Below are 66,058 nucleotides of genomic sequence, written 5' to 3' on the forward strand. Positions count from 1 at the left end.
GAAGAGACTGAATAGTCTTTGGTAGTGGTGATGCCTAAGCCAAGGTCTTCACTGGAAGCTTTTCCCGAGAAAATACTCTTTTCTTAATTTCAACACATCTGGCACTGAGCGTCGTCGGCGTCGATCACTTCATCCCATCTGCAGGTACGACACAGAATTACTCTGCGGTGACCCGGTAACTGGCGAGGAGTTGGACGTTGGTCCTGCTCACAACAACAACACTGGCTTTCAGCATGTCTTTTCTCAATGTCACTGATTCCTCCTGTTGCTGTAAGACATGAAGGTGAGTCTGTTGCTACAGCTCCAGATCCTGTCCACTTTAGTTTCCATGACGATGTTCACGCTCGTGATAATAAGGGTTTCTCATGTACAGTGTAATAAATACCCAAGTAGCCGGGCAATCTGATTCCTATCAATTTTAAAGAAAGACATCACCAAGGCTGATGTCCTGCTCCTGGTCCTGGTTTCTTCTCAGGGCATCTTGGAGGCTTGGTGCGACCGTAGCCTAATACAGAGGACCTGATAATACAGAGCAACAGAAATGAAATCCTACCCCAGTTCTGCCAGCCCACACCGGAGGTTGAGGGATCTGTAAAAGCCACTGGACAGGTTCTGTTTCTCCATGAAAATCTATGCTCTCTATATTTGCTGTATTGAAGATGCCGAAAATGAAATTCAAATAGGTTTTCTACGTAAGAGGCCACGAACGCTCCACTGTTCAAGGTGAGCGTTCAGAGTCGCAATGCTGCGAAATGATAAATAACCCTCGGACCTGAAGTGTAGCCGTGGGCCGAGAGCCTACTCAAAGCACCGCGCGCGTTTTCAGGAAATTTACAGCCATGAAATTGGCTTGGGACGGAGGACAGACTGAGATATCTCCCGCTCTAACATCTCATTTGACTTCCAGAACAGAACCATCTAACATCTGCTCTTATTTCCAACCTGTTGCCCCACTTCTCCTACATTCCAGGTCTCTCAGCCCGGGCCATCGTTGTATGAATAATTTATGTGGCGGGTGGTCAGACGGTGGCTGACTGACCCGCCGCTGTTTATGGATCCTCTCCTCGGAGCGTGTACCTGTCCACAATGCTAATAGCAGGTCAGTGCACATCTCACAGGGCAGAAGTGCTTTACTTGACATGTAGCAGAGAGTGTAATGAAAGCGTCAGGGTCACCTTCCTTTTCTTCACTTCTCACTGGAAAGACGACACTAATGCCGCTCTCCCACCGCAGCATGCTACGTACGGGCTCCACTCGACTCAACTAGCCCTTTTTGGGTTTTCCATTGGGCAAGTACCAGGCACCATGGTAGCCATGTTGGTACCTGGAACTTTTTTTTTAGTACCACCTCCATCGAGGTTCCAAGCGAGCTGAGGCAATACCAATAGGTGACATGAAAACACTGCTGACTACTGATTGGCCAGAGAGAATCGTACTGTTGTTGATGTATAATGGAGACAGATTCATACCTGCCAACATTGGGCTGTGAAAAAGAGGGAGGTTTTCTGGGGTATCGGTGAATGGCTTATCGTCACCCTTATATTCTGCACCCATATAACCCTACACCACAAATGAATACATACAAGGATGTACAGTAAATTACTTTTTCATTGTTAAACTCATAACTCACAGTAAAATAAATACAGGTAATGATCAAATAAAATCAACATACAACATGTACAAAAGATGTGATCAAAAGTCAGCATCTAAAATTTACATCACAAAAATGATCAAGTGCAAACATTGAGAGTTTCAGTGAATATGGAATATGGTAGAAGTTCCCCTCTGCTTCCACGGCTTGTTTGTGTTTGGCATCAATGTTTAGCGCGTTTGTTAACGTTATGTTCCCCACATACTGGCTACATAGCTTGCAAAATTGCATAGCCTGACATAGCTTGCAAAACTTATAGCTTGCAAAACATATAGCTTGCAAAACATATAGCTTGCCAAACGCATGGTATTTGCTAATGTGGCTAGCGGGCATGTTTGCTAACATCATTTTCCCGACCTACTGGCTACATAGCTTGCAAAACGACATAGCCTTGCAAAACGACATAGCCTGACATAGGGTGACCAGACGTCCCCGATTTTCGGGGACAGTCCCCGATTTCGGTGCTCTGTCCCCGGCTGGAGCTGTCCCCGAAAATGTCCCCGATTTTGGCCACAAAGTCAAATAATAATACTGGCAAGAAACTTCGATAACAGCATTTGCGGCACCACAAAAGCCTGTCGTTGTGCACGTTGTGCAAAGTGCTGCCTGTGTGTGACAGAGTAGATCACAGAGTAGTTCTCCCTCTGCCCGTGCCGTGGTTTTCCCAGGACCCAGCCGCCCGCAACCGAAGCCCCAGAGGTGGCGAACGAGAGGCGGCGTCTGCTTGCTGCTTTTGCTACCGTCCTTGTTTACCGGACCCCATTCAGCGGGTTATCCATCCCAGTTGTTTTGAATAGTTAAAAGTACAGTAAAACTATCTGGTAAGTAAGTGCAGTAACTAACTCAAAACGTTTTTGCAGAGAAGTCAGTAACGTTTTTATGTACACCAAACTCCATTGAAAAAAATTTCAATTTTTAACATGATTGGTGATGGATCATTGTTATCTAGTCATTAGCCTACTGTTCCCTAAATTGGCCTTCAGCCATCAAAACTTTGATAACCCCTGGTTTAAATTAACACAATAGGTCATATTTATCTCTAGATTACAATTTTAATCATTAAAATTGCCTTTTAGTATTAACATGATTTTTTAAATTATTTTGTCAGCATTTAATATTAAATTAGCAGTTAATATGGTCATGTGGCCATTGAATACTTGAAACTGGTGAGCGACACCCTAAACTCAAGGAAAGTGTTTACTGAGGTAACAAATCACTACTGTAATGTTTTTGTTTTGTGGAAATAAATTATCCACCAGTTGGTGAGGTCAAAGAGAGAAGTTGTCCCTCTCTATGTTCCTGCCACTCTACACAATACACCAGTAGCCTATTTCCCATACCTAGGCTGTCTAATTTGTGGTAAAATGTGCCAGATAACTAGTAACCATTGTAAACTGCTTCTTTTTCAATTGTTTCAAAATCACAAAGTTCTTCATAGATCTAGCCTCTTACTTTTGCTCTCAAAGTGCACCAGATTTATGCATTTTACTGTAAAATGTACACAATTTTCTAAAAGCCGGGGGGGCACAGCCCCCCCTGTGCCCCCCTAGCGGACCACAAAATGTCCCCGATTTTCATTTGGGAAATCTGGTCACCTTAGCCTGACATAACTTGCAAAATGCATAGCTTGCAAAACATAGCTTGCCAAACGCATGGTATTTGCTAATGTGGCTAGCGGGCATGTTTGCTAACATCATTTTCCCGACCTACTGGCTACATAGCTTGCAAAACGACATAGCCTGACATAACTTGCAAAATGCATAGCTTGCAAAACATAGCTTGCAAAACACATGGTATTTGCTCATGTGGCTAGCTGGTGGAAACGGGAAGGTCTCGCACTGAAATTAGGCAGCGCATCTTCTTCTTGGGATGTGTTTGACTGCGATCCTCCACCGAGAGCTTGAACGAGTGCAGTAGTTACGCACCGTGTGTCACTCTTCACTGCCTCTGGGTTGGGTTGCCAGGTACCCGCAACACATATCCTGCAAATCGGGAGATTAGCGGGAGAAATTACCAATCGGGAGGGAGCACAGCGGGAGAAAGGGTTAAAAATCGGGAGACTCCCGCGTAAAGTGTTGGCAGGTATGCAGATTCAGCAACTGCATGGTTGATCAAATGTTTTCAGAAACACATTTCGCTGAACCATTTCCGTAACGTTACCAAACAAGCCGCCATGGTTTTCCAGTTTGAATTCCGAGGCATTCGTCATACGGAAGTGGGTGTAGTTTCATCTATTCTGGTTTGGAAAGATGATAGACGAGGGGCGTGCACATTGAAGGGGTCCCATGTTATCTGCAGTGGAAAAGCAAGCGGTACTACCAAAAGTGAATCGAATCGAGTTGAGCCGGCACCATGCATGCGATGGGAAAGTGACATAAGAGAGAGAGAGAGAGAGAGAGAGAGAGACAGTGCGGGGGGATTGAGTGGGGAGTGGTCTCCTGCCAATCAAAACAGGGGGTGTGTAGCTATGTGTTTTTGTGCAAATATGCAAAGTTTTCCCCCTCCTCAATTCTGCCATTTGAGATGCATCATTTGCGTGGGTGTCTGCTTGATCAGCCACTGTATGAACAGGTTTATTTCCAATGCATGTTGAACTTCTTTCTTCCTTTTCCCCCCCAGAGCGGTTTCTTTTGTTGTGCCTTTGTTTGTGTGCGAGAGGGATCCGAGCCAGGAAAGCTGCTGTTTGAATAGAAAGCTCAAATCTGATTGAACAGGATGCTCTCTCTCTCTCTCTCTCTCTCTCTCTCTCTCCTGCTTTCTCTCTCCTTCGGTCTGTCTCTCTCTCTCTCTCTCTCCTGCTTTCTCTCTCCATCGGTCTGCCTCTCTCTCTCACTCCCACAGACAGATGGGATTTTTCTCAACCAGCAAGCCCCCACCCCCCTTCACAAATCCAGTTTCCCCTCACTATAATGTGTAATTCACACAAACAATAGCTACTAACAGACAATGCTTTGGCCTGACAGCATCACACATTTAACCCTGTTTTCAACATTGCGAGGGGTGAGAACCAGTAACCTGACGCTGCCAGATGGGGCGGTATTGAGTTCACGACACCACCACAATACCGCCCCCGTCAGGCTAGAGAACCAGCGGGGTAAGTGTCATTTTGGGGCGAGAATGAGTTATATATCAAATGAAAGCTCTTGATGAGCTCATACTGCCAAAAGGGCACATGTGAAATATAAACCAATCCAAAACCTAACACTGACCACACTGAACTATTTGGAGCCAAAAGTGACAAAATATTGCTCATTGAGTATGTGTCATCCACATGTTTATATGTCTTCATATTAAAGATTGAAACTAATAAACAACGTCAGGACAAAGTATGGTCAATTTTTTTGCTTGGGCTCTCCTGTAAAGTTCCGTCATGAAATTCAGGAAGTTGGTAGCTCCCAATATTTTTCCGATTTATTCTAGTAGTGACAACGGTTCGAGCCCTCGATCACCTGTCTCCTGTAAAGTTGGTCAAATGTCACTTATGCCTCTCTGGTTCCCACCCCTCGATGGTGAAGATCTTTGAAACCTGTAAAATAGTAATCATAATAATACTAATGATAATAAGGCATAGGGTCTGAATTATGGAGGAGTGAGTGTGTCTCCATAGTGTGTAGAAAGGACAAGGACATGTGGCCTTATTTCTGTCATAATCCCAAAAGTATGTGTTAGGGAGGACTCTATTTTTATATGACTACACAATGCAAGGAAATGCATATGATTTTGCATGCTTACTTGGCTGATATGCTGCCAATGATTGTACTTGTCCAGGAAAGGAAGAAAAAAACATTTATTCATATGTGAAAAATGACTTCAACATTCCTAAATGTTTTGACTTGTGTACTGTGCAGGGGTGTCTCTTTCTAAAGAAAACAAGTTGTCTTATTACTGTTATTGTGTACAGTATACATGAAGGAACTGCCAATGTAATCATCCAAATTATAGGAGATATATGAACAGTAGGATAGATTTATATCACACAGTGTTTAAAAACATGGTGCATGCATGTATGTATTATGATCAACAGGTAGGCTACTCTCCCTGATCACATCACTCGTTGGATATTTTTGTATGAAGCATGTAGCTTTGTATACAGTGCGTACATTATTAGTTGACTATATCAAAGTTCTGCCCTCCTCGACAGTTAATATTATGCTGCTCACGACTCCCCCCCCCATTCTAGACTAGTGTTCTAAAGCTTCCATGTAGGCAACGTGTAAAGAACTACATCTGAGTTGATGCACAGAATAGTTTGCAAAGTCATCCTGCTTGTTTTGTTCCTCTCTGATACTCAAACTGTGGATCTGTTAGCGATTACTTCTGTCTCCATTTGTGTTTGTCAGAACTGATTTATACGTTTGTCCCTGTTTTGTAGCTTTTGCTTAGAAACCAAATAAAGATCTTATTTAAGTCTCATCTCTAGTTTGTGCCTAGTGGCTTAATGCATTTTTGGATTTAGTGTTAACATTACGTTTACTTGTTTTAAGGAAACGAAAAGTCTGACATTTACTCAACATCCCACTCAATGAAAAAAATATACACACTGGCGGTTATACTGTACATTTCATGCTGAAATTATTCTTCAATTGCTCAGTGTGGTGATCTTAAACAACTGTACCACATACAGTAGTGAATGTTATATTTAAGCAAGTTATTATTATTATTTTATTCTGGCATGTGCATCTCCCCCTGTAAGTACATTGTATGCTATTCTTATGTTAACAAGAGCAACAACATCACAAAGTGGGGGTCAGTTCTAATATCAAAGAGTGAGTGGTAAATGCACGGGCTAAACCCTGAGGGTCGCTTGTTCATTAAATATTGGTTTAAACATGGAGGACAATACATAAAGTTTTTTTCAAAGTTCAGAAGGCTATTTGATGTTTAACTGTCCTATACTACCACTCAGTGGTAACATCATGAACTGCACCACTTCCACACTGTTATGTTGGCAAGTGTTGATTATTTCAGGGCAGGCTTCAAATGATTAATGGAATGTACTTGCTTACATATTTCAATTGAAAATTAAAGCATTATTAGCATAGACCAAGTATATTTTAATATCACAGTTCATGAGTGGAAAAAATAAACATCCTTCTGAGATCCATTGCACTTAAATCCACTCCACACAATTTCCCTATACTGAAATATTTGTGCTGCATTGAAGTGCTCCTTGTAAATTCGTACTTCCAATTACTTCCAAAAGTTGTTTTATGTCGTGGCTCTCATTTTCTTTGAGAAATCAAGTGCCACAGACCTTCATGCTGCAGCGGCAAAATGAAGAGGACAACATTTGCATAATTAGTGTTTTAATTTATCAGCCAAAGGTTCTTGATTTTAGCTTGAGTCGTTCACAGAACTGCCTTACTTTTTTCAGTTTTCTCCTAAATGTCACATCTGCAACTGGGGTATCACAGAAATTCCTATAGCCCTGACAGTCTTCTCTCTTGTACAGAGTGAATGTGAAGGCAAACCTTTTAATGTCTGAAGTCTAACTACGTAGACCTACTTTTCTCAGCCGTATTTACCACTTTATTGGGTCGCTCATATTCGCTAAATCCGTTATTGCGATATTTTATAAAGCAGTGAAGGCTGCATTAGGCCAATGGCTTGCATGGAAACTGAAGTGGCTCCACGGATCTCCTCTACATCCAGCAGGGCGGGCCTTTTCTGTAGGCTGTGGCATGCTGGCACTGCAGTGACAAAGTGGGAAAAGGTTATATATTGTACAAAAGCCCACCACCAGCTCAACAAAACTGGCTAACTGTGGGTTAAGCCTCTGCAAGTGGGACACCGGTCAGAGTGAAGATGAATGGTATTGATAATACAGCAAATCACAGTGTAAACGCATCAAATAATGATGAGCAATTAACCTCACCTATAATCCTTGCCCTCACTGCATTATTATTTCATAATCTCCCATTGGCTTTCCCTTTTGATTATGTGTATATATATATATATAGTGTGTGTGTGTGTGTGTGTGTGTCCATGTGCTATATGTGCATGCAGGCAGGCAGTGTGTCATAATATCCTGAGGATGATGAGAAGCAGATAGAGGAAGGAGAAGAGGCCCCAAAGTGTCACAACTCATTTACCAAAAGGTCTCCTTTCTTTGTTACTTCTTCTCATCCACCCTTCCTCTTTTCAAATTCAATTCTTCTGCTTGAAACTCTCCCCCGTCCGTTCATACTTGCCACCCTCAGCCATCGGGAGCAATTTGGGGTTCAGTGTCTTGCCCAAGGACACTTCGACATGCGGACTGGAGGAGCCGGGGATCGAAGCTGCATTTTCAGCACATTTTAACAATACCGTGATAATACTGATAACATGATAATTTTGGTCATTTTCATATCATTTCATCTCTAACCACAGGTTTCAAAAATGTATTAAACATGGGTAATTTACAGCAGTGCGATGTGGGAATTTAGGACTTTAATCATGAGAGAGATAATGAGGAAAGGAGTGGAAGAGAGTATGGAGACAAGATAGGTGGGTTTTTATCCCCATAGACTTGGACAACTATTTTGAATACCATATCAGTGGTGTGAGGGATCAGTTCATCCCAGGCCTGGGCAAGAGACGCGGTGGCCCTGTGAAGAGGCTCTGGGTTATGGCCCCCCTGGGCCTGTTCGGTAATACCTCCCTGAAAGTAGCCTATCTAAAAACGAAAAAGCTTTAAAAATCACAACAATACACAATCATCTGGCGATGTTGTCAGATGAAGGCTGAGGGATGCCAGTAGGTTATACTGTAAATTAGCTATATTATTCTTTGTTTAGGTAGTTTAGGTTAAGAGTAGTTAGAGCAGTGGTTCTCAAAGTGGGGACCCCCAGGGGTCCCCAGCAAAAACTGTAATTTATTTTCACTAGAAGTAACATAATAACACAATGTGTAGTAACTTCAATATGAGTGCACTGGGCCCAGGTGCACCCAATCAGCCTAACGACCCCAACACCAGGCGCTCCTGCAAGTCAGGGCCAGGAGGAGAGTGGGAGGGTCATCACCAAAGCAACAATCTTGACGTGAAAAGGTTTTAGACCCACAGGCACTGAGTTAGTGTCACACTGTCACTCTGTTTTTCTTTTCTGTTCTCTCTCTTCACTCTCTCCTGTCTCTTTCCCTCCTCTTTGTTATCCCTTCCCCCTCTTTCTGCTCTCTTCTCTCCCATGTCTTCTCTTGTATGCTTTTGTTTTTATTATGCTTTATATAAAGTTGTTCAATTCTGTTTATTGATTGTGCTTAGCTCGATTTAACTAGACACATTCTCTGTCAAATCCTCTTGAGATATGTACTGTGAATTAGGGCTATAGACAGTTTTAACTTGACAACAATAACAACCGTCACAACCCACCTGAATATCCGGTTTACTTCCTGTATACATAGCTGAGCGCAGGCTGATATTCGGCTCATATTAAATGTTAACGTTAGGCCGTGTCTCCGACAGACACATTAACAATGTAGCCTATTTCGGTCTTTATGTCTTGTAGTAGTTAGTAGTAGTTGTTGTTGTTGATAGTTGCCATAACAACCACCCCTGTCGGAAAGACGTGCACACGCTGGGTAGGAAGCGTTGTTGTCCCGGAGGCGATATTTTTTTTCGGATGATGGCGAAGGCTATGCGAAGGCATAACCCGCCCCTCTCTGCCTCTGATTGGCCTAGCGTCAAACTTCCATCTATCCTGCATTACATCTCTGTTACAGTCTGGTCAGACCGTCAGACTCAGTGGGTCAGACAGACATACAGCAGTTACGCTTGCTAGCCTGCATGAAAGACGCCAGTGTGTTTATGTTTTTAATATAGTCATATCTATGGTTTATAACGCTGCCACTAATCAGAGGCAGAGAGGGCCAGGGGTGGGTTATGCCTTCGCCATCATCCAAAAAAAATATCGCTTCCGGTAAGCTAGCTAGTTAGCTAATGTTAGCTGCTGGTTGGTTGGCTAACTAGCGAATGTTAGCCGTTAGCTAACGTTAACGCATTAACTAGACAAACACAGACATGCAGAGCTCCAAAAACAGAGCAATTCGTGATTTTGTTACTGTAGTTTCTGCAGAGTAACGTCCATGTTACGGATCTGACGGATAGTGCAGCCAGGGGGGGAGGAAGTCGGGGGGAGGAAGTCCATATATGGTCCATCCGTCATGGGGCACAGGACATTACGTCATCACAGGATAACGCGATTGGCTGGCTCAGATCTGTTCAAATCTGAGCCAGCCAATCACGTTGTCCTTCGTTGTTTGGGACGTGTATAAAAGGCGACCGCAGATGGGGTGGGTGGGGGGAACCAGAGGAGGGAGAGGAGGGGAGAGAGGGGGTGAGGAGAGAGGGGGAACCAGAGGAGAGGAGGGGAGAGAGGGGGAGAGGAGAGAGGAGGAACCAGAGGAGGGGAGAGGGGGGGAGAGAGGGGGAACCAGAGGAGAGGAGGGGAGAGAGGGGGAACCAGAGGAGGGAGAGGAGAGAGCAGGGGGAACCAGAGGAGAGGAGGGGAGAGAGGGGGAGAGGAGAGTGGGGGAACCAGAGGAGAGGAGGGGAGAGAGGGGGAGAGGAGAGAAGGGGAACCAGAGGAGAGGAGGGGAGAGAGGGGGAACCAGAGGAGAGGAGGGGAGAGAGGGGGAGAGGACGGAGAGAGGGGGAACCAGAGGAGAGGAGGGGAGAGAGGGGGAGAGGACGGAGAGGAGAGGAGAGCAGAGGGGGAGAGGAGAGAGGGGGGACCAGAGGAGAGGGGGGGAGAGAGGGGGAGAGGAGAGAGGAGGAACCAGAGGAGGGGAGAGGGGGGGAGAGAGGGGGAACCAGAGGAGAGGAGGGGAGAGAGGGGGAACCAGAGGAGGGAGAGGAGAGAGCAGGGGGAACCAGAGGAGAGGAGGGGAGAGAGGGGGAGAGGAGAGTGGGGGAACCAGAGGAGAGGAGGGGAGAGAGGGGGAGAGGAGAGAAGGGGAACCAGAGGAGAGGAGGGGAGAGAGGGGGAACCAGAGGAGAGGAGGGGAGAGAGGGGGAGAGGACGGAGAGAGGGGGAACCAGAGGAGAGGAGGGGAGAGAGGGGGAGAGGACGGAGAGGAGAGGAGAGCAGAGGGGGAGAGGAGAGAGGGGGGACCAGAGGAGAGGGGGGGAGAGAGGGGGAACCAGAGGAGAGGAGGGGAGAGAGGGGGAACCAGAGGAGAGGAGGGGAGAGAGGGGGAACCAGAGGAGAGGAGGGGAGAGAGGGGGAACCAGAGGAGAGGAGGGGAGAGAGGGGGAGAGGAGAGGAGAGCAGAGGGGGAACCAGAGGAGAGGAGGGGAGAGGATGAGAGAGAGGGGGAGAGGAGAGCAGAGGGTGTGAAGCTGATACAATTCAGGTGGCGGTAATGCAACATTTAAGGATGGCAACCGCCATAAAACACAGAAGAAGAAGCTGAGAATGGAAGTGCTGTGGGGTTGCAGCTGGTGAAAACCGTCTATACAAATAAACTTGGCTTGACTTGAAGTTGTGATTTTATTTTTTATGTTGTATGATTTTCCTCTCTCAATTTCTGTATTATGTATCCTTTTTATGGTACATTTTTTATTTATTATGCTTGTGTTTTTTGACAAAATTATTTGTTTATATTTGCTCCAACATTCCCATGGCCTGTAAAGTTTGTATTGTTTTGTATTGTATTGAATTGTGTTGACTTGTTAATAAAGTTGCATAAAAAAGAAGCTGTAGCTGTCTCTATGTAATGCCTGTAGGTCCCTTAACTTCTATGGTCTTTGCGTCGCCCCCATATTGAGGTTGTTTCACTTTTTATGTTGGTATATAGATTATATGAGATAGATTTTTATTATCAAGTATTTTGATTCCAATGCGAACATTCTAAGGGGATAACATTTCCTATATTGCCATGGCATATAAATAGGCTACCATGTGAATCTTTTTTTCTAGGCGTGTACGTTTTTAGCACAGGATCGACGGAGTGGGCGGTGTTTTTGTTGTGGACGAAGATGGAAAACTGGAAATCCGGGTAACAAGGTGCCTGAATTCGAGCACGCCCAACAAGACAAGACTTTATAGTTTGGCGCGCCCGCGGGTGACAGCAGTCAGTGAGGAAGGAGTCAGCGGTCTAGTCAGTACCGAGTTTTGCCTTCTATTCTGTAAAAGGGATTTGCACATTTAACGCTATTCCCAGCTTGAGTGGGTGTGTGATTTAATACGCGAAGTTTCTCCACATTCACTCGCTAGCCGTCTACTGAAGCTTGCCCCGGGCGGCAGCAGGCTCGGACGGAAATACACTTTGGAAAATGCCTCCCATAGAAAATGACACCGGGAGGAATGAACTCAAATCTCGGATACAGGGTCTTATTGACACCAATCAAGTGATGGTTTTCAGCAAAAGCTACTGTCCGTTTTGTGTCAAGGTAAGCGCAGTTCCTAGCTAACGTTACGGCGTCCACTGCTTCATCTTCTGCGGTTCTGCTGCTAAATACAGCTACGCTACGTTAGACGTCACGGCCACGGGCTAGGTCTAATCGCTGGTCGGTCCTTCCTAGTGCGAGTGCATGTAGCCATGAAGTGCCTACAAAAACATTATTAAAGCTTATTGTGATAGGATTTAGTTGAGAATGGTATTCATGTGGTATTTCTCTTGGACTAAAAGCAAGTTGTTGACTGTATTATGCTAGTTTACGAGGACCTAACCTTCCGGTTACGTTTACGTTAAATGTTATTGAAAAAAACGGCAAATTATTGTGACCTTGCTTATTGGAAAAGTTACATCATTCATGATACATAACCTAACACATTGTTTGAACCAGTAGGATCTACTCTTCGATTCGGCACAGAGCCAATACACCAAGCAGAACTTATTGAAACAATAATTTGAGTTTGTTCGTATGTGTCCCACAGTCTTCCGCTAAAATAATCTTCGCGTTTCACACCGTGGATGCGTGTAAACGAATTGTAGTAGTAGTAGTAGGTGGGATTTCATTGAAAAAAAGCGCTGCTTAGTGAATCGTTTAAATGCCGAATTTGCCTGAAGTCCACATGGATTCTTAAAATGTCATAAGGTATTTTGTACAAGGTGTGTAGTTTACCGATAAGGAAAGCAACATTTCTGTCATCTTTGTATAACAACGTTTGTTGGCTTGACTTCATAACGTAAAGTTACAAGACAACACTCGTCACTCAGTGCTGTAGTGATAACCGCGTCATTTCTCTCAACATCTGTCCGTCTTCCTCTCCAGGTGAAAGACCTGTTCAAAGAGCTGAACGTCAAGTGCAATGTGGTGGAGTTGGATCTTATTGGTAAGACATGGAAACTTTTGTATGTTCCCTGTGGTTGTGTTGCATAGTGTCAACCTAAGTCACATCAGGACAGTCATATGATTTGATTATGATTCAGATTAAAGAAGGAAAAACACAAGGTCACCATGAATAGGCAAAACCAATAATGTCCATTTCAAGAGAGTGACTCCTGCACACATGCTCTTGCATATAATGTAATTAACTACCATTGCAATGATTGCAGATCAGACCCTGCAAATATATCTGTTAAATTAACACCTGTTGCTGTGTCTTTGAATGAAAAGGAATCGGCGGTAAAGATTACATTCCTTGCAACCCTGTTCAGATCAAGCAGGATCGCATCTACAAATCATGACTTTAAAATTAAAGGGTGTTGCTATGTTTAGAGTTGAGTTTGAGTTTAATCATTCTGACTTGCAATACATGATTGAATTATGCAGAATGTACACTTGAAAAAAACAATAAAAAATACACATACATTATGCATTATTAAAACAAACCCCAACATCAAAAATACAATCAACGCTTAACTACAGCCAATTAAAAAGCCTGACGCCACAAGAGATGGTGGAGTTTCTCAGTCTATTCTGGTTTTTGGCAAAGACAACTGATTGCCTTTGCGCAGAACACGGCCCTTTCTTTCTTACTAGGGAGGATGTGGTGGAGCAGGTGGTTAGGCTGGTGCATGTGGCCTGTTGTCTTCGTGTCTGCAGATCAGGTAGATGCAAAGAGACGTCCTTGAACCTCATCATTATTTTGACAGGCCTTTTCTGGACCCTGTCCATGGTGGCTCGTTGTTTAGCCGTACAGCCGTACTTAATTGAGAAAGGGATTTAAACAACTGTGTATAAAATACTCTATTTTGAATAATAATTTGTCGGATGTTTTTTTAATGATCTTGTTAAAATCCTTAAAATGACTTCTCCCTCATTTAAAAATCCAAAGCAACCAATCAGGGTTATCTAGAACCTAACTAGCCAATAATCGCAGCATACAACACAGGCTTTCAACAAATTAACTTTTGATGTGAGAAAGTGTGAAAAACTAAATAAATTTGATTTGAGTGATTTTTTTTTTTTTGCATACATTAAATAGGTACACTGAATACCCAGGTATGTGAACTAAAATAAAATAAAAACATTTTTGGGTCATTTTCAGCTTGTTAATCTCAAAATTCAGACTTTTTTCCTCAAAATTCGGACAGTAACTCGGAATTCTGACTTTAATCCCAGAATTCTGACTTTATTTTCAGAATCCTGATTTAAAGTTATTACAATCTCAAAGATTTTCCATCTAAATAAAAATAAGAATCACTCACAATGTTGATTGAGGCTATGGTCCATTGATGGAAGCCTTTTGCAGTAGATGGTGACGTTATGTGACAGTAATGTCTGCAACACTGTTTGGATCTCACCTGCAATTACCACTCACCGCCATTTGGATCTCACCTGCAATTACCACTCATTGCCATAAGTGTCACCCAAGAGAACAAAACTGAAATCTTAGAGATTATCACTTCAAAAAAAATTGTGTGTGGTGTAATATTTATTTTTTATTTTTTGGAAATTTTCTGTCAACCCTATTTGAATTCCAGGCGACCCCACTTAGGGTCGCGACTCGCGACCCTAAGGTTGGGAACCACTGAACAGTATAAAAGGGAGCAAGTGGGCTTTGTCTGTTTGTTTGAATTTTTGTCCCACTGATGATGTCACAATGTCTATGAGATCATCAGTGATGTCATCAGTGACATCATTATTGACCAAATCATCTTATGACATCACTGATGATGTCATAGGCATTGTGACATCTTTAACATCATTATGGACCAAAATCATCCAACAACAGCCGAGTAATAATAACTATTTTCCTGTGTTGCTTGCGAACAGGTTGAGTTGGCCCTGGCCTCTCTTAGCACCACGCCACCACCTGGATTCATGATATCAAGATTCATGAACATGTTTTCTTTAGGCTGAGTTTGAGTCTAAAGCTGTGTTCACACCGAGATATTTATTTTTCGCTCTGTCACTTGATTCAACCCTTTGGAATCACCCTGTCGCTCTGTTTAAATCGCTCATCAACAGGCACACGAATTGACGGACATCTGGGGGCTATAACGTTACCCAATGTCATGATGTTTGTCCACTACAAGCCACCGTAGTTGTTTACAAGCTAAGCCTATCAGCGTGCTGCTAACGCGAGTTCCATACCGGTAGTACAGACTTCACTTCATGTCAGCGGTCAGCCTGGCAATTAGCTGTCAATTGTGTTGCCACACAATAAACCAGCGGTTTGTTCCAAGCCAGTGGGATCCTTGACTCACTCTCACACGGCAGCCAATCGGCGTTGAACAGCGAGCGACTGATGCCAGCGTAATTTCGCTCGAGTTGGGATATTTCATCTCGGGCGACGAGCGTATTTTCGCCCTATCGCTCTGTCTCTGTCACTCGGACGCCCAGCGATTTTTCTCCCGGGGCGAATATACGCTCAATCGCTCGTTTGCATTGACTTTGTATGTAAACTCGATGCCAGCGACAAACTTGAATAGGTCGGTGTGAACGCAGCTTAAGCAGCAGGTTCTACCAACACACGGAAAAGGTTGTGCTTCATACAGCCAGGATGTACAGCACGTGTTTGAGCCCTATGCATCAGCACAAAAGGTGCTGAGTCACTGTCTGGAGATATCTTGGCAGCAGGCCTTATCTCTGGAAACCCCGGGCCAGCCTCTGCTCCTTCTCGCCTACTTATTTTTGCTTGTTTCCAGTCTCAGCTGTGAATTTGAATATATTCAGTTTGGATCATTGTTGTGGAGAGAAGTGGTCAATCTGCTGGATTGAACCTGATTTATATTTACCCATGAGAATGTTTAACCACATTCAAATTTTGTGAGACAAGCTTGAACTATTCTGCCGCTGTGGCGTGGCAGAAAGGATTTCCTCTTTATGAACCCGAGCCAAAGGGGCATTTACGTATTAACTTTTATTGACCCAGCCGTGACCGAGGACTTTCACCAACGGTGACGGCCCGGTCTCTGGCACAGCTTATGGTGGCTTGAAGCCCAAATGGAATATGTGGCGAGCAGCACGCCAAGCAATGAGTGCACAATCTTTCTGGTTTTATTTTTAAAGGTTTTACATAGAGGGGAAAACAAAGCGGATATTAAAAAAAAAAAAAAAAAAAAAATCTGCAAGCAGCGTTGAACGGGGCCTTGCAATTAGCTGTTGCACAATAGATGGACTGTAATTGAAACAATAAACAATAGTCACATATAGATTATTAAACTAGCTAATTAGATCTGAAATCAGAAACATCTCGTGAAGAGGTAATGTATTAGTTGATCACCCCCCCCCCCCCCCCCACCTTCCCCCGCAGATAGATTATGGTCATTTTGTGCACAGCAAAAAAAATCTTGCTTATTGCTCCCTTTAACAACATTGAACTGTCTGTGCACTGCAGAGAATGGATCCAACTACCAGGATCTGCTGCTTGAGATGACTGGACAGAAATCGGTTCCCAACGTCTTCATCAACAAGACGCATGTCGGCGGCTGTGACAAAACAATTCAGGTAGGCAACAGTAACGGGCTTCATCGCTCCTGGTAAATACTTGGGGGTTCTTCCTTTAATCATACATTGGACTCTAATGTATGATGAATGCAAGAACCCCAATGATTAGAGTAAATGTTGCACATCTTGCTGCAATTCAGTAATATGACACTTAGGGGTGCACCGATCACGTTTTTTGCCACCGATCACCGATTGCCTATGGGAAATATCTGCCCAACCGATCATCGACCGATCACCGATTACCGATCACCGATATATAAACTCCTCAAAAGTTTGGAAACATTATTTTAGGTCGATTATTTCTCCCCTTTAATAATACCAGTTGGCATTGTATTTTATATCGTTGGAAAGCCTGATTAGTGATAGGGCTTTTTTTAAATATATATATATATATATATATGTATATATATATATATATATATATGTATATATATATATTTTTAATATCAAAAAAATATCGGCAATCAGCCGAAATATCGGCAATCAGCCGATCGCATATTTGAGGTCAAAATCGGCCGATACAGATTGCTTGCCGATCGATCGGTGCACCCCTAATGACACTATTGGGTGACGTATTCAGATGCCAGCAACGAGTTGAAATGCACTCATTTGGCTCAAGTGGCATTTAAGCTCCTCTATTCAGACCTCCATTAGCCTAAGCATGACTCATCTGAAAGGCCTCGTCTGTTCAGACCTCCTCTCTTCAAATCAACCTGATGCACAATCTGGAGTGTTTTTGTCGTTTTAACCATATTTGAGAGTGGCTATTTATATTTATATGCATAATTGTGGCCACACAAGCATTTCCGTTCTGAAACGGGAGGATATTCCCCACGCTGCTGACCCATCTTATGACGAGACACCAGCAGAATGTATGGATACTGAATTGTCTCCATGCTTTCTTTCTCCCAGGCCCATAAAGATGGCGTCCTGCAGCAGCTACTGAGTGGAGAGAACTACGACTACGACCTGATCGTCATCGGAGGAGGATCTGGAGGAATGGCCTGCTCAAAGGTGACGAGAAGAACTGCTCTGATTAATTACAACAGACATTAAAGTGTTAATAATATTATTATTATTATATATAATTATTTTTTTAAATTATTTTTATATATATTATATTATATATATATATATATATTAGTATATATATATGTGTGTGTGTGTGTGTGTGTGTGTGTGTGTGTGTGTGTGTGTGTGTGTGTGTGTGTGTATATATATATATATATATATATATTATATCTAATATTAATGTTATTCAGGTTAACACACATTCAGGTGTTATTCAGGTTGAGTCTCCATGTTGCCAGGGATGAACCAGTTCAGCCAGCTAAAATTAAAAAAAAAAATGTTTTAATACATGCTTCAGAATGTCTACTTAGTACTTGCCCAGGGACACAGATACAAATTAGCTGCCAGTTTAATCTGGTGCAATTACTTTTAATTGTGCACTGTCCCTTTTTAAAAATAAACAATACAATTTTAAAATCGCGCTAAGGATGAAATGAATCCTGCTTCCATAGAACTTGTACTCAGTTAGCAGAAACGTAACGGGGTTATGGAGCAAGAGTGATCCTGTTGTAACACTGGTTCTGTTTGTAACAGGAAGCTGCTGCAATGGGGAAGAAGGTGATGGTACTAGACTATGTTGTGCCCACACCCAAAGGAACCACTTGGGGTAAGACATTTCCCCTCTAGCATACCTAGGTAGATAGCCATATTAGCATAATTTGTTTGAGTCTTACCGTGTTTGAAAAATGGACCCTTCTCTGTTTTTGTCGAACGTGTTCTCCTCTGGCGGTCAGGTCTGGGCGGAACCTGTGTGAACGTCGGCTGCATCCCCAAGAAGCTGTTCCACCAGGCGGCCCTGCTGCGCACCGCCATGACGGACGCTCGCAAGTTTGGCTGGGAGTTTGAGGAGACAGGTGAGGGGTCAGAGGGCAGCCGCAGGCCCAGGAGGTCACGGAGGGGGGAAATCACGTCGCCGTGCCGTGGTACTTCCTTATTCAGAAGTCCAGTTGTTTGGTTCCGGTGTTATCCGATGCTCCTCCTGTGAAGACTTGCCTCGCAGCTTGCCAAGAGGAAGAGGTTCTTCGTCTGTAGTAATGGCGTTTCTTCTTCCTGTGTTCAGTGAAACACAACTGGGAGACGATGAAGACGGCGGTGAACGACTACATCGGGTCTCTGAACTGGGGCTACAGGGTGGCACTGAGAGACAAGAACGTCAACTATGTCAACTCCTACGCAGAGTTCACTGAGCCACACAAAATCAAGGTGAGTGCCGTTTGAATCGTGACCCAACACTCTGTCACTCATCTTGAGCCGTTTACCTTGAACGAGCGTCATAGCCTGAGGCAGCAATGCTGATACGCACCCTTTTTTTTAGCCTGCTTTGTCTGCTACTTGTTTAGCCTCACTCTTCTGTTGTTGACAACTGCTTTCCGCCATTGTTGTTGTTGTTGCTATGTCAAACAGTTGCATACCGGAGCTTTAATATACCTGTATGACATGTTTAGGGACAATCTCTCATAGATCCTCTGTTGTATTCCCTGGTAGGCGACAACCAAGCGAGGGAAAGAGACGTTTCACACAGCGGCTAAGTTTGTCCTTGCTACAGGAGAGCGGCCGCGCTACCTGGGCATCCCTGGAGACAAGGAGTACTGCATCACCAGGTTAGAAAACGATATACACGGGCGTCCGGGTAGTGTAGCGGTAGATTCCGTGCCTACCAACACGAGGGTCGCAAGTTCGCGCCCCCGGGTTACCTCCGGCTTGGTCGGGCGTCCATACAGCCACGATTCGCTGTGTCAGTGGGTGGGAAGCCGGAATGAGGGTATGTGTCCTGGTCGCTGCACTAGCGCCTCCTCTGGTTGGTCGGGGCATCTGTTCGGTGCAGAAGGGAACTGGTGGGAATAGCGTGACCCTCCCCACGTGCTACGTCCTGCCGGTGAAGCGCCCCGATCGATGTCGGGTGAAAAGAAGCGGCTGGCAACTGCACATGTATCGGAGGAAGCATGGTGCTAGTCTACGGCTCTCCCCAGATCGCAGAGGGGGTGGGGCAGGCAGCGACCGGGGCAGCAGAGGGAAATTGGCCAAGTACAACAATTGGGGGGGGGGGGGGGTCAGAAAAAATAATAATAATAAAAAAAGAAAACAATATACACATTCAGTGATGTAAATAGGTTTTCAATGTGGTGAGTCCCCGGTGGTGGTCATTTGAGTAACACAAATAATATTTGTGTTTTTTGACAAATTGTGGTGCTTTGACTTGTGTAGCCTTAATGTTGTTTACTTACTGTCACAGATATTTTCTCAGCAAATCTTATGTCATTTTGTGAATGAACACAATTCCAGACATTTGCCCCCTGGACACTTTTTTGTTTAATCACACCGATCGATGCATTCTGAGCCAAATCTTGTCAATTCACTGCCGCTAATTATGTCTTTCTTGCCTTTATGGCCGATAGACACTCCAAATGTCTTTTGCTAAATTGAATGCTCTGTCTGTGATGGTGGAACATGCTCAATGAGATGGTTGTTCAGAGGCTCGCATTCTCCTACAGTTTGGATTCTAACATGGCCATTGTTTTATCTTCTCCTTCATGACGCTTCGTCGGCTTGCTGTGGCTGACCTCCATGTCTCTTGTGTCTGTCCACCAGTGATGATCTGTTCTGGTTGCCCCACTGCCCGGGGAAGACCCTGGTGATCGGCGCGTCTTACGTGGCTCTGGAGTGCGGCGGCTTCATGGCCGGCCTGGGTCTGGACGTGACCGTCATGGTCCGCTCCATTCTGCTGAGGGGCTTCGACCAGGACATGGCCAACCGTGCCGGGGAGCACATGGAGGAGCACGGCGTCAAGTTCCTCCGCAAATACGTCCCTGTGAAGGTAGGCGTCGACTATTCTGCTTTTTCCCTTAGCGCTGCCAATAGAGAGGCAAAGTGACCGCCTACTTCCTGCTTCAATCAGCACTGTACCAGAGATTTTCATCCGCCATTTATTTTCCCATACACATTTTGTAAAATGCGCATAAAAATAGTTTTACTGGTTGAAATGGTACGGATGGGGGAGCTGGCCAGACTAAGTAAACATTGTCATTATTTTTGACATTTTATCATCATGACATCTATCAATCTAATATGCTTCACGTCCTCCAGCTAATTATTTCTCTCAGAAATATTTCGCTTTTGGTACAACAATTTCATCTTGCTTTAGATGAATCCCTGGGTAGTAAGGTTGTCAGTTCAATGAATCACACCCATGCCTAAATAGACAATGCCTTAAAAGTATGAAAGGTACTCTGCACAATGTATGTCGTGTCAAGTGCCTGTCCTGGGCTACGAGACATGGCTAGAATGTTTCGAAATAGGCCTTTTTCACAGTAGCCATTTTGTGTCTAAAATGTGGGAAGTAGCACTTTCAATTCAATTAAAAAAACGTTATTAGTCCCGCAACGGGCAATTTAAGGTGGTGCACCAAAAGTTGGGTTTCCAATTTCCAGTCCATTTAAGTGTTCCAGTGTTGAGGCCCTAATTAGTGAGTTGGTTGCGCCTGTGTTTACCCTGCCTTTAAGACACAAAATGGCAGCTGTGAAAAAGGCCCATGGTGCAAGCTGTCACACTCATTGTCTTTCGTCTTTCTCTTTGTGTGTCTGTGCACGTCTGCATGTGACAGGTGGAGGAGCTGGAAGCAGGCACTCCTGGAAGGCTGAAGGTGACGGCCAAGTCCACAGAGAGCGACGAGATCATCGAGGGAGAGTACAACACTGTAGGTACCGCTGGAGTGGACCCTCTTCACCCGTCCAAGAACCCAAACCCATAGCACGTTACTGCACGTACTACTTTGACTGTTTTTATGTTACGACGGCTCGGAAGGAAAAGTCCACTCTTAACCCTTTAAGACCTGATGCAGCGTCTGTGTCGTTAACCCTTTCAGCAAAGATACTTTATACACTATCCCTCCATTTTTAGGAGCTCGTTCGTTTCAAACGCACCGTAGGTTTTAGAATGCTTTTCTAGAGGGCAGCGTAGGTCTTAAGGTGGGATAATGAGGGATAATTGGGACATCAACGCATACGACTTGGAAGATATCTCCAACGCAGCTACGATGGAGTTTGTTAGAAAACACCTCGGCGGTAAACATCAGCTTTTTGTGTCAGTCCCTCCGAATCAAAGACTGATATGCAACCATCACACGGGGAGAAAACCGTCGCAGAAGACTGAGGCAAAGATACCAATTCCTCTGCTAACACTGACTCGCCTCAATGGACCAGAACACAATGTTGTGTATGAAGGAAGTAGAAGCAGCCTAGGCACTAGGCAGGTTGAGGCAGAGTAAATGACAACATCACACAATAATGGAATGCACCCAAGCTCAGATTGGTATTTAATGGTGTAAAAAGATCCAAGGGTGGATTTATCCTTTCAACACTTGGCAACTATGGTATGAATAAGTTGCAGTGCCTTGACTTCCTATTTTGCAAAGTAGACACACATAAGGGTCAGTAAGTCGTCTCTGCAGGAATGAGGCGAGGATGCTGTGTTTCTCCAAACTAAAGAAGCGTTGTCTTTGTCCATAAGGCCTTGGCCACACTGATCCGTGGTCTCTGTCCGTGTGCGTTCATTTCTCTGTTCACTTCCATTCATTTTCAATGACAGCTGTCCGACTGTCCGTGGAGCACTCAGAAGCGTACGTATCCAGAAAATTTGCATACGTTTTGATGGACAGAAAGTTGAAGAGGGATGAACTTTTTCTGGATGGACGTATCGGATGGTCGGATAGTCACTGTCCGTTTAGCCAATCAGAGTCGAGGTCTCGAGAGGAGGCGTTCCGAGATTTGTTTCAACTTTTCAAAGATGGCGGTCGAGGCGGTGAAAGAGGCTATAATTAATGCTGTGTACACATCATGCTGTTGTACAACGTGATAGTCAGTGTCACCGTCTGATTTCACCATCTAATCTGGTCATTCAGTGGCATTTTATTGCCACATAAGTAACGTAGCGCACAGAGCTAACAGCTAGCTGACACCAGCTTTCTTTTTCTCTCGGTTTATAGGCGGGTCGCTGACACCTTCAAGGTGCTTACCGCCACCTGCTATACAAGTAGGTTACTTGTACATGCAACGGACATAAATCTATCCGTCTATCTGTTCTGTCCATTTTCTGACGGATCAGTGTGGCCAAGGCCTAAGGTGTTGATGAAGCGTTGTCTTTGTCTCTAAGGTGTTGATGAAGCGTTGTCTTTGTCCCTAAGGTGTTGATGAAGCGTCGTCTTTGTCCCTAAGGTGTTGATGAAGCGTCGTCTTTGTCCCTAAGGTGTTGATGAAGCGTCGTCTTTGTCCCTAAGGTGTTGATGAAGCGTTGTCTTTGTCCCTAAGGTGTTGATGAAGCGTCGTCTTTGTCCCTAAGGTGTTGACGAAGCGTCGTCTTTGTCCCTAAGGTGTTGATGAAGCGTCGTCTTTGTCCCTAAGGTGTTGATGAAGCGTCGTCTTTGTCCCTAAGGTGTTGATGAAGCGTTGTCTTTGTCCCTAAGGTGTTGATGAAGCGTCGTCTTTGTCCCTAAGGTGTTGACGAAGCGTTGTCTTTGTCCCTAAGGTGTTGATGAAGCGTTGTCTTTGTCCCTAAGGTGTTGATAGCAGTGGGCAGAGATGCGTGCACAGAGAAGATCGGCCTGGATCAGACGGGGGTCAAAGTCAACCCAAAGTAAGTTTATGACCCCACTCTTTCTTTCTCTCCCCCCCCCCCCCCCCCCCCCCTCGTGTCACTCAGCTGTCTTCCTCTCCTTCTCCACCACTCCTCCTACATGTGTCTCCATGTGCTCGTCAGGCCAGGTGGGTGTGCCTGTGCCTTTAAGACTCCTGGCACAGTCATAGTGATTCAGCAGTATTGCCGTCCCATGGCCCTCAGCTGGGCTGCCGTGTGTTCTTAACAGTGTACTGGAGGATATGGTGGTGGTGGGGGGGCAGAGCGAGGCAATGTAATATGAGAAACCCTTAGAAGGTCTAAAATAAATGAACTAAATTTAAGGCCTCTAATATCTATGTAGGATCTTTTAATATGTTTTTAGAGGTCGTTTTCCCCCATAGCAGGCAATGACCGGTTTCAGGCAATGACTGGTTTCAAGCAATGACTGGTTTCAAGCAATGACTGGTTTCAGGCAATGGCTGGTTTCTTTGTGCTGCATGTCCACGTCCACCTGTGGACTTGAATCCAGAACAGGGTTGGTAGTACAATATACATCCTGTCTGCAGTTGGACTTCACATCTCTTACTTAAGCGTCCTTTTTTTATTTAATCCTTCCCATTTATAGTTTCAGATCCGTCATTAGCTTTGTAGTAATTAGGAATGGGTTGATCTTGATGTTAAATTCAACTCCATGTACCGTTGAAATGTAAATGTGGCTTTGTGAAAGCTGCAGATATTCCTGCCTTGCTGTTGTAATTGATGCTAACGTCGAGGGCGTTGTCTTTGCTCTTTGCTCTGAGCATGTAATCTTTCTGTATGTTGTGAATGGGCGAGCCTCAAGAGAGATTAAGACAGGATTAACACGGCGCTCTGAGTCACATGCCTCAGTCTTATGACCGTAGTAGTATTTGCACCATGGGGCTGTGCCCGGCACACAGCCCAGAGGGCCACCGGGTTCGGGTTCAGGGGCCCCTCAGCGGCTTGGCCTCCACCTGCATCACAGCTGGAGTTATTTACACTCCTTGATCATATTTTGCAAAAGAGTGAATGTGTTATTGATCGTGTGAGGGATCTGCTGATGTGTGATGCAGCATATGTGTAAAATGACGTACTACTACAGCTGTGTTTCCCCCGTTTTGCTTCAACAGTTAGTTTAATTTCTGCCTGCTCCTCTTACAGCTTCCGGATGAAGTTGTGCTGTTATTTCATTGATGTCTGTAGTTCTACTAAATTCTGTTATGTAAAATATCGAGTTAAACATGTTAACTACATTGTTTATTTGTGCATGTTAGAGCCTGTCGGGAGATATTGCAGTCATGTTGTGGCTTATATCTCTCCCTGGAGATGAGGGGAGCTCCCAGAATCTGCTGCTGCCGCTCTCCCTGCCTTAGGCAGTCCATGCGCATGGAAGAGCAGGGAGTCTCCAGAACAGAGCCATGCCGCCAAATATAACTTGTGCAAATAAAAGTAATGTAATCTTGAGTCTGGTCGATTTCAGCATAGACACTGGACTGGAGCAAAATCGAACTGGGGTGTTTTTATAGTTGGTGACTGTAGGGAAATAACATAGTAACATGATTAACCACTCCCTCTGTCCCCCACCCCTCCCTCTGTCCCCCACCCCTCCCTCTGTCCCCCACCCCTCCCTCTCTGTCCCCCACCCCTCCCTCTCTGTCCCCCCCCCCCCCCCTCTGTCCAGGAATGGGAAGGTCCCGGTGAACGATGAGGAGCAGACCAACGTGCCCCACATCTACGCCATCGGCGACATCCTCGAGGGCAAATGGGAGCTGACGCCCGTCGCCATCCAGGCCGGCAAGCTGCTGGCCCGACGCCTCTTCGCGGGCTCAACGGTCAAGGTGCGCACACACACACACACACACACACATACACACACACAGACACACAGAGAAACCAGAGAGTCATGCTAGTCTAGTTGTAAACCATAGACAGTTTTACAATGTGTGGTTAGTTTCCCATTCAGATCAACTTTATTATCCCACACGGGGAAGTTTTATGATTATGTGGATATGACAGAGTAATGAAAGTGAATGAATCCTATAATAAGAATGAGAAGTGTCCGTGTGTGTGTGTGTGTGTGTGTGTGAGTGAGGAGAATTTTGTCCGGCCACAGCTATGCCGTTTTTACGTGCGATCGGGCTGAAATTTTCAGGGGGTGTAAAGAGCACCCATGCAGGTGACCTGACAGAGCCAGATTTATTTAATTGGGTGATTGCCCTAATTATAGAGAAAGTTCTACATCTCATAATGTATTGGACAGAAGGCATTGCCTATGCTGCCTCAATGAAAACCTTTTCGATCCCGCCATGTAATAACTGCTTGAATGTAACCTCTGATAGCCAGTGTTCAATCTACCACGGTCGATTGTCACCACAGTGTCATGTGACAGGAGTAGCTTTAAACAGGCTATATTTCCATTAACGAACCCTCCGGTTAATTGTCTCTGTTTGTTGCAGTGCGACTACGTGAATGTCCCCACCACTGTCTTCACCCCGCTGGAGTACGGCTCCTGTGGCCTGTCGGAGGAGAGGGCCACCGAGCTGTACGGGCTGGAGAACCTGGAGGTAACACAGACGCAGTCATCTGAATAATGAATTACAGGTGTCGCTTTCACCTCACGCTAAACTCTCGAACGGCCGGAGTTAAACGCCACCACAAAACAATGGCTGTGGTTCTGCTCGGTCATTTTGACGTCACGACAACAACGAACACCTGACTTCCGGGGGACTAGTATGAGTTGTGCCAAACAAACGTTCATATCTCAAAAACTATACATGACATCGCTCATATTTTGACATTCGGAGTGAGAGCAGAAGTAGCTCAAGAGTTTGATGTATAATATTATGCATGTTGTGTTAAAGTTGTGTGAACTGTCGCAGTTTTTAAAACGCACACCGCACAGCTGGGGCTAGAGTGAGCACTCAAGGCTGGTTCCATAGGGTCCCATTGGCGTTTCCCCCGAAAACGCGGTTTGTTGACCAAAATGCTGCTCGGCTGATCCCTCGTATAGGAATGAGCTGTGCTCTTGTACGACTAAACATGAGATGTTGGGATTGTTAAGTGGGAGTAGTTAAAACGACACTTTGTTTATTTTTAATACCTGCAAACACACAGCATTTGCAGTATTTCTGTTTAATTGTACTTCACTTTTCTCCAGCTTCAGTACAAAGCTGGTTCACGTGTTCATATTTGAGAACCGTTCTCAACTGTTCTGAACTGTCACAGTGTTGATGACCTCATTCTTTCCTGCTCCCTCTGTTCAGGTGTACCACAGTCTGTTCTGGCCTCTGGAGTTCACCGTGCCCAACAGAGACAACAACAAATGCTACTCCAAGCTCATCTGTAACAAACTGGACAATGTAAGATGGCCTGTTTTCGCAGCAACAGGTGTTATATTGTAGGAACGATGCAGTGTGATAATATATCGTATATCATATATTTATTGTTGTTCCTCTAATGCCGTCTCGGCGTGTAGGATCGAGTGATCGGGTTCCACTACCTGGGTCCAAATGCTGGGGAGGTGACGCAGGGCTTTGGTGCAGCCATGAAGTGCGGCGTCACCAAGGAGCAGCTGGACGACACCATCGGCATCCACCCGACCTGCGCTGAGGTAAGGATGAGGGATGTTAACCGTTAAAGGGATACACCAACTTTTTGGGAGTTTCACCCATTTGCCATATCGCCCATACATACATGTAACCAAGATACACAATGCCTTTACCGGCACTCTCCGTGCAGTATACCGTGAGCTACAGTCGTCCAGTTGGTATCGCCAATGAATTGGGGGAAACGGTACAGCCGTTCAAAGTCACCAAAAACACACATTTCTAACGGCGCCAAAAAGCACGGGCAGCAGCGTTGGCACGATGGACGATGGCATCGACCTCTGAGCCTTCGACATCGGACCATCGTGATTCATCTTTTATTATTTTATTATCTGTTCAAATTAACATTTTGCAGATTTAATCATAAAAAAGGCCAACTCCACTCACCATTAAACAAGCCCCAGTTCAGAGAAGCGGTAGAGCGGAGAGGAGGAGGAGGAGGAGGAGGAGGAGGGGGGGGAGGATATAGCAGAAGTCGGTTGTGTTGTGAAAATGTTAAGACAAAGAAGAAATTTCACGTTCTTTCCTGTTTTCAACCCAATGTGAGTAACGTTACAAGTCTTCAACTGTGAATTCAACTCGCCTGTTTCCAGGAACTCTCTCCATAACATACTGTGTAGGCTGCCTGCTGCTGTGTTTCTATCTCTCCTTAACGTTACCTAATGTCAGGTTCAAAATTGAGCCCACACAAATCTAACGTTAGCCGCCAGTAATTCTGCCCCTTTTCTGCCAGCTAGTTAAATTCAACACACACACGTTGTTGGTCAGGATCTGTAACGTTAACGTTATTAGTTTTGAGCCTTTCAACATTGCTGTTAGTGCACAGCCAAACGGCACCGCAACGACTTCATAAGTCATTATTTAATTGGGTTCTGGAACCTGAAGATAGCCCGTGAACGGGGCATGAAGAAACTTCACTGACATGTCTCTCCTGTCCCTCCCAGATCTTCACCACTTTGGACGTGACCAAGAGCTCCGGTGGAGACATCGCCCAGTCCGGCTGCTGAGGTTAAACCCTGCTCGTTTAGCGGGCTGCTCTCACATTAGATCTCTCCAACCTCTCCAATGTTAGTTCCCAGTCAGCCTCAGCACCAGCTGCCCCCTCCAGGCTCCACCCCCTCGCTCAATATCCAGGCCAGTTGTTTCTCAGGACAAAACCCAACACACTGTGGCCGGAGTCTGAATCAGTCAAACCACTCATTTGGTCAAGAAGCTAGGCGGTGCTACCGTTAGCATGGGCGGGGTTTTGATGGAGAATGAAGGAAAATGCACTGAGGGGACAGGGGGGGGGGGGGGGGTGTTGCTGTGTGCTTCAGATCTAAGAGGTGACTGGAGGCCATGGAAGTCATGGCTTTCTGAGGTTGGTTTTCTATGTGAGTGCAGCCTGCTGAACAGCGGGGTTACTCTGCTTGTAGTTCCACTGGGCGCCAGCTGGCGTGCCCTTTTCAGAGGAGCGCCGACGCACACCGCACCGCTGTGTTACGTGTGTGTCGGGGCCGTTTGTGACGTCCTGGCCCGTAACCCCAAATACTGAGGTGGGCGAGGATCGATGTCCCTCTGCAGAGGCGCCCGGCGGCGACCCTAATAACCCTTCGTCCAACTCCCCAGCTTAACACACTTCTCGTTCACACGCGCGCGTATAAACGCGCTCTGACGTCTCCTTTTAGCGAGGCATATTTAAATTCGCGAGTTTGAACGGATGCGCGGCTCCGACCTCTGCTCCCGCTTGTGGTGTAAACACCAGGTTATTTAATTTGGTGTGTGTGTGTGTATATATATATATATATATGTATAGATGAAATGCGTTCATCTCGTCGAGCCCTCAACAACCCCACATCATCCCCCTCGATAAATCCGCGAGACAGTAATCGAGGTGCGGACGGGGCAACGTTGTGTCGCTGTCAGCGTTTTGTCATCGCTGTGTGGCGACACCGCCTTAAAGACAACTCAGTTTATACTTCTAAAACCAAAGCGGTCCACGTCGAGAGCAGGCCGACCTACACTTCGCCACGCGCATCCAAAACCCTTCGACCTGCTGCATCCAAACACGTGAAACGAGAACCGAATGGAAAAATACAACCTGAATTATGCTGAATGTTCCTCGTCTCCAAAAAAAATATTTTAAGACTTTCAGTTAAATTAATGCTTGTTTGTTTGATCTGCTGTTTGCCTTTACATGTGTATGTAAGATGTATTCAATCTTTGTAGAGGACAGTATTGTGAGTGACGTTGGTCACGTGTGTAAACGACTGCTTCACTGGTATCATACCACTGTAGATGAATTCTCTTTAATAAAGATGTGTATACCTGACCATGTTGTTTTCTCAGACTTTTGCACTTGGACGTTTTATTCGTTAAGAAGCGCTTGACCTCAAGCGGTAAACTCGACGTCGTACATGATGTTGTAAAGCAGAACCATTTAAAAGAGGGAAATATAATGTTGTCGCCTTGCTTCAGGATTTGTGGTTTTTGATGTAATGTAGCTTATTGAGCAAAGTATTGAACAGCCCTGCCAGTGGGGGAAGTAGCGTTTCATGTTTCCAAGCAACCTGCCGCTCAATTTCCTCAACACAGATAGCCGACTGGTCTCAAACTATTTTTTTTTTACTGGAAAGAGCCTGTACTTATCAAATGTAGTGTACAACTCTCCAGTCTGCCTTACTATCTTACAGAACAGTACATATGAGAAGCTTAACTTCCCATGAACTTCTGTGTGCCATTGAACTAAGGTTACCTACCATTCATGTAATCACTTGGTTTCCATACACGGGCCTATTCAGCCATTTTCTAATGCAGCATGATAGTTTTTAAATGATTACATTTGCGAAACTGTCAATTTCAGCCTTAGAAATGCAACAAAACACATTAATGTAATTATTGATTTTTTTTTAAAAGAGCCTTATTTATTATGCAGTGAAATGTATTATATTGCCATCCCTAAAATATCCATCACCTGCAAGTTACCCCCCCCCCAAAATCGATTGACCTAAATTGGATTAGAAGCAATAATCTAATAATACCCACTATGCACCATCATATCAGGTTTCATATTGGAAGACAAAAAAATGCATTTCTGTTTAATAATTTTATTCATTTTGACAAAGCCCTTTATACATAAATGTTGCCTTTTCAAAACTTCTATAGCCTATTTGCTGTGTAGGCATAAAGAAATTGATCATGCAGTTAGAAATGAGTGAGATCTAAACTGACTTGACTATGAGTTTGCAAATTAATATAAGAATTTTTTGTTTAGTTTTATAATTAATTTATACACTATTTGCGGCTGAAGTGTGCACCAGTTGCGTTACTTCCTCTATACTGCCCTGGTTTTTGATTGTGAAAAAGCTTGAAGAAGGGGTTATTTTGAGTGCTTCCTACGCAGGTACAGCGGATCACAACGGACCTGTTGAAACCTTTTCACATCAGAGAGCTGCATCAATTCCTCTGGGCGTCTGTCTCTGTCTCTGCGGGGCCTTTCAGAGCGGACAAGTGACGCTCGTCATCAATAGCATGCGCCGCTGTGAAGCCTTTGTTGGCTTTAATGGCTTGGGACTTGGTTCATCGGCCCACATCTGAAATAGCTGTCACCTGGGCTGCCATGGCAACTCGGACTTTGATGATGAATATTAATTTCTTATTTTTATTTGCTTCATCATTTTCTTGAGGACAATCTGCCGCAGACGGGAGCCATTAGATTACCAGCGATGACTGCTTGTTATCATCTTGTAGGGGGAACTACCACAGGAGCGGTTTTTTGAATACTGTGCCAGGTGTTTGTCTGGTAATGCAATTGTGTCACAACTGTGCAAGACGCAGTCACGAAACCTTACAGGGGTGTAGTTCACATTAAAATGAAGGCCGAGTTCAAAGGTGGGTGTGATCCGAGCAAGGGGGCCGGAAGTAGGACCCCCCCCCCCCCCTCACTTTACGCTCCTGGCCCACATTTGTTTTAAGTCGCGGGCGTTGCAGCTGGTGTCATCCCAACGCAAGATGCTCTCTAGTTCACTGGTTTTTGTTATTCCAAAAAACAGGCATGTTTATGCGTACGCATTGCTGAAATGTTTCTATTAGAAACAGTTTACACACGATATAATAATCCTCCCATGCTTTATTCCCACACCTAATACAAATTATGAATATATTTACAGCCTTAATGAGTGAAGAAGGGGAGGTTACACTGGCCCAAAATATGGGCCAGAAATACTATACATTATCCATGCAGGATGACCGGTTACCACAACTCTGTCCAATAAAGGAGCTACTTGTGTGTCCATGTGACTTGTGTTTACAAGCCCCACGCTGCCTCTAGAGGCCATCTGATGAAGTGATCCTGACTGAGTAACTGACTGCCTCACCTGAATGATTTGGCTCGTGAAGCCCTCGGCTGCGCTGCGCCGTGGGAAAAATGGAAGAAAGCCAACTTTTCCTCAAAGAAACAATCACACACCTTTAGTGCCCCATCCTGTTTCAGAGGCTTCTGCCAAGAATACATCTCTGTGTCGGCCCTCGAACCCTGGAGGAGAGGGGAGAAAAATCTCTGTCCCTTTCCTTCAAAACCCACGCCTGTAGTTTTTTTTTTTTTACCTCGCAGAATATTTTTGCAATAGTGTACATAACACTGTAGCAAGAACAAAGTACCACCAAGCAAGCAACAAGGAAGTGACATTTGAGACGAGTCGACTCATGTTGGTACTAGACTATGGCATCACTTTAACCTCTTCCTTAAACCTCTGTGGTCGTCTTTTTACAGTGACTGTGGATCAAATGTCTCTTGACATTAGAAAATGATCTTATCGGACCAAGTTGAACCTTTGAAAATACGTTGTAAACCTTTATAAACTGCTCCGTTTTTCTTTCATTCCCTTTTGGAGATGGCAGGGGGGTGCATAATGGTTTTTGATGTGATAGAGTGTTCTGGGAAGTTCAAGAAACTGAATCATTGTCACAGAGCAGTCAAACGTCATCCCTGACCACCCTGTCTCACAATGACTTGCTAGTTTTCCTTATCAACGCAGCCCCGCCCACAACACAGACTCAATGTCAGGATGATTGGATCTTAAATGAGAGACTTCTTTCACCAATGAGTCACGCACCCTCCAGTGTGTTTGCATGACTGAATACTTTTCTATTCACGATAACTGTTCCAATGTGATTTTAAGGGTCATGAGACGCGATGACCTTTCAGTCCCCCCAACACACACACACACACACACACTCTTCAGTCTAGTCTTTCTTTGCATTATGCATACCAAACATAGCTATTATTAACCATGTCAACTACTGACTATGCCATTTTCTAATTTCAGCGTAATTATTTGATGCAGCCGGGCTATTTTAAATTGAGAAGATACAAATTAATGACATCAAAGGCATTTTATAAATACTCACACAAAGCTGCTTTATCATGTCTCCTTCCGTGCTGAGATTGCATTAGAAAATAACACGCCATAACTCTTATAACATCTTTCGAGCAGTTTTTGTTGATCAGTGCTATCAGCAGCACTTCAATTCGTACGGTCACTCACACACACACACACACACACACACACACACACACACACACACACACACACACACACACACACACACACACACACACACACACACACACACACACACACACACACACACACACTCCTGTGAATATAGTATTGGGGAGAAGGGCATGGTGCTACCATGTACATTTTGAACTCTATTATTTGCATATGGTGGTCAAGAAAATGCAGAAATACATTGCATTTACTTTGAGTTGGCATTTTGTGGAGACTGCAACGGGACAAATAAATGGTCAAATGTAAGAATATTTGTGGAAATGTGGAAATTAATGCATTTCCAAAATAAATCAATACATCAATTTATAGATTGATTCGTTCACTCATTTATTGTTTTATATGTTGATTCCTTAATATGATAGGCCTGGCCATCCATAGATAAAAGGCTTTCTGCCCTTTCATGCAACTGCACCTTGGTTGTCAGTTTTGTTGACAGTCATCGGCCTCTAGAGGGCAGCCCAGACTCACAAAGCCCTGCATCCGATTCTGGCCTCAGTCCACTGCTATGAAGAGAGTATTTTCTCATAAGAAGGCATTATCCTGTAGGCACTGACCTATATAAATGACTGTAGGCCTACAGTATACCTGACAGATGACACCATAACTTGTTCATACTTGTGTTCTCCTGTCATGTCTTCCAAATAAAAGGCAACACCAATACCAAGAAAAGTGCTAATAACTGTCTGCCCTGAAAATTGATCACTGACACACACCTTGAAAACATGTTTGTCAACCTCCTCGCCTTTTAAATGAGCTGGAATTATTCCTTACATCATGAGTGTATTCTATTGCTTTACACGTGTGTTGTGCTTGAAAAAAGTGCCATCAATGGATTCATTTCCATGCTTGATGAGCAGCGCTGCAGTGCAGTTTGCTCCTGTGTCTTCTTGGTACATGATGTCCACCTCTTCTGTGGAAAATGTGTCTGAGCCAATGCAGGTTTTGCTGGAAGGGAGTAGAAAAAAGGAGGGTAACATATGAGGGAGTTAGAGTGACTGTGTGGCTGGGAGTCAGCCTTGGCCTTGTGTCAGATACACAGAGAGCTCCTCTCTCCTTCATCTCACTGCTTTATATAGGCTGGCTGGACAGAGCAGGCACAACAATCTTTGGACTACAACTGAACCACCCTACCTGCTGAACCACCCTACCTACCTGCTGTTTTCCCCTCAGAGCGACAGTCAAGCAACACAAATGACCTTTTTAGGGTATTCACCTTATGCAGCCCCGCCCACTTGACCCATTGTATCACAACTTCCTGTTCAAAACGCCGCTGTTTTACCTGCTCAAACTAGTCTGACTCACCTGGTCAAACCTAGTTTGACTCACATTATGAGTCAGACTAGGTTTATGAGTCATAGGAAGTGTAAATACAATCGGAACTTCCGATTGTATTTACACTTCCTGTTAGTCTCTCAAGCATAGGCTAAGGGTGAATATGGATGTCAAAGAAAGGGTAAAAACCCCAAACCTAAATTGCAACAGTGCCAGTCTCCTCCTCCCTCGCCTGCTTGTCTTCACCTGACCGGCCATTGGATGTAGCCTGTCAGTAAAGACCATCTCTGACAATAAACAGCTGGAATGTTAGGTCTCTGCCCCGACTTGCTGGCTCATCAAACAGCACAGAGAAAGAAGAGTTAGTGGAAGAGTTCAGTGTTGTGATGAGAGGCTGCTTTTTGACATTATGAGAGAGACCAGTGGAATGACGACACCCTACTCAACTCGCAGGTCATGTCAATATTTGCTTACACGTCCCTTTTGCTCTTTCACATAGCGAAAAGGCACTGTTGTTCATGCTGTTTATCACAGAGTGGCAGGGTCCATGCTGTTTATCACAGAGTGGGAGGGTCCATGCTGTTTATCACAGAGTGGGAGGATCCATGCTGTTTATCACAGAGTGGGAGGGTCCATGCTGTTTATCACAGAGTGGGAGGGTTCATGCTGTTTATCACAGAGTGGGAGGGTCCATGCTGTTTATCACAGAGTGGGAGGGTCCATGCTGTTTATCACAGAGTGGGAGGGTCCATGCTGTTTATCACAGAGTGGGAGGGTCCATGCTGTTTATCACAGAGTGGGAGGGTCTCCTACTGGTGGCCACTGAGCAGCTCCACTGCAGCAGTTGGGGGTTCACTGCCTTGCTGAAGGGCTCAGAGATAGGGATTCAAACTGGCAACCTTCCGATCACGAGCCCGCTTCTGTAACCTGTTGCTGCAGCCTGAAGCCTGTATTGACTGTCACGTTACTGCCAAAAGACACCTCTTGTCTGATTGGCTGTCACGTTACTGCCAAAAGACACCTCTTGTCTGATTGGCTGTCACGTTACTGCCAAAAGACACCTCTTGTCTGATTGGCTGGCGGTGGAATGCACGGTGACCCCCGACCCCTGAGGGCTCAGACAGTAAACACCTCGACAAGCTTCACACCGTCTCGGCACCGGCCCTCAGGTTTGATCAGTCGCGTGCCTCCTAACCCGTCCTGGCTCCTCTCGGGACCCGGACGCATGTGAGGAATGGACAGGAGGTCAAAGGTCAAAATGGGCTCGGCGGGGAGTCGTCTCTGCATGCTCTAATTGGCTGAACCTGGGAAGACGCCGACCGTTTCACCCCTCGAACCCTGGAGGCTCAGGCACGGAGCGGCCCTATCCCATGGGGGATTAAGAGTGAACTTTGCAGCCCTCCCAGGAGTCATGTGCTCTCCCCCCTGTAGAGGCTACAGCCCCCACTGCTGATATACCAACACATCCTCATACCAAAATGATAGAATAAGTCGATTTCCAATGACTCCCAAAATGACATGAGTGATACGCCTCGCGTCGGTCAGTGACTGAACAGTGACATCATCAGTGATTTATGACACTGATCACTGGTGTCACAATGTCAACATTGTTCAGTGAACGGTTCCCAGATTACTTATGCATCAACATTGTGACATCATCAGTGACATCAGTAATGTCAAATCACTGACGATTGCACAATGTGTCACAATGTCCAGTGAACTGATGTCAATTGCTGGTCGGTATAAAGTAATACATTTTAATAAGCTGCAGAGTCAGAAACAATTAAGGATCGAACCATAACTTATTTCCTTTGCATGCAAGAGTAGATACCCAAACGATTTTAAACTATTTGTTTGACAAATCTAGTGATTTAACAGTTATTAATCCAGTAGTTCTGAGAAGGCGAGAGGCAAAAGAAACACACAAAAAATCAAACCCAGATGTCTTGCTACAGCCTAATCAATCAGTTGTCATAATACAGTACATGAGTGTATCCAACACCATAGTTTTGTCAATGTAGCCGAGAAGCCAGACGTCAGAAAGACACCGGAAATTGTCCATTTTGCCTTCAAAATAAACATGTCAAATTAGTCCCTGGACGAAGAGGCCCCAGAACAGTCTTGTACGACTGCTATGGGTTAAGATTGTTAAAATCCCATACACATTATCTGGTATATGGTTTGTGTTTCGGTCTTTCTTGTCATGTGTACTTTTAGGAGCATAAAAATGCCTGATCTTATATTGAAATGCATGACCGGAAGTGCACCTTTTTCTCAATTTGTTGAGCTTGACCCTGGTGAGTTGTCGCATTTTGCAGACTGTTCTTAGGGGCAGTAAGGAGTTAATAAGTGATCCAAACCTTTAGAAAGGGCACATGAACCCCTGGCCTCTTCCACACTGGCCTTGGCTCGGACTGTAACGCACTGTTACCGTCAGTGTTGCAGGCAGGCAGCAGCTGGACTACCCCCCTGCTCCCGCCGGGCACCACCGGGTATGAGCGGCTGGCCAGCGCCGTGTGCAGCTCGTCTCCCCCGGCTCGCTGCTGCTGCCTCTCCGCCTCGCTAACTTACTCCCGGACTGGACATGATGATTCAAGGATGTACAGGGACAGCAAGGGTCAGCAGCTCGTCGGATCGATGCTCCTATCGCTCATAAAATAAGATGTAACGTTCACACGATCAGATGCATTGATAGTTATTAATAATAGATGCCATGCAGCCGCCCGCCTGTCGAGTCTACTGCCGAGCCCAACTGCCCCCTTTCGCATGAACCTGAACGGGATTGGATTTGGCTCTGCTTCTTGTTGGTCATTTCCAAAGGTTCAGGATGAGAAAACCCAAACTAAACCGGATGGTTCTCGCATTGTGTCTAGGATGTTTCATCATGGTCATCTTCTATTTCCACAGCAATCTCAACGCAGGTGAGTTGAAATTCTGCATTATTATCAGAAAAAAAATGCACACATTTCAAAATCAGTTTTCTTGTTTTTATTGTTTATGTTATTATTGTTATTGTTATTATTATTTCGGTGTGTTTTGGAAGATATTTCTGACCTATGGGAAATGTAGTCTAGAGATTTATTTCAGTACTGTCACGGTTTTTAAGCAGCTTTTATTGCAGTTAAGTCAAAGCCACTGTGCAGCAGCCAACTGATCTGATCCCATACTACTGTATGAGGTCTGTTGATCACATGTCTTCATGTCATACACCATAAAGATGACTTTGTCCTGATTCTTCTGATCTAAAAAGCACAACTGGAGGAAGCTTCTATCTCTTCAGATCTATTTTAAAACCATTGGGGACTTTGTGTGTGTGTGTGTGTGTGTGTGTGTCTGTGTGTGTGTGTGTGTGTGTGTGTGTGTGTGTGTGTGTGACCATTTCATTCACACCATGTCATTATACATACCTCCTAGCCCTGCTGTCTCTCAACAGCTTTCATTAAATTATTCTCCTCCCCGGTCCCCCAGCCCTGTGTCGGCTGTAGGAGGTTATAGGAACAATCTAATTAGCAGCTGATTGGTGGAGTGTTTCCTCTGCGACGTGGAGGAAGGTTGGGGAGAAGCTGCAGCTGCCAGCGGGGTCAGCCCGACACCGAGACCTGTTTGCACCTCCTCCAGGTCCCTCTCTGCCACATACAATGGACTCATTCACACATGCCCAGCTATATCATCGTGAGCCAAAAAGCCATATAGCCCGTACTGTGAGGAGGTTCTTGGTAGCCTATGTCTTAAAAAGAGAGAGAGGTCAGTTCTGCTTCATTCTTCAGTCTACTCCTGTATGAAAGACCATCATCTCAAAATGATGGAGACCATGGGTTCAATCATACACTTCTGAAAATCATTAGTTTCAAACTAATGCTTTTCAGAAGTGTAGTGACTATTACACAGTTGAAGCCCTTATTAGTAATAATGCACCTCATGTTTCCATCTTAAAACGTGCCCGCCTGCCTGAAATCAATTTAAACTGGTTTGCAGTTAGTGTTTCCTATTTAGAGTTAGAACACCTTCTTTTCCCAGCCTATAGATTGCTCTGTCTAGGCTAAAGATCACACTGTTAAAAGCTGCAGCAGAGCTACCACATATACAGTAACAAAGGAAGGTACTGCCATGACAGTGGGCTATTCTCCTGTTGAATTGTTTATATGCACACGCTAAAGCCCTTTCAAAAGGTGGGGAAATTATCTGTGGATGGGAGGCTAGCCTATATGTGTCCGTGTCGTATCATTGCCAAAAAAATTATCATATCGTCATGCCAGCTTGTTTTGAGTCATAAAACCCAATTTTTCTGTGTGTGTGTGTGTCTGTGTGTGTGTATATATATATATATATATATAGAGAGAGAGAGATATATATAGAGAGATAGATAGATAGATATCTCTCTCTCTCTCTCTCTCTCTCTTTCTCTCTCTATACATGTATGTATATATATATATATATATATATATATATATTAGGGATGCACGATATATCGGCAATCATATCGGTATCGGCCAGTATCGGCCGATTTTTTAACATATCGGTCATATCGGTATCGGTCAGATGTTGCAATGTTAATATCGGTTATCATTATCAGCCAAATTCTTCACATTGATATGAAATAATGCAGTAAATCTATGATTTATGGGCTTTTCCAAAGGCTTTGCAAATAAAGAAATGCATAACTTTTTCAAATTCAGTGTTAACATGTGTTTTTCAGTATGTACAAAATGTGATGATCATAAAAATGTGGTTTTATACAGATCATATCGACATCGGTAAATATCGGTTATCGGCCATAACAGCAATGTTAATATCGGTTATCGGCATCGGCCAAAATTTTCATATCGGTGCATCCCTAATATATATATATATATATATATATATGTATATATATATATATATATCACTCACTACACACAAATCAACTCATTTGAAGGCATTTCTTGACTCGAACCCTGATTTTGATATTAGTGGAGCTCCACCTCACTTCAAGACTCAGCTTGTCTCTGGTTGTAGGAAAATCTACACTGAAGAAATGTGGGATTTTATGAGTCGGCACCAGGTGAAACTTTTCTAAGATGAGACATTTCTTGCAATGTGCAGCCTTCCTATGAGACCAGTGGTGCGTTCTGTTCTCTCTCTCTAGACACGTCACACAAACACAACAGCAGCGTGAAGAGACGTCTGCGTGGCACAACATGGTCTGTGGAATGTATCTGCAGGTAATGGCTGTCAGGATCTTCTCCTGCACATCCCCCTATAAAACTCTCAGACAGCTGCTTGTGCTGTTAGAGACACTGCTTTTTTATATGATGCCGGGAAGCGATACAGATGTGAGTCGACGCCTCCTCCTCCTCATCACAGTTTAGTGAGAGAGAGGAATCGCCGGGGACGGCTAAAGACTCCAAAAACCAGATCGTCTACAATGTTGTCCGGGTATGGAGGAGGTGTGGGTAGTGCATCGGGGTCTGTACAGTCTTGGGCTGCCAAATAATATGGATCTATAGGCTATAGGTTTATCATGGTTAGTTTGTCCAAATACCGTTGGTTGGCATTGAGATTCAATTTCGCCAGTTGTAGCCAAACCAAACAAACGGTTAGCAGGTAACCAGCCTAGAACCAAGGTCTTTTAATCCAAGCAGAACCATCAGGAGCTGCAGGTAAACGTGAGTGAGAGAGTATTGTTCAGGCCTTGGGGGCAGCTGCCATGATCACTGCACGAAGAAGAGTCGCCCCACCTCATGAAGAAGAGTCGCCCCACCTCATACCTTCCTTGTCTGGGCTTGACTTAAGGCCATGAGGGTCATCATGTTTAAGTGTTCAGCACACCAGCGTCATCGCCAACATCTGCTCTACACTCGGCAAATTTGCTCTAAGAGTCCCTTGGAAATATTTCAGACTTGGCACAGTGGAAATCGTGAGGGGCGCAAAGCGAACTTCCAAAGATAGATAGTAGGGCTGTGGCGATTCACTTATCTCCCGATTCGATACTATCACGATTCTTGGGTGCCGATTCGATTTATATTGCGATTCTTAAGTATTGCGATTCTACGATTATTGCGATTCGATATTACGATTTATTGCGATTTTTGTTTATTTTTTTCTTTTCTTTTTTCAGTTTGTTTGCTTTTTTACACTAGATTAGAACATGGGAAAAGTTGAATCATACACTAGAGACTGTATATTATATATCATGAGTAGGGCTGGGCGATATAGTTAAAAACAGGGGCGGACTGGGATCATAATTCAGGCCGGGCATTAGATACCAAGCAGGCCAGGCCGATATGGGCCAACGCGCGTGAAATTTGGGCCGTTTGAAGCCAGATTTGGGCCGTTTGAAGTCCAATTTTACAATGAGATGCACCCACTTTAACCCTGAAGTGTAATTATTACTTCAGACTAACTAATAAAGTAATAAAACCACTAGTAAACCAGTAGGCGGCGCCTAGCCTGCTGTTCAGTGAGTGGCCTGACTGCAAGCATCCAAAAAAAAAATATATATATATATATATATATATATTTTTTTTTAAATTTGCGATTATCGATTCTGGAATAAAAGATCGATCCAAAAAATCGTGACATTAAAAATCGCGATACTTAGGTGAATCGATTTTTTCCCCCACCCCTAATAGATAGAGCACAGTATCAGATTCAGTTGTTTCTCTGTTCCAACAAATCTCAAGAAGAGTTCCGGATCGGATGTTATCTAATCTGACTCGGAACGAAACGTCCAGAAAAGTCCAAGTGTCTCTTTGGAGTTGTCAGTTGAAAATCGGTTCTGCCTCGTAACGTGCTGTCACATCCTCGGCCGTCCAAGGCTAGGGTGACCCTGCTGTTCTCCTCCCCAACAGCTATTCATGACAGCATGGTGCTATTATTCAGCACTATACTCTGAGCAGGATTTCTCCTTCAGTCATGACAACATGTGTGGTGATTATTCAGCACTATTCACCTTATGTCCAGACGCGGGGGAGGGGCCAAATTCTTCCGGGTCGCGTTAACACTTCCGGCGGTCACGGCGGCGAAATACAAATGAACGTCATGAAGAAGAGAGTTGTTTTTGTAGCGGACAGTGCAGGGGGTAAAACAAAGAACGTAGCAGCCTACTACTTTGAGCTCGGTACACAGCAAGCAAGCAGAGTATCCACTGTTAGCCAGGTCAGATAACGTTATCGTCGACAATGACGAGCACTTTCTTGTAAAACATACCTGGACTCCAACAAAGAAAGCTTCAGGTGGTTTTCTCTCCTCCCGAGCAGCAGCTCGAGCCACTTACGTATCTAAGACCCGCAGACATTAACGTAATTCCCTGGAATGCGAGACTTAACGAGCCAGTTACATGGCGTTGCATTCTTACTTAGACATTGCCGTTTGCTTTTATTTGGTATGTTACATACAATTGGCTAAATTATTAGTTAATTCAGAGTTGGATGATATTGGAGCAGCGAGCCATTTTCTTTTTCTTTCTTTTTTTGCCGGAAGTCGTCACACGACCACACAACCGGGTCAAATGGGCGTGGCTACATAAGGTGAATACTCTGAGCAGGATTTCTCCTTCAGTCATGACAGCATGCTGCTGATTATTCAACACTATTTCTTCTTTCAGTCCATGTTTTCCTTTGTCTATAGTTGGATTCCATTAACACCAGCTGCTGTCAGCGTGGGGGAAAAATCTCCATGGATTTACATAATATGGAGAGATGGGACCACGATGGCATGTTCATCCAGTGTAGATCTTGCTCAATAAGAACTCTCCACTCTGCCTTTATTCCTCTTCAGAGAATAACACATTGTTTTAGTAAGCGTTAAGGTTTGTGCCAGTAGAATGATGCTCCTTCTGCAGACTGTGCTGACTCTGCACTTTCAGAGGTGACCATTGAAAGCTCAGGGAAGCAGCAGGTACAGTCTTCTGTGGCTGAAACACCATCAGGCCCAGGGCACAGGGTCGATTGTGGAGTGCTTTGGCAGACGATCAATCCTCCAGTAAATGAGGGAAACATTGGAGGGGAGACATAGAAGCAGAGCAGACAGCTTGGAACGTTTACTTATGTCTTACTGCCCAATATGTCGCTGCACCAGATTTCTTAGTTTTCTTTGCTATATTAGAACAACACAAATGTGCGTTAGATCCCGGCAGCCTCTTGAACTTAAAGATCAGTAAGATGTTTATCTCATTTGCATACGCTAGATTCAATAAACAGACACCGCACCACCTACATGCCTCTGCCTTTGCTCCGACACCCGTTACACACACATGTGCAGCCCCAAGGATCAGGGGTCTCTCTCAGTAAAGCTCTCTGGCAGGAGGGGGCGGGGCCTAAGGATCAGGCTCCGCCCCCTCGCACAGTGCATCTCAGTAAAGCTCTCTGGCAGGAGGGGGCGGGGCCTAAGGATCAGGCTCCGCCCCCTCGCACAGTGTGTCTCTCAGTAAAGCTCTCCGGCAGGTGAGGCCGTGGAGGGGGCGGGGCCTAAGGATCAGGCTCCGCCCCCTCGCACATTGTGTCTCTCAGTAAAGCTCTCTGGCAGGATAGGCCGTGGAGGGGGCGGGGCCTAAGGATCAGGCTCCGCCCCCTCACACAGTGTCTCAGTAAAGCTCTCTGGCAGGAGGGGGCGGGGCCTAAGGATCAGGCTCCGCCCCCTCACACAGTGTGTCTCTCAGTGAAGCTCTCTGGCAGGAGAGGCAGTGGAGGGGGCGGGCCTAAGGATCAGGCTCCGCCCCCTCGCACAGTGTGTCTCTCAGTAAAGCTCTCTGGCAGGAGAGGCCGTGGAGGGGGCGGGGCCTAAGGATCAGGCTCCGCCCCCTCGCACAGTGTGTATCTAGGCTCGTTTGAATTGACTGCCGCCTGGCCTGGAAAGCAGACGAGAGCAGGCGAGCACAGTCAGGTGAGGCGTCAACAAGCAAGCAAGCAAGGCGCTGGTCGAATCTGCGCAGAATTTGCTCATCTCAAACGAGCCTTCTCTCTCAGCAAGGCTCTCTGGCAGGAGGGGGCGGGGCCTAAGGATCAGGCTCCGCCCCCTCGCACAGTGTCTCTCTCAGTAAAGCTCTCTGGCAGGAGAGGCCGTGGAGGGGGCGGGGCCTAAGGATCAGGCTCCGCCCCCTCGCACAGTGTCTCTCTCAGTAAAGCTCTCTGGCAGGAGAGGCCGTGGAGGGGGCGGGGCCTAAGGATCAGGCTCCGCCCCCTCGCACAGTGTCTCTCTCAGTGAAGCTCTCTGGCAGGAGAGGCCGTGGAGGGGGCGGGGGCCCCACTTTCCCCAGTGGGACCTACACAGAGCTCCGTTTATGGCAGGGACAGGAGGAACACACATTGGCCTCTCTATATTTTGCATTCCCTATCCGCCCTTTGGTTTTCGGACAAGCCAGGCAAAATGCAGAAGAGAGGGTTTTGACAGCGTCAGGTCTAGAGAGGGGTAGACCAAGGGGCCTGGGCCTGGGGTAGACCAAGGGGCCTGGGCCACTTGCTCTGAATGGTCTTCTGGTGAATCCCTTTAGAACAAGTCCCACCATGGGGCCATGAGGCTGAGTGTGTCAGTCAGCAGATGATTTCCTGATTAGGTGTTGGTTAGTGAAAACAGCTGCTGTAGTGTTTTGGTTGGAATGACGACCCACAAACTCGTGGCCCCAAAGCACATGGTTTGAGTCTTAACTGCTTTAGATGCTGTGTGGGTTTCCCCAGGGTCACTGGTAAAAAAAAAATCACTTTGGAGAAACTCCTATTTTAAATGGATGGTACCTCACCTTGGCTTTTTATTTTGTTTATGTAGTATGTAGGCTTGACCCCAAATTTGACGATTTGTTGCAAGGAGCCTGATTCGACTGCCAATCTGACGGTCGAATAGTCGCAAAATGTGGTTATGAAACAAGGATCATCCCATTCCAACTATATGGGGGTGCTGAATGTCTGATTTGACATAGAATTGCTTGGTTTCTCCCAATAGATCGTCATATATAGCCTATTTTGGTATAAGTATCAGCCTATTAATACTGTAAATCCAAGTCCCAATTAAACAAACAAATCAAACCAGCTCATGCCAATGGATTTTCTGATTGCCAGATAGTCTTATTAAAAAAATAAAAAGAAAGGAATAGTCAAACAGTATTGAACTGCCAAATCCGATTGGACTGACAGTATTCCGAGTCGGGGACAGCCCTCGTAGTACGGCTATAGGGCTATAGAAATAGTTTTACTTTTGTCATACCAAACGGTTCACCTACATTTAGAATCGGGAGAGACCATAGAACATTTCACTCGGACCGAAACTTAAAAAAACTACATTGAAAAAATATTTTCTTTAAATATTTTTTTTTAATGTTTTGGTCCTAGTGAAATGTTATGTGGTCTCTCCTGTTTCTAAATATATCTGAACCGTTTGGTTTGAACAGGTGAAACTATTTTTATACGCATTTTACGAAATGTCTATGGGGAAATAAATGGCAGATGAAAATCTCTGGTACAGTGCTGAAGCAGGAAGTAGGCGGTCACTTTGCCTCTCTCAATATTGAAACACCACATGACAGTGGATTGTAAGTTTCCATGCTCGTTGAGCGATGCCACATTAGCAGGGTAGTGACAACACATAATGCGCTCTTTCAGCCAAATAAGTGTTGCCATCTCAGCTGGTTGCTGAAATACTCACTCAGAGTCTGCCAGCTATTAGTCAGAGCCCGAATGAGTTCACACGTTACCTCTGCTGACTGGACGGCGTCTCATTTAAAGGGGGGGGGGGGGCAGGCTTTGGGAGTGGTCATATTAGAAAATGTGTTCTGGGCTCGCTGGTAGTTTCCATAAGGAAGTGGTCATATGTTTAGAGATCAGGTTGAAATAAATCAGTGTACTGTAGCAACATTCACCACAGGATGCCCCCCTGACTTTGGGAGCTGGAGCCAGAGGACACAGCCTCCCCTGGGTGCTCCTGCAGGATCTATCAGCCTCTCATCAGACTCTCTTCATCCCAGCAAAGAGGCTTCATTTGGCGTCTTGGCAAAGGTGGATCCACTGAGCGAGAAGCTTGTGACTGTGTGTGGTTGTAGACATTAGCTCTCATTTGTGTTGTGCTAGTTTGGCCGTCAAGCTGCCCCTTTTGGCATGCAGTTACTTATTGTAGCTAACGAGCAGCTGTTGGGTTGACACTGGCTGGGCTGCAGATGGTCAAAGTTAAAGGGATATTTCGGATTTTTTTTAAAGGGGTTATATGAGCTACTTATGGATCGTCAGTGTATTAGGCCATGTTCAGACTAGGAGGCCAAATCTGATTTGTGAACTTTAGTGACCTATTGATGATTCTATCCAGATTGGTTTTATGAGTCTGGACGCTCCAAGTCTGATTTGTGTCACTTGTCCCAAACCACATATGGAGGTCTGGACACACGGATCCGACTTGAACACTTGCCCAAATCGGATTTGTGGCAGTGCGGACACACTCCCAAATCAGATTTGGGAAACCAATCAAGATAATGATGATTAATGACTTTAGCAGCAAATCGGATTTGCCTGTAATGTGAACATGGCCTTAGTTACAGTAGAGAAGCACCGTCATGGAGGCAAAGCATTGTACTGTCAAAACATATTGTAGCCACCTAAAAGAAGACCCACCTGAAAAAAGTCAGTTCAAGTGAACGCTATGTTTTAGAATATTTTCAGTGCTTTTACCTTGCTGTCAGACAGCCCTTTCCTTTGGCGCTACATCTTCTCAAACGTAGAGCTTGCGTATGGTACGCCATGTGCTGTGTTATGCTGCAGACCAGCTGTTTGTGTCCGAAAGTGCTGCGGTGAATCAAGTCAGTTTTTATGGTTCTGTAGTTTCTCAAAATTATTTCTCAAAATTTGATCTCAGAATATCAGAGAGTCTGAGGCATATAGACTGACATACAGTAAGAAGTGAAATTAGCTACTGAGACGGTACCACAACATCTTGTTGAAAAGAATGATTGACTATATTTTTGGTGATAAGTTGGGTTGTTGTGGCCCCGTTGACTTGCATGGAGTCGGGCGTCTTGGAGTCTTTTTGGAGCTGGCATCTATCCCCTGCTGCTGCCGCTTTTATAGGCTTCAAAGTTCAGCTGTGGTTTTTGGCCACCTGGTCAGAGCTGAAGGAAAGTGGGCTTCTCTTATTGGTCAATAAGCAATGGTGGGAGCCCCAATCCTGAAGCTCTCCAGACTGGAACTCCCCTGTTTCTACTCTCTCTTTCTAGTCTCTCTTAATGCCTGTGAATATTACAAAGTTATTAACTCATCATATTTTACAGTCTGTTGACAATGCGGATGACCAATATGCACAAGTCAGCATTGCTAAGATCATGACAGTTAACAAGAAGCTATTCACAGCCAAACGATGTCCCACAGTACACTGTACAGTAATTAAGCCAAAATAAAGGAAACTCCAACTTTTTTTTGTTAAGTTTGTTATACCTCTATTTATACACAGGGGGAGTCTCACAAAAAGTCTCTCAAAAAGAGAGCAGCACCCTCCCTGTTCACATTCACACCTGGAAGCTGACCAGTACAGCCACAGTCTGATCTGCTGGCCACTGAAGCGGTTGGGGTTAAGGGCCTTGCTCAAGGGCACCTCAGTGGGTGGTAATGAGGGGGAGGGGGAAGCACTGCTTTTACACTTTCCCCACACAGATTTATCCTGCCGGTCCTGGGGATTGAACTGACGACCTTGCGCTCACAAGCTCGCTTCTCTAACCTAGAATGTAGAGTTACTTTGTTTCTAGAATTGACTGAAGGCATTTTGCAGGAAAGCAACATCACTCATGCAAGCTTCACAAATGTAATTTGTTGTTTTATTGCTTTCATGCTCATCAAACCACTCCATTCCAATCAAACCACTCCGTTCACCATACATATTTGACCTTGGGGTGAACGTTGGTAAACTCAAAATTACCTTATCTATTGGTCGTCCATTTTCATATACTTTGTATCCCTAGCAACTCACCAGAGATAATGTTTCCCTGCACAAATGATGATATCAAATTCCCAAGGAAGGTCTGCTGAAGGTCTGCTGAAGGCCGTCAGTGTTGGCTGGCTGGCATGTCTGCACACACGACACAGGAGTTAATGATGTCAGGCAGATAGTAGGGTATTTACAGTCAGGAGTTCACAATCAATATTGGGATTCAACGCCACCTCTTGATCGGATTGACCTAGACAAGGTTGTCATGACATGCGACCAAGGCTACTTTGTGCAATAGTGTCCATCCATGCTGCTCTTATCTGTGAACTAAAAAGTCGTGATGAGAATATTCAATCAAATTGACCCTATTGTATCTAAGCAATCACTTCATGTCCTCATCCATCCACAGTGCTGTAGAAAGGAACCAGGGAAATGACTGTGGCAGCTTTCATTCTTAGTTTTGATGTGCCCAACTTGTCCTCTTTGTGTGACTGTGTGTGTTTAGTCCACAGCAGTTAGGTCTCCCTTCATTCCCTCTCTGAATTTGTGCATTTAGCCTTAATTTAGCCTTAACAGAAGCAACACACATTTTTATTGTTTGCGTCTTTATTTGTTTGTTTATTTATAAGGATCCCCATTAGCTGCCGCCAAGACGACCACTAGTCTTCCTGGGGTCCAGACACATTACACATGACCTACAAAACAGAGTAAAATGCAGTAGTAAAATACCAAAGTAAAAAGATAAGAGATAGTAAAATGAGTATGTATGGGGCATGACACGATGGGGAAAGTGTGTGTAGATCAATTATCTATGGGTTTGCCGTCACAAACCCTTGAGGAAATTGCTAGCCATTCTTGCGTGCCCGTTCTTCTAGTCCTGCACTAGGTCTTCAGTAAAGACTCTGTTGTACTATTTTGTGAGGACTTTGCCGAGTTGAACTGTTGCCTTTACTTGACAAGAGCCACATGTTGACCTCTGACCCCGACTGCTGACGGTGGCGAGATAATGTGAACCATAATGTGAGAAAGTCTCTCCGGGGGGGATAGTGTTGCTTCTATCCCACATGTGTGTAATACAAGGCGTAAAGGACAGGAGGCGCTGGCATTTCAGGAATGCGAGTCGTATTTAATTGCTTTTTGTAAAGTGGGAGCGATGGAAGTGGACTGAAGGTCTGGGTTTCTCAGTTTGGCACAGAGACTCTCTGCAGAGTTATCTCTCATCACTTCATCATTTTGGACATTATTACTTTGGCAATAGTTTTTTCAGGTTCTGAACAACTTCCACGTCATCAGACAGTAAATTACTTCATGATATTGCAAAAAAGAAAGAAAATGGAGGCAGTGTTGATATTGGAGGCTTGTGGTGCTTTTATTGCCACCGCTGTTGTCTGTCATTCGATGTTGGGTCACTTTGGGGAAGAAGCTTATCTCTGATTGCGGCTAAGTTATTGCCGTTACTCTTTGCTTTCACGCTGCATTTATATTAGTTCTGCTTGTGGCTACAGATGTTTGACAGAATATGAAGTTATTAATATGTATGTCATGGTCACATGTGGGCAGATTCTGGGGGGAAGATTGTAAGAGTTTTGTTCCAGTACTCTGTCATATTCAATAAGCTACAGCAACATGGGGTCGGGGTGGGGGGTTGAAATCTGCTTGTAGAAAGAAGCCCTCATTGTCATTTAGGGCTGCAACTAACGATTATTTTCATAATCGATTAATCTGTCGATTATTTTCTCGATTAATCGATTAGTTGTTTGGTCTATAAAATGTCAGAAAATGGTAGTAAATGACGCTCAGTTTTTCCCAAAGCCCAAGATGACGACCTCAAATGTCTTGTTTTGTCCACAACTCAAAGATAATATCAGTTTACTGTCACACAGGAGTAAAGAATATTCACATTTAAGAAGCTGGAATCAGAGAATTTTGACCTTTTCTCTTAAAATTGTACTCAAAACGATTAATCGATTATCAAAATAGTTGTCGATTAATTTTCTTTCAATCGATTAATCGATTAATCGTTGCAGCTCTATTGTCATTGCAGCATCTTGTTTTTCTTCTATATTTAATGGCAATCCAGTCCTGGCATCTTTAAAGGGACAGTTCACAGCAAAATCAAAAATATATATTTTCCCTCTTACCTGTAGTGCTATTATCCATCATCTAGATCGTTTCGGTGTGAGTTGGCGAGTTTTGGAGATATCGGCCGTAGAGATGTCTGTCTGCCTTCTCTCTAATACAATGGAACTGGAAAAACTGGGAAAAACTCAACAGCAATTGTCTCTTTCCAGAAATCATGATGATAATAATGATGATCCACAGACCATATTGTGACCATATTTTCTTTCAACCGGCCGATATTTCCAAAACTCAGCAGCCAACTCACACTAAAATAATCTAGAGATGGATAAATGTATGTGGGGGGGAAATCTCATTAAAGCTGCAGTAATTAAGATTTATTTTAATGTAAAACTAACATACTATTTATTTCCCCAAATCAAATTCTTGTGTTGTGGCAATAAAAGTAGACTCTGTCACTACAGTAATATTGCAGGCGGGCGATCGCATTTACATTCGCCCGGAAAAAAACCATGCTATACGATTAAGATGGATTTTGTGAGAGAAAAGGACAAACGCTCTTGAGGGATGATGCTGGCTTCAGGTTTCTTTCTTCTTGTATTACCCAGGACTTCTGGGGTCAGAGGCTGACCTCGCTAACTGTTCCCGGCTTGGTTACACATCATGTCAGGTCCCAACACTCTAGCAGAGAGATTTAGGGTCAGGGCCCAGTTGCACAAAGCACCTTAGGTTAAGATTTCCCTTAGAGGCCGAGTGAAGGTGTCCATAAAATAGAATCGGCTGCACAAAACACCCTTAAATCTTGTGCTTATGTTTTCCTTAACATGTTCAACCTTATGGAGAAGATTTAAGGGTGTTTTGTGCAGCCGATTCTATTTTATGGACACCTTAACTCTGACTCTAAGGGAAATCTTAAGGTGCTTTGTGCAACTGGGCCCCGGTCCTGAACCTCGTCCATCAAGACGGTTGATGGATTTGGTTCAACCGTGTCGCACGTCTTTATGCGCTGACCTTCACACTCGAGTGGATTAAGATCATGTATAAAGAGCTCCGTGATGTATATTATGATGGCCATAACTGAGAATTTATATCCACTTAATATCCCACAATATAGGAAAGTGGTGCTTTATAATATAGGGTCAAAAGTTCTGTCTGTTCACTTGAAGCTAAAAGCCTGCTGGCAAGCAAATCTGTTGGCAACCAGATGTACACAAAGTGGGCTTCTCTTTAACTTTGAACTTGATAGGTTGGATTTATTAGGTCGATCAGTTAAGCTAAGGTGGCATCTGTCATTATAATTAATACTGCAGTATTATGATCTTACAGAAAAGGAGGGCAGTGAGTGATTCCATTGTATTTGATGGCATTTGAAACTTGAAAACATTGCACTTAAAGATAGAGTGATGAGTAATGGATAGACTCAAACTTTTTCTTAAATAACGCACAAGATTTTTAGGGTTGAGACTGGACAAACTACTTTTTCCCCTTATACTCCCACCACTTACTATATAGCTTAATCACAACACATAATCACAATTGCTCAAGTACATCCTTGATGACATCCTTGATGACATCACTGATGACGTCACTTTCATCACAAATCCGTATACGCCCACCTCTTATATAGCCTCAGCCAGGAAGGTGGAACCCCTCCATAAAACACCAAAGAAGAAGAAGAAGAAGACAATCGCTCGAATGACATCACTGATGACATCACAATTGCACAAGTGACATCACTGAGGACGACAGCCCACTTAGCCAATTTTAACTAAAGAGATGTGTTTTGCGTTTGTATGTAGTGCTTGTGCTTCCCAGTGCTTGTGAGTGTGATTCTGTCTTTTGTCTCTTTTTATCCGCTAAGGTTGTGGATTGTGGTTTGATCCTGTGTCTCTGTCCTTGTGATATGAGCTAAAATGATTCACCGTGTAATCTGATGCCAAGGCAATCGAGCTGATCCATACAAACCTTTAGATCAAGCCTGTCCGCAGCATTCCTGCTCCACATAAAGGAACCTTATCGTGGGCTTTTGGGTTCTCTCTTCCCTGCTTCCCTTCAACCACAGACAGTGTCTGACAAATGTCACATTTCTCAATGCAGAAAATTGCATGTTTTGGACTGCCAAACTCTCTTCATGGACAAGACAAGTGCACTGAAGCATATGAAGCCGTGGCAATAACACGTCTTCAAGTGCATTTCACATCGTACAATATAGACTCAAGTCAAATAAAAAAGTGTAACTGTTAGCTCTTTTCTTCCGACGGTACTTTTTATTTCTGTCAAAAACTATATTTGCTTTGGTTTGGTGAGATGGCATTTAGATACTTTAACATAAGCACGTAACTGTTGTAGAAGGAGTGGATAGATAATCATGCACTGTATACTGTACACATTTGAATGCAGCTTCATATTTCCATGCTTTAACCTCAACACATCTTTCCGTCCGCCGGTACAGAGGAGGTGTAGAGAAGCTCACGTTTCCTGACAGATGTGCCTCTGTTTCCCCAGCCTCTGATCCGGTCGGCGAAGGCAGCACTGGGCACAAATCCAGGAGGAGTCCTCTACAGACACTTTATGACGGGGACCAGGTCAGTCTTCTAATAACCAGGGTAGAGCCATATGATTTCCGCAAAACGGAAAAAACTGACAGAATCGTGGAATTTGGTAATAAAAATGGAATCGACTGTAAAACATGGAAAATTGCAGAATTTTCCGTAATTTGGCTGAAATTGATCAAAGTAGGTCTAATGATCAAAGTAAGATGTAGATCTAATGATCATAGTAACCTAAATTATTTCATAATTGTAAAATAGACCTAGAGAAATTATTGTTTTTTATTGGGGTGTTTTGAGAGGGGGGTCGGTCTTGTGTGGAACCCTTACTGCACCTCACAGTCACAACTTACTTTTCACCTTGAGAAACATGTCGTAGAGGCTGTCTGAAAGAGCCAAGTCGTCAAAAAAAATAAAGATATCGCTACTAACCTCTAAATTGAAATTAAAATGGAAAAAACGTAATTCGGGGAAAAATTAAACGGATTTCATATGGCTCTAAACCAGGATCTCCTAGCTAGCAGTCTGCAGGCTGAGTCCTGATGGATACACAGAGATTTATTTATTTATTTTATTTATTTGTTTATTTGGACGGGACAGTGCAAAATCAATGAACACAGAAACCATGGAACAGATAATAAAACCTGGAACATAATAAAAGTGTAAAAATTGCCGGATTTAGCACGAGGCTAATTTCCATCCGTTGTCCCCGAAAGACATAAAACACAAGAAACATAAAACGTAAAACATAGGTAGCAGCAATACGTAAAACATAGGTAGCAGCAGTACACTCAAAAATACGTAAAACATAAGTAGCAGCAATACACTCTAAAATACATAGCAGCAATTACACTTACAAAAAATAAAAATACATAGTAGCAATACACAAAAAAAGAGAAGAAAGCATTTTACCTGTGGACACATGACTGGTTGGATTTCAGCCATTGTTTAAGTCTACCTTTAAAAGTAGCAAGGGTGGGGCTGTCCCTTATGGAGACGGGGAGACTATTCCACGTTTGGATGTTATACGTCCTTTATCTGGTCTCTGTTATCATCCCCATCTGAGGTGTTTTCCCTTTTCACACACTTTGTTTCAGTCACATTATAAATCAGGTTTACCAATGCAGAGATATGTCCCTTTTGCTGAATTTGAATTGTCAAATTTGAAACTGAATGCAATGGGTTGAAATTTAATTTGCTTATTTTTGCTTTCAGCTTTCAACTTTGATTTCAAACTTTTTCAAGGTACAAATTATAGGTTTATACGATAATTGTCCTCTTAAAAAGAAATGGATCTGATGCGTGCACTTTGATTGCTTACATATTTATTGTAGAATTAATCGATACATCACTGGTCATGTATGGGAAGCCTTTAACGTGAATTGATTCGACTTGTACTGTAATTCGATTTGAACTGAAAAATGTCAATATTGTGTCGGCCTTCAAAAACTCCTATCAGTGGAAACCTGATATTTTGGCTGACACACAGATGACCTTTGACCTAGTACAGCTCCTTCTGGTCTCTTGTTTGACCTAGTACAGCTCCTTCTGGTCTCTCGTTTCAGCAGGAAAAAGGTCAAGCATCTTTGTTTAATTACGCCAATGACGTTTACTGTGGAGGATTCATGTGCTTTTACTGTGGAGGATTCATGGGCTTGTGTTGGCAGCTTCAGACTGCAGACATTGAAAAGATTCATAAAGTGCTTTGGAGCAGCAAGGACAAGAGAGGAGTTCTGATAAGGATGGCGTTCACCTTGGGATTAATTTATTTTCCAGGTATGGGGGAGGCATGCAGCAGTATCATAAATAGTAATAACCTCTGCCGTTATCTTCCCGGCTGGCGTGTGTGTTGCATTACTCACAAAGAATGGATTATTAAATCATCGCAACGTTTCAGGACATGAGTAACTGTGAAGGCATGGATCTGCACCATAGCGTATAATTAGCACAGGCTATGCAAGGGATGCTATGCTACACAACAAGAAGGCTAAAGTCATCATTTGATGCTTATGTGTGGAGGGGAAGTCATTAACACCTTAAGTGCCATAGCCGAAATAATTCGTCTTACATAATCCAACGCTTAAGTGCCAGAGCCGAGTTTACTCGTCTTACATAAACATTTTTTTTTTTTTGACGCTGGGACATCAATCAACAACTTTTACATCTTCGAGATCACTATTGGAGCAAGATAATGTGTATAATCTATTTTACCGACCCACTAAGTGTTGACAGTGCTCCCCCAGACGACCGAAATCAAAGAAAAAACTGCCGCGGGACCAAGCCGTTCAAGGAAATGCCGTGGCGATTTTACAGTAATCCACTTGTCTTGCCTGAGAGCGGCCGCGCACCGGCAGCAGCACACAGAGAGCGGAGAGCGATTTGCAAAATAGATCATAGGTGAAACACGCTTTGAAACACCTCAGAAAGGCCATAATCAACATCTGCCCATCGCCCACGCATTCCCCGGCCCATCTTGACTCGCACAAGGAGCGTCCGCACGCAGGCAAGCAGGCAGGCAGGCACACAGGCAGGCAGCAGCAAAAGCGCTTCTGACACGCCCGCTGTACAGCCAGGAGGAAGGAGGAGAAGACACACGGAGGGAGGAGTTTGAATGAGAGGGGTGTTTCCTGTTGTTATGGAGGAAATTACTGTTCAAAACTATTGTTTAGAATGTCTGACGGTCTTACTGATGCCAAAAATGAATGGTTAAAGTGACTGTTTCACAAAAAGCCATTTATCTCTGAATAAATTTCCAGACGCTGAAACCATGCTGTACTCAACGGCTAATATCTACATAACTACTAACTCTGCAAACTAACTCTTTTAGACAGAGAAAGCACACATTCTATTAGTTATTTTTAGATGATTGGTGTTCATGAATTCTTAACAGAAAAGAATCCTCGGCTGTTGCTAAAATGAGCCAGAATCGTCAAAAACACCCCTGGCACAACTTACCTACAGGAATGAAAACATGGCTGGCATTCAATGTGTTAACAAGCAGCATGACCTCTGCATCATTATGCAGTGTTGGGCAAGTTACTTTCAAAATGTAATATACTACCCATTACTAGTTACTTCCATTTAAAAGTAATAAGTTACTTTACAATATCACTGTCTGTGTAGATTAACTCGTTACTGATTACATTACTTTCACTGTAATAACAGCAGTAGCAGAATGACATCGCCGCCCCAGAACCATCCCGAACAAATAATTTATACCGTCTTGAAGTCAGTGTAAACAATCCAAAATTCTAAATGTTATCCTTTTCCTTTGTTATTGTCATCTATAGTGGTTATTTGCATAAAAGCACACAGTTTGATTAGGAAATGATTTAAATATGTGCTTTGATTTTTTTTTTTACTCAATTTGTAACTTGAGTTACTTGACAAAGTAACTCGTATAATATTACTGAAATCCCATAAGTAATAAGTAATACTGAGTTACTGCTAAAAGTAATATATTACATTATGTTACTTTTGTAATGAGTTACCCCCAACACTGTCATTATGTCATTGTGTTGCATAGATAATGCAGTGAACATTATTATAGTTTTCAAGGTGTAATAATAAGTCAGATTGTTACTGGCCCATAGCACAAAATTGATGGGGGGTTGATGGGGGTTCGTCATCAATCAGTGACTCCATAATGATTACTTGGCCCTTGGCCCACACTCTGTTTTGCAACAAAAACTCCCCACCCATTAAAGTCTCAACACCCCTCCACCTAAACTGCAGAGACATACTTTAAAATATTGTTCCATATAAATGTTAAAGAGATGCACGCTTGGCAACAAAGTCCCCTAACAGCGGTTCTGTAAGAGCTGTTTCCAATTAAAACTCCTTGGGAGGAGGACAGAGGTACACATGCCAGAAAACAAGACGACACTGAAGGATATGATTTACTTTTTAATCGTTTATGGTATTTTCTCTTTTTCACTTTAGTAGCTTCCCCGAGTCGAACCCTGTTGTTGCTGTCGTCGTACTCGGGGGGATGGGAGTCTCCCAGAGTTTTAGTATGATAGCTGGATGGAAACAGCTGGTGCACTGGATTACCGCCAGTCGCCAGATAACATCGATTTATTAATTTTCATATCTAGGTAAGGGTTTTTGTGTTCCTTTGCACAGGAAGTGCAGTCAGTGCTCACTTTGGACAAAAGACCCCCCCCTGTTCACTCAGTTATTTTAAGTCAACAGAATCTTCTTTTTTAAACTTGAGTTGAAATCACATCGGTTGACTTGGGAAAGTGTCTCACTGACCAGTTGACACACTTGAGATCACTGTATTTCTAAATCATACATATAGCTCAGAATCTCAGATCAACGGATGGAAGTTGGAAGACAGCTTTATATACTGTACATACAGTACGCTAAATCCCAGTGAGAGGAGGGTCAGTGTTGGCACTAGCGTTTGGCCCGTCCCGCTCTGTCCTTGATGGGACAGTTGTCTTCTCCGGTGAAGACAGAGAGGCACACATACGGTCAGACAGCGAGTCAGGCTGTGAGTCTCCGGGGCTCCTGACCGCTGCAGCGGTGAGCCGGGCTGAGCTAAATAAGGGGTTTGTGCTGCGAGGAGGCTGAGCTGAACTGGCTGACCCGTGGTGTTGTGAAGGCGTGTGCGGATGGCAGGGGATGGACTGTGATGAAAGACCTCCTGAGGAGGGAGAGCCACTGGGTGTGTCGTCGCAGAGTATTTGCAGAAGAGGAACTCTGTATACTCTTGTCTGCATTATCCTAACTGCAGGAGAAGATGAATAAATGAAAAGTAATACAAACCACGTAGAGCATCTCTTAAATAATACATTGTTTAGTTTTCTCTTGCTTTTTTCCTCGCTTGTCCCGTTTTGTTTGACTGGGTTAACTGAAAGGATAAGTTCGCCCAAAAATGAAAATTCAGACAGGTGAAGTTTTTTTTAGTGCACAAAACATTTGTGGAGTTTTCCAGAGAAGCAAGTTTGCATTGTTTCCTAAACTATGGTTTAGGAAAAGGTCGCCAACTGGTCGTCATGGCAACTCATTACCGTATGTTTTTTGTGAGTTTGGGTCCCAGGGACACACAAAATGTATCTTTTGGGTCCCAAGATGAAAAGGTTTGGGAACCCCTGAGTTACAGCATTCTCCAATTGAAGTGAATGGTGACCAACTTTCAAATGTCAAAAAGAGAAGAAAAAAGGGGGAAGCCCTGAGATGCCAAGTTGACTTGAAAAAAGACATTTACACCCTGTTTTTAACTGAGATCTTCACTGTAGCCGTGAGCTGAAAGTCCCATTTTCACTTTCACTTCAAGCTCACAGCTACAGTCATATTTTCAAGTCAACTTGGCATCTCTGTTGTTTTTTTGTTTGTGTTTTTTATTTTTTCCCCCCTTTTCTCTGTGTTTGAGTTTGTTTTGCTTTTTTATGTTTTTTTGTCTATTGTTTTGTTTTTCATGTTCTAAAAGTTGAAAAATGGAAAAAAAAAATAGAAAAAAAAGCGTTGATTACGCCAAACGATCAGTATTTTATTTTATTTTTTACGCTTGAAAGTTGGTCACCATTCACTTCAAATGTTTAGGAGAATGCTGTAACTCTGTTTCCCTGACGAACTCCACAAATCTTTGTGGACTAAAATACTTCCGACCTTCCACTGGCATAGGGGTCATTTTTGGGTTAACTTATGCATTAAGGTTAGTTCTGACTCTTGTGAAGTGCCGTTTTGAATCTCTTGGAAGTAAAAATACATTGAAGTGGTCCAAATATTGACCACAAGTGCACTAGTTGTTATTTTAGGGTTGATCATTCATTCATGATCTTTGATGATTCTTCATCTTTTCTGTTTTTGTTTGTTTGTAGGTTGAATCAGCGGTACAGGCGATTCACCAGGGCCGACGCGAGCTGTCAGAGGAGGCCTGCCGCTCCTACACCCGCAAACGCCGAGTCCTCATCCCTGAGGACCTGAAGCACGTCATCGTGGACGACCAGCATGGCATGCTGTACTGCTACGTGCCCAAGGTGGCCTGCACCAACTGGAAGAGAGTGCTCATGGTCCTGACGGGCGTCGCCGGGCCCCACCGGGACCCGCTGGCCATTCCCGCCAACGAGGCCCACGTGCCGGGGAACCTGCGCACGCTGTCGGAGTACTCCACCTCCCAGATCAACCAGCGCCTGCGCTCCTACCTGAAGTTCGTCTTCGTGCGCGAGCCCTTTGAGCGGCTGGTGTCTGCGTACCGCAACAAGTTCACGCGCAGCTACAACACGGCGTTTCATAAACGGTACGGCACCAAGATAGTCCGGCGCCACCGACCGGACCCCCGGCCGGAGGCTTTGGAGCGGGGCGACGACGTCTCCTTCGAGGAGTTCGTGTACTACCTCGTGGACCCGGCCACCCAGCGAGAGGAGCCCTTCAACGAGCACTGGGAGCGGGTGCACTCGCTGTGCCACCCCTGCCTCATCCACTACGACGTGGTGGGCAAGTACGAGACGCTGGAGCAGGACTCCCGCTACGTGCTGCAGCTGGCCGGGGTGGAGGGCCAGGTCGCCTTCCCGGCCTCCTCCAAGAGCACCAGGACTACGGGCGACATGGCAGCCCAGTTCTTCCACAACATCAGCCCCTTCTACCAGAAGAAGCTGTACAACCTCTACCGCATGGACTTCCTGCTCTTCAACTACTCCATGCCAGCCTACCTCACGTTTAGTTGAGGCTGGGGACTCATCCACAGACTCATGCTTGAACTCTCTGACCCTGAACCCTTGTCGCAGGTCAGCTCAGGTTCGTCCTGTCATTTTGAGATCCTTGATTGGTGATGGTTCCTGTGTATAAACCCTTGTTATGGAGAATGCAAATACTGTTGTGAACACGTCAAAAGTTGATCCTGAATTGATCTCCAAAGCATATTAATTCGAAGTGCTTTTCAAAAAGCAACATGGCGCTGGAAAACCTCTCTGGAGAGAGGATGGACGTAAGAGAGGACATTTCATCAGAAGATGAAAGTTGTTGCCTAAAGTAGGCATATTACTTTTTACTGTAATAGGTGAGCCAGTGGATATTGATCACCGTCTTGGTATGTCTGACATGCCATTCACCATCAGTGTATACAGTAGGAACAAACTGATCCTCAGCAAACTTGGTTGCTATATTTTCATAGTTGTCTGCTGTTTTCAAAGGTATGATTTTGCACGACAAAAGTAATCCCTACATCAGGAGGAAGGTAGCATATAAAATGAAAGTATTATTAATATCACATTTAGACAATGAATGTCTCCAAATGGACGTGCCTTTTACCTTGGGCCTTATTTTGACCCCACAAGACATAATATGACATCCTTTGTAACTGTGACAGTTTATTTTTTTGTACTGTACAAAGAGATTTTATACAACATGGCGTTGACTTTATTTATTGTGATATTTCTGACTCTATCCCAAGTCAGCCAAACCAAAATAGAGATACGGTTTCTTTCACAATTTTCAAATAAACACATGAATTCAGCAAATGTTGGTGTGGATACTGCTCGACATGTTCAATTGTCTTAGGTGTTTTGTTTTCAGCATTAGTGTGTCAGTAGACTGTTCTTTACAGTGGAGTAAAAAAAATTATATTTAAAAATACTTTTCATTATTTTTGAAAGCGTCTTAACTTTATGGATTTTTTTGACATGTGCCTAAGACTTTTGTACAGTACCGTATAGTTTGCTTCACCTCTGGCATTTAGGCAGTCTTTTCTTTTAAAATGGCGCTGCAATCATGACACCGTACTTTTTAGATTGGTACATGTCAATCTTTATTTCAACGGCAAAACATGAGGGTGCAAAGACGTTCTCCAGATGTCACTGAGAAGGTTTTACAAATGTAATAGCATACCTACAAAGTTCATTTAAGCTCAGACACACTGAAAATATGATTCTTACAGCATTTGGTGGTTATATACCGTTTCCATAGACATAGATCAGTAAAGACAAGCATGTTCTAAAAGTGCATATCAAACTATTGAAAAGGCCTCAGAGTTACATACTAAATATTTTGTACACAAAAATAGCATGAAGAAATATCTGTATCACGAACGATTCGAACAGACACGAACATTGAGACACATCATCATCATCCATGGACCATTCGGCAGCGCAAAACCTAGTATGTGACCCCTCAGACGAACACATTAGGCCATGCTCAGACTAGGAGGCCAAATCTGATTTGTGAACTTTAGTGCCTTATTAATGATTCTATCCAGATTGGTTTTATGAGTCTGGACCAATGGTCCGGACGCTCCAAGTCTGATTTGTGTCACTTGTCCCAAACCACATAGATGGTAAATCATCTCTTAGTCCTCTGTGACAGTATTCTCCTGTGTGTACCCTCTAACACAGGGGTGGGCAACTATTTTTCATGGGGGGCCACATGAGAAATCCAGATTGTTGCCGGGGGCCGAACAAATATTGTCATGCCGTAACCCAGGGATGGGCAACTTTGATGATAGAGAGGGCCACAAAAAAAGTCCTCGCTACCAGATTTTGCTGAGGGCTGAACGGCGCCAGCGCGAAAAAATTGGGGCATTTGAAGCCAGGTTTAGAGGAATAACTCATTTTAAATTAACAGTTGTGATGTCATTATTCAGTCTTAACCACCAATATTTGATCCTTTTCTCACTCACTCCTATGTCACCACACTCTCCCTGCAGGGCTTGAAATTAACTTTTTTCACCACCTGCCAATATGGCTGCTAGATTTTAAAGTTACCAGCCAATTAGAATTTCCACTAGCCAAAATGTTTTTCTTGAAATAAACCAGAATATGAGTGGGTTAATTTAAGCATAAGTATCAGTAAGTGGCCGGGATTCTCAAAGCCTGTGTTGAGGGTCACACGAACATGCACTCTTGAAGCTAAATAAATCCAAAACCAACAAGTTAATTATTTAAATTTCTACCTCAATGTAGAACAGCCATTTCTTACACATGAGATTACTTTTGGCCTTTTAGTCATAAAGATTATTGAAAGATATTCCATATTCCAGACTGAAATGCTATAACAGAAGAATATTGGCCAGAATGACATGAACATGTGGACACTTATTCAGCGGGTATCTTGCATGTTGCGTTCAGGTGCACTGTAAAAAAAAAAAAAAACATTTGCAATTCCATCGCGGGCCACACAGGGGGCCGTATGTTGCCCATGTGTGCTTTATAGTAACGTTCAGTCATAACTCATTCATAATTAAGCCCATAGTTAATGAACTAATCATGTACAAAACACACACACAGTCACATATTTTATATACTGTATATGTTGTAAGCCTAATTTTTGCCATCACAGCTGCTTTTTACATGTATGGGATAATACAGGCTAATATACAAGGTGTCCCAAGCTCTGAGTCATTATAAACTCAATTAGCTACAGAAGCTAATGTTCACATTCAGTCCTTGTATATTTCTCTCATGTGTTCATCATTCCTTTCCTCCTCTGTGTGTGTGTGATTGAGAAATGAGATGCAGGTGGTGTTCATCCTAATTGGCCTGGTCAGGTGTCAGATTGCTGCTGGCTGATTGGCTGGTGGAGAGCATTTAAGCCAGCTGGTGCATCCTGTCGCCCTTTGCTCTCCTCATTCCCAACGATGATAGCTGCTGTGCTGACTGCTGTGTTCTGTCAGGTAGGAACTGTGTGTAGACCTACTTTAGTAGTTCTGCAGAACTTTATTAAGATGTGTCTTTATCTTGGTAGACCTGTGCAGTCTAAACTGTAAATAGTTACCTTCCAGATCTACACTTTGGTACACTGTAAATAACACTTACCCAAGTAGCAGAAAGTAGGGGGAGAAGCCCTTTAGTTTTTTGTAACATTTTCTCATGTTTATTTTGTAGGAGCTTATAGGTAAGAGCTGTGTCTCTTATTTAATCCATCATTTTCTTTTCTTAGGTAAATTTAAGGTTGGGGATTAGTTTGATTGGTTAGTTGTGTTGGGGCCATGCTGTGCTCTGAAACTAAACCTGCTACTTGTGAACTTGTGATGGTGGTTTGGCTGATCATCCTTGGGAGTGGGAAGAGTTGGGGGCACTTTTGTGTTGCGGTCCAGTTCCCAGAGGCCGGTTCCGAACATAATTGGGTGCTCGTCTGCTTTTCTCATTCGTCAGCACGTCGTCTGTGAGTGTGTGTGTATATATATATTTTATATGTTTGTCTGGTGGGCAGTCTTTGTGCAGGTGGTAAATGGTGTTAGTCAAGGTGCCTTTGCATGGAGCTGAGGAAGCTCATGGTGGTAAAGCTGGTGGAGATGTTTGTTGGAGGAGGAGCCGGTCAGAGGGGACCAGTAAGACTGAGGAGGGGCGTGACAAGGCAGGGCCGTCAGTAGCACCGTTTCTCCTTTCTGTGTAGACTGCTACCCTACAAGAGTCTCCGTACATAGACTTGCCTGTCACTCTGACTCCCAAGCCGTCTAAATCAGCGATACAGACGTATTTACAAGTGTCACAGAAACATTTCAAAGCCACATATTGAGAAGGGTTCATAGCTTCTTGACGTCGGGGTTAGAAAGCTCGTCGCTGCTCATAAATGCCTCTTTTCATCTGAAGTCTGTGCTGGTGATATTTTTTACCGAGCTTTCGGCCAGAGTGGCGCTGTTGAGCGCTCTGACGGCTGGGAGCTCTAACCTGGAAAAAATATCACCAGCACAGACTTCAGATGAAAAGAGGCATTTATGAGCAGCGTCGAGCTTTCTAACCCCGACGTCGAGAAGCGATGAACCCTTCTTCTCAATATGTGGCTTTGAAATGTTTTTGTGACACTTGTACATACATCTGTATCACTGATTTAGACGGCTTGGGAGTCAGAGTCACAGGCAAGTCTATGTACGGAGACGGGACTCTTGTAGGGTAGCATAGTCTACACAGAAAGGAGAAACGGTGCTACTGATGGCCCTGCCTTGTCACGCCCCTCCTCAGTCTTACTGGTCCCCTCTGACCGGCTCCTCCTCCAACAAACATCTCCACCAGCTTTACCACCATGAGCTTCTTCAGCTCCATGCAAAGGCACCTTGACTAACACCATTTACCACCTGCACAAAGACTGCCCACCAGACAAACATATAAAATATATATATATACTCAGACGACGTGCTGACGAATGAGAAAAGCGGACGAGCCCCCAATTATGTTAGGAACTGGCCTCGGGGAACGGGACCGCAACACAAAAGTGCCCCCACTCTTCCCACTCCTAAGGATGATCAGCCAAACCACCATCACAAGTTCACAAGTAGCAGGTTTAGTTTCAGAGCACAGCATGGCCCCAACACAACTAACCAATCCCCAACCTTAAATTTACCTAAGAAAAGAAAATGATGGATTAAATGAGACACAGCTCTTACCTATAAGCTCCTACAAAATAAACATGAGAAAATGTTACAAAAAACTAAAGGGCTTCTCCCTCCTACTTTCCTTGGGTAAGATGTTAGTGTACAAAAGTGTAGAGCTGGAAGTAGCCATTTACAGTTTACACTGCACAGGTCCACCAAGATAACACATCTTCAAGTTCTGAAGAACTATGTAGGCCTACACAGTTCCTATCTGACAGAACACACCAAGAGTCATCATAGTTGGGAATTAGTAGTACAATGAGTGGACTCATAGTTCAATCACACACTGTGGAAAGGAATGATGTGAACACATATCAGGCTGAAACAGTTTGAGAGCACAAACATAGTATTTCATCAACTTCCTGTTTCTGCACTGTTGAATGGTTCGGGGATGCCATCCCTTGCTGTCATTGCCAACGATGATGGCTGCTCTGCTGACTGTGTTCTGTCAAGTAGGAACTGTGTGTAGGCCTACTTTTGGTAGTTCTTTAGAACTTTAAGATCTGTCGTTGTCTAGGGTGACTTATGCAGTCTAAAATGTAAATAGCTACCTTCCAAAGCTATACTTCTTTACACTAAATAACTCTTTCCCAAGTAGCAGAAAGTAGGAGGGAGAAGCCCTTTAGTTTTGTAACATTTTCTCATGTTTATTTTGTAGGAGCTTATAGGTGAGAGCTGTGTCTATTTTTTTAATCCATCCTTTTCTTAGGTAAGTTTAAGGTTGGCGATTAGTTTGATTTGTTGATGTTGGGGCCATGCTGTGCTCTGAAACTAAACCTGCTACTTGTGAACTTGTGATGGTGGTTTGGCTGATCATCTTTGGGAGTGGGAAGAGTGGGGGCACTTTTGTGTTGCCGTCCCCTTCCCCGAGGCCGGTTCCTAACATAATTAGGGGGTCGCCCGCTTTTCTCGTTAGTCAGCACGTCGTCTGAGTATATATATATATATATTTTATATGTTTGTCTGGTGGGCAGTCTTTGTGCAGGTGGTAAATGGTGTTAGGCAAGGTGCCTTTGCATGGAGCCGAGGAAGCTCATGGTGGTAAAGCTGGTGGAGATGTTTGTTGGAGGAGGAGCCGGTCAGAGGGGACCAGTAAGACTGAGGAGGGGCGTGACAAGGCAGGGCCATCAGTAGCACCGTTTCTCCTTTCTGTGTAGACTATGCTACCCTACAAGAGTCCCGTCTCCGTACATAGACTTGCCTGTCACTCTGACTCCCAAGCCATCTAAATCAGTGATACAGACGTATGTACAAGTGTCACAGAAAGCCACATATTGAGAAGAGTTCATAGCTTCTCGACGTCGGGGTTAGAAAGCTTGACGCTGCTCATAAATGCCTCTTTTCATCTGAAGTCTGTGCTGGTGATATTTTTTCCAGGTTAGAGCTCCCAGCCGTCAGAGCGCTCAACAGCGCCACTCTGGCCGAAAGCTCGGTAAAAAATATCACCAGCACAGACTTCAGATGAAAAGAGGCATTTATGAGCAGCGACGAGCTTTCTAACCCCGACGTCGAGAAGCTATGAACCCTTCTTCTCAATATGTGGCTTTGAAATGTTTCTGTGACACTTGTAAATACGTCTGTATCGCTGATTTAGACGGCTTGGGAGTCAGTGACAGGCAAGTCTATGTACGGAGACTCTTGTAGGGTAGCAGTCTACACAGAAAGAGGAGAAACGGTGCTACTGACGGCCCTGCCTTGTCACACCCCTCCTCAGTCTTACTGGTCCCCTCTGACCGGCTCCTCCTCCAACAAACATCTCCACCAGCTTTACCACCATGAGCTTCCTCAGCTCCATGCAAAGGCACCTTGACTAACACCATTTACCACCTGCACAAAGACTGCCCACCAGACAAACATAAGATATATATATACACACACACACACTCACAGACGACGTGCTGACGAATGAGAAAAGCAGACGAGCACCCAATTATGTTAAGAACCGGCCTCGGGGAACCGGACCGCAACACAAAAGTGCACTCTTCCCACTCCCAAGGATGATCAGCCAAACCACCATCACAAGTTCACAAGTAGCAGGTTTAGTTTCAGAGCACAGCATGGCCCCAACACAACTAACCAATCAAACTAATCCCCAACCTTAAATTTACCTAAGAAAAGAAAATGATGGATTAAATAAGACACAGCTCTTACCTATAGGCTCCTACAAAATAAACATGAGAAAATGTTACAAAAAACTAAAGGACTTCTCCCCCTACTTTCTGCTACTTGGGTAAGTGTTATTTACAGTGTACAAAAGTGTAGATCTGGAAGGTAACTATTTACAGTTTAGACTGCACAGGTCTACCAAGATAAAGACACATCTTAATAAAGTTCTGCAGAACTACTAAAGTAGGTCTACACACAGTTCCTACCTGACAGAACACAGCAGTCAGCACAGCAGCTATCATCGTTGGGAATGAGGAGAGCAAGGGGCGACAGGATGCACCAGCTGGCTTAAATGCTCTCCACCAGCCAATCAGCCAGCAGCAATCTGACACCTGACCAGGCCAATTAGGATGAACACCACCTGCATCTCATTTCTCAATCACACACACACACAGAGGAGGAAAGAAATGATGAACACATGAGAGAAATATACAAGGACTGAATGTGAACATTAGCTTCTGTAGCTAATTGAGTTTATAATGACTCAGAGCTTGGGACACCTTGTATATTAGCCTGTATTATCCCATACATCTAAAAAGCAGCTGTGATGGCAAAAATTAGGCTTACAACATATACAGTATATAAAATATGTGACTGTGTGTGTGTTTTGTACATGATTAGTTCATTAACTATGGGCTTAATTATAAATGAGTTATGACTGAACGTTACTATAAAGCACACATGGGCAACATACGGCCCCCTGTGTGGCCCGCGATGGAATTGCAAAAAAAGTTTTTTTTTTTTTTTTTTTACAGTGCACCTGAACGCAACATGCAAGATACCCGCTGAATAAGTGTCCACATGTTCATGTCATTCTGGCCAATATTCTTCTGTTATAGCATTTCAGTCTGGAATATGGAATATCTTTCAATAATCTTTATGACTAAAAGGCCAAAAGTAATCTCGTGTAAGAAATGGCTGTTCTACATTGAGGTAGAAATTTAAATAATTAACTTGTTGGTTTTGGATTTATTTAGCTTCAAGAGTGCATGTTCGTGTGACCCTCAACACAGGCGTTGAGAATCCCGGCCACTTACTGATACTTATACTTAAATTAACCCACTCATATTCTGGTTTATTTCAAGAAAAACATTTTGGATAGTGGAAATTCTAATTGGCTGGTAACTTTAAAATCTAGCAGCCATATTGGCAGGTGGTGAAAAAAGTTAATTTCAAGCCCTGCAGGGAGAGTGTGGTGACATAGGAGTGAGTGAGAAAAGGATCAAATATTGGTGGTTAAGACTGAATAATGACATCACAACTGTTACGGTAATTTAAAATGAGTTATTCCTCTAAACCTGGCTTCAAATGCCCCAATTTTTTCGCGCTGGCGCCGTTCAGCCCTCAGCAAAATCTGGTAGCGAGGACTTTTTTTGTGGCCCTCTCTATCATCAAAGTTGCCCATCCATTACGGCATGACAATATTTGTTCGGCCCCCGGCAACAATCCGGATTTCTCATGTGGCCCCCCATGAAAAATAGTT

General features: G+C 44.1%; 2 protein-coding genes across 2 annotated transcripts; both read left to right on the plus strand.

Annotated features, from left to right (window-relative positions):
- Positions 1 to 11,694: 11,694 nt before the first annotated feature.
- txnrd3 (thioredoxin reductase 3) lies at positions 11,695 to 29,084 on the plus strand. The gene is made up of 16 exons (XM_083661053.1): positions 11,695 to 12,020; positions 12,846 to 12,906; positions 16,360 to 16,469; positions 17,382 to 17,483; positions 18,075 to 18,147; positions 18,275 to 18,394; positions 18,601 to 18,743; positions 19,026 to 19,141; positions 20,130 to 20,355; positions 21,142 to 21,234; positions 23,092 to 23,168; positions 24,850 to 25,006; positions 25,625 to 25,732; positions 26,432 to 26,527; positions 26,644 to 26,778; positions 27,718 to 29,084. The coding sequence occupies exons 1-16, from the start codon at positions 11,904 to 11,906 to the stop codon at positions 27,778 to 27,780; spliced, it is 1,797 nt and encodes a 598-aa protein (XP_083517179.1). The 5' UTR covers positions 11,695 to 11,903; the 3' UTR covers positions 27,781 to 29,084.
- A 7,340-nt stretch (positions 29,085 to 36,424) lies between these two features.
- Positions 36,425 to 58,047, plus strand: LOC310798534 (carbohydrate sulfotransferase 11-like; the record flags this gene model as incomplete). Its single annotated transcript, XM_083661073.1, has 3 exons — positions 36,425 to 36,518; positions 51,055 to 51,134; positions 56,927 to 58,047. The coding sequence occupies 3 exons, from the start codon at positions 36,425 to 36,427 to the stop codon at positions 57,770 to 57,772; spliced, it is 1,020 nt and encodes a 339-aa protein (XP_083517199.1). The 3' UTR covers positions 57,773 to 58,047.
- Positions 58,048 to 66,058: the final 8,011 nt, after the last annotated feature.

Source organism: Poromitra crassiceps (genome assembly GCF_964638095.1).
Source record: "Poromitra crassiceps genome assembly, chromosome: 25".
NCBI classification, from domain to species: Eukaryota; Metazoa; Chordata; class Actinopteri; order Beryciformes; family Melamphaidae; genus Poromitra; species Poromitra crassiceps.

Excerpts from the sequence above, each read along its gene's own strand:
- txnrd3 (XM_083661053.1), top strand. The coding sequence starts at position 11,904 with ATGCCTCCCATAGAAAATGACACCGGGAGGAATGAACTCAAATCTCGG. Across the intron at positions 18,744-19,025 it reads CTGAGCCACACAAAATCAAG|GCGACAACCAAGCGAGGGAA; the intron begins GTGAGTGCCGTT and ends ATTCCCTGGTAG. Across the intron at positions 19,142-20,129 it reads AAGGAGTACTGCATCACCAG|TGATGATCTGTTCTGGTTGC; the intron begins GTTAGAAAACGA and ends TCTGTCCACCAG.